General features: G+C 47.4%; 2 protein-coding genes across 2 annotated transcripts; both read right to left on the bottom strand.

The window, feature by feature from the left end:
- Positions 1 to 16754: 16754 nt before the first annotated feature.
- LOC142257164 (uncharacterized) lies at positions 16755 to 43098 on the bottom strand. The gene is made up of 7 exons (XM_075329286.1): positions 43026 to 43098; positions 21844 to 21949; positions 21212 to 21388; positions 21006 to 21129; positions 20855 to 20925; positions 20554 to 20653; positions 16755 to 19943 (listed from the first exon to the last, which is right to left on the bottom strand). The coding sequence occupies exons 1-7, from the start codon at positions 43076 to 43078 to the stop codon at positions 18982 to 18984; spliced, it is 1593 nt and encodes a 530-aa protein (XP_075185401.1). The 5' UTR covers positions 43079 to 43098; the 3' UTR covers positions 16755 to 18981.
- A 7953-nt stretch (positions 43099 to 51051) lies between these two features.
- Positions 51052 to 58467, bottom strand: LOC142257116 (uncharacterized). Its single transcript, XM_075329205.1, has 6 exons — positions 58369 to 58467; positions 57527 to 57703; positions 57321 to 57444; positions 57187 to 57239; positions 56883 to 56985; positions 51052 to 52889 (listed from the first exon to the last, which is right to left on the bottom strand). The coding sequence occupies exons 1-6, from the start codon at positions 58444 to 58446 to the stop codon at positions 51616 to 51618; spliced, it is 1809 nt and encodes a 602-aa protein (XP_075185320.1). The 5' UTR covers positions 58447 to 58467; the 3' UTR covers positions 51052 to 51615.
- Between the last annotated feature and the right edge of the window lie 12961 nt (positions 58468 to 71428).

Here is a 71428-nt window from a genome sequence, read left to right as displayed (position 1 = left end):
GTTCGCTTTGGACTTAGAGACAAAGTTAAGGACATGTTGGTTCATGCCCATTTTTCTGTCTTGGTTGTGTCATGTCCCTTGCAATCCATCTGGATAGGCGTTGGCGCAAACGTAGACAGAAACGCATTGAGGATGCTGCACCTTTTCCCTAGACGTGTACATACTGAGGAGCCCATGCAGATTGGGGGAACTCACTCCCATCAACTTCAAGGGATCAAGCTACACAAGCTGGTTTCTGGTAACTATTGTGGAGAATCTGGATCTCAGAGGTCTTCATGCAAAAGGCAATTGCCACCAGAGAAACATCAGCACTTCGGTGGGTACAAGCATGCCCACCTGGGCGCCCAGATATTTCTGTGATTCTGCAAATTATTGCCGTTTGTTTTTTTTTTTAACCTAAAAAAAATCTGTGCGGCTTCAGGCCTTTATTGATTGTGATTCTGCAGTAAAGTTTGTTGACGCCAAGGATCTTGGTTTATTCTTGTTCGAATTATGTTTTCCAGTACGGATCAGTGCTAGTGATGATACTCATCTCACCCAGGGTGTGGTGCAGTATGTCACTAAGGAGTAGAGATGAGCGAACCTTTCTAAGTTTGCCGAGCCTTACAAACGAATCATTCGTCGAAGCTTTCCAAACATTGTTGGATTCAATGGGAAGTCAAACCTAAGGCAGAGAAAACACCTTTACGGGGGGTCAAAAAGCTTCCAAAACAGCAAAAATATGTTTTCCAGTGCAACCCCACTGTTTTGTCATAGCCATTCGCTTCCTAGGCTATTGACATAAGAAATATAGAGGTGAATGAGAGACAGGTGTAGGGCTGGTGCTCCCATACCCCTGACAATACAAACAAGACACAACTTGGAGATCAACCTTGGAGTCTTGAGATTTAAACACCTTTCAGGCAGGCAGCAGGACAGTGACATCAATTTTCCCCATAGTGTTTGCACACCAGGGAGGTATGGTCTGTGGAATACACAGGATGTGGCCTGGCATTTTTTATTTTAAAAATCAAGAGATGCATAAGTGACAGGTGTAGGCCTCCTGCTCCCAGACCCTGGCATTAGAGACAAGACATGACTTGGAGACCCATCTTGGAGTCTTGAAATTTTAAAAGCATTTCAGGCAGACTAAAAAGAAGAAAACTTACAGCTTACCAGGATGGATGCCTCAGAAATAACAAGCGGTGCATAGAGCCTCCAGGTCAGCTAACTCTGGTGAACAGGAATGGTAATGGAAAGGGATGGGGGAGGGGGGAAATAGGATCCAGAACCCACAAAAATTCTTCTATAAAATGAAAAATGTATTGGTACATTAAAACCGCAGCGGAAAGCTACATGGGACACAAAAGGGGGGGGATATCAAATGACATCCTTATGTGTTTCGGACAGGAAAATAAAAACATGTCCTTAGTCATAGGTAACAAAAAGTCTAATGCGGCAGAGTTTTAGTAGCTGATCATCAAGGCTTAGCCTTCCGGAGCGAGGCAGTTCTGGGTGGAGTAGAGAAATCAGGAGACAGCTGTGGATCAAAAAAGGTTAGTAATATATAGTAACAACTCAATATAAAGAAAAAATGATATGTGTATATATGTGTATGTATAGATGCAATATATGCACAATTCTATGTGAAATAACATGACATATCTCTTGTATGTGTATATGAAGAGAAAAAATATTTTTATTTTAAGAACATGGAATTTAACTATATATCCATGCGCTATATGAATATGTAACTTAAAGTATTTGTCTTGAAAAAGTATGTAACTTTATTTGACTAATTTATTGAAAACATTTTTTTTTTTCTTTTTCCTTTCAGGCAGACAGCAGTTCTACGGCATCAATTGCCCCCCCCCCTCCCCCCCACCCACCCCCACCACACACACACATTTCTCCATAGTGTGTTTGCTCATCAGGGAGGTATGATCCATGCAATACATAGGATGTGGCCGGGCATTTCAATTTTTAAAAATAAAAGGTGGCATGAGTGACAGGATTAGGCTTTTTTTCTCCCACACCTCTGTCAGTAGCTGAGAGCAGAGCAGACTGTAGCAGGTAAACAAGTGGAGGTTCTTTGGTCGAAGTCTTGTGTGAGAATAGTTTTGACTGTGACGCAGTAGGAGGAAGAAGCAGCAGACGTAGTTGATTTGGTCGCCAGTGGTTGGGTAGGCTCGGTAGTCTGCATTTTGGCACAGTAAGATAACCACGGTAATGCACGTTGGTTGCGCATGTGGTGGTCCATGCATGTAATAGTCAAATTATTTGAATTTTAGCCTCCTGCTGAGTCTTTGTTTACAATGTTGGCAGATATCGAAAGTTGGGTCATCCTTTGCCGTCTCAAAAATGGCCCTGGCTAGACAACCCTTCCTGCGAATTGCAGACCCGTAACCGCTGCTGACCACAGCCAGAGTTGTGGCTGAGAATGCAGTGCTTTTCATGGTTGCATCACTAGGTGTTTGTGCGGGAATGGCCAGCGTAACCTCCTCAGCTTCCTCCTCATCTGCTGAGCTACACAGCTGTGTGCCTCTGGGTTGTATGTTGTCCCACTTCCCGTCTTCCTGATCTGACATTACAGTACGCAGGCGCCTCAGATACCTGAGTCTCATTATCGTCACAACCACCCCCGGGGGTTAACGTCTGTTGACAAGGGTCAGAATTCTGCTCGGATCCTACTTTGTCTGGGCCAGGATCCAACTAACAAATATTTTGGGCATCGGTGCAGATGCTTTCCTCTTCTTGAGTCTGTGAATCTTTGGAGCAGACCTCTGATGCCCATGGGATAGAATGTGTGTACAGCTCTGCAGACTCGCCCATGTGTGGTTCCCCACAATCAGTTTGCCAGTTGGAGATTTTTGCATGGGCAGAAACAAGTGTAATTGGGGTTGCACCTCTGAGGAATAAACTGTGTGATATTGAGGTGAAGAAAGAGGAGCGTTCACTTGATGCAGCGCTTGCCATCCACTCTAGCACATTATGTTTATCAGTCTTATTTTGAAGTTGAAACGATGTGCGACTGCCAAAGAAATCTAGTGGAGTAGGCTGTCCAGTAACAGAAATTGTTCTCATTTCTCTTTGGATTGGATGATTTGCTCCCTACAGCTTTGGCTAAGAAAACTTCCTTCACGTACCCCTCCAACACCCCGCCTATTCAGCCTTCCACTACAACCTTGTCATGATTTACCACTCATGAATGATGTACTCTTCTCTTTTCAAACAGATATTTCACAATCCTACACCCACACTTTTCAAACACCTGACACAAACAATCAATTATTTATTAACTGCCTGAGTTGGCAATATTGTGAAGGCATTAAACAGTACCAATAACTAGAAATGTGGTTCACTGCCTAATTTGGAGCAGACCTTTTTAGCTAGTTCACTAGCAAATTTACAGCAGGCACTACTAACTAACAATACCTAATAATGTGGTTGACTGCATAATTTTGAGTATTCAATGGGAACTACCATACCTTTTATACCTAGTTCACTAGGAAATTTACAGTAGGTACTACTAACAACAATTTTTTAAGAAAAGAAGTTTAGACAGCTCCAACTAATTGCTCAGTATAATGCAGCTGCGGTACTCTGAGCTACAGGCTGGTTCCTGGATCCATGGATAAGGCAAAAAGGATTTGTATCCACCACCCACAAATAAAAATCACATCTTTATTGAATCTGTTTAAATATTCAAACTGTGATTATCATTCCTTGGATATTATTTTTTTTTTTTTTTATATCCCTTACCTGTTTTATATAGTTGAACTATCTTTTCCCGTTGATCCATTGACTATTATTTTGCTTTCCCCATGACTCACAATCCAGGAACGTCAGTGGCTGGATGACAGATGCAAGAGTCTGTCTGGATCCCAGAAACTCACTCAGCTTTTATGCACATACACTAATTACAAGCAAACAGGTCACAGGTGAGGATGTTACCGTTATTAGCCATTCAAATCCATTTGTGTCAACTTCTGTGCATGTTATCACGCCAAAATCACCAGGGTATGTAAAACTTTATCAGGTCAGGGTCATTTGGATGTTTTTGGTTGTCATTATGATTTAAAAAGAGAAAACACAGTAGTTTGACAATAAATGGCTTCACCGAACCACTGAACTTGACAGTTCATTTAATTTCTCGATTTTGTTAGCCCCTTTTCCCTGGTTTCTTCCAGACCCATTTGCACCCATTTACGCCTAGTCTGTTGATTTTTTTCACATCACTTCAAGTCACTCGTTTCCAATCTTTTACTGTCCAGTTTTCATACTTTTTTGCAAACTCGGGCTGACACTTCTTGTGTCGATATTGAGGTTGAGACTTCACCTTTTTTCTGGCCACCATCCCAGACTTATGTAACATGCGTCGCCTGGTGCTTTCATGGACTTCTGTGATCTCACTATTATGAAGCATACGAACCGCCTCCACTGCCGGGTTTGTCGCACAAGAATTGATAGATCTTGTGATAAGCCAACTTGTTGACTTGGATATTTTGCTTGGACCTCTACCTCTTCGCTTTTGAATGAATGGACGGACTTCATATACTTTCAACTATCATGGCCTCACATGATGCAGTTTGTCAATTTTCTTACGAGATACCGCTATCAATGAGCTGGATGATGAGTTTTCTATTTTCTTGAGAAATCATCTTCATGCCTGTGACTTAATTTGAACCAGTGACCTTTCGCTTGGGAATCAAACTAATAACACACTGGGATATTAGGGAATGTGAGAACAAGTTGTAATTTGTATTATACAGGAAGAAAAAAATGTTTCCACCACGAGGAGCAAAACAGTAACAATGCAGTGACCTAAGAATCTGCATAACTAATCAGATTTGCAACTAATTAGCCTATGTATGAAATAGCCAAGGCGATTGTCTATAATATGAAGATAGTCTCACTCTCAAAGCTGTAGTGGATGGTGAGATTTGGAGCCTGAATAAAGATCAAAACATTGTTACCCTTTTGTTCATCAATGTAGCATGTGGTTCCTGGCTAGCTCTGTTTTTTTTCTTAGTATTGGTGTTTTCCTGTTTGACCTCCGCTTGTTAATTGACACTTCTGCCTGCTGATTTTGTAATTTTCTGCCCTCTTGGGTTGACCAGGCTCCCTAACTATTTTTACCTGTTTCTGCTTTGCACATCTGGATGCCCTTCTGTAGGTTGCAATCCACTAGACCCTGTTGTAAATCCAGATCCCTGCTTGGGGTTAAAGGGTGTCGGGGTTTCTCTGAATTCTGCCAAAAGGAGTAATGCCAAGTCTGTCCAAGGTAGCTGTTCTGAGCCTGTTGCCTCAGACAGACGTTATCCTGTTGTCCCTCAGGAACCATTCCCCTGCATGTGTGAAGTATACAGTGTGTCCACCCATATCCTGTCCACCGCCATTAACTTGAGAATGGCAGCAGCTATAGGCATAGAAGTGGTGTCTAGGTATAGTAAAGTAGCTGTGTGCTACGCAATGAAACCACCAATAGCGCCGCCTGGTGGAAAAAAACGGCGTTAGCATGTTTATCTCAAACGAAACGAGATGGAGAAAAAAAGTGAATTACAAAGTTGTAGGGTATAATCAATTCAATACAAATCAACACCTTGCATACAGAAATGCTATGATTGGAACGTATAAAACTCACAGGGCTGCGGACGTGAAGCGATACCTCATGGAGACCTTCCTACAAGTCATTGTGTAAGGTGTTAAATACTGTTTGTATAGAGTCTAGTGCAAGGGTAGAAGGGAAACACAGAGACAAGGTTTGCTAAACAGTTCTTGTATTACTTCATACAAGTAAGTGCACAAAACATGAAGGGTGAAACAGTTGCAGGGTGCAGAGGCTGGGAACAAATTAAGCAGGAATGGATCCTCAAAGTTCCGCAGAAGTGTCAAAGTATAATTCAGTCTCTCTTACTGTACTTGTACATGTCCATGGCAGAGCAGAAGGGTCCTGTGTGGATACGAGTTCCAGGGATCCAAAACAGAGGATGGCAGAAAAGTAGTTCTTCCAAAGACTTCAGGAGACCAGGTTACAGGCAGACTGCAAACAGGATTCAGAAGCACTGGTCCATCAGCTGAGATGGCTTAAGCAGGTAATTGACAGGGAACAGGGCGAGAACATAGAAGCTGAGGAATCCATATTGACTGAGGGCAAAGGTGAGGGCAACAGAACAGGAAGCAAGATGGCTAATGAAGGAAAAACAGATTAAAGCAAAATGACAAAATAAGGCAAAAAGTCAGAAAGCCTCACATTACTCCCCCCTTAGGGACGACCCCAGACCAGGCTTGTCTGGGTACCTCTGATGGAACTGGCGGAGTAAGCGGGGAGTATTGATGTTGTTGACTGGTTCCCAAGAGTTGTCTTCCGATGAGTAGCCCTACCACTTAATCAGGTATTGTAGCTGATTTCTGTGCAACCTTGAGTCCAGGATCTTCTGCACTACAAATGCTTCCTGACCATCAATTAACACTGGATCAGGAGGGGAAGGAGAACGTCCAGGAGGTTCTCCTTTAGGAGAGAAACGTGAAACACAGGATGGATTCTCATAATTCTGGACAGTTGAAGACGACAAGCCACAGCACTTACAATCTTAGGCCTAAAACACACTTCCGCAAAAAAAACGTACGTGTCTCACGGTCCGTTTTTCGGGGTCCGTGTTCCGTTTTTTAGGGGCGTTTCTCCGCTACGTATGGCATCCGTGTGATGGCGTATGCAAGCCGTGTGTGCGTGTGGAATGTCCGTATTGACATAAAATACGTACGTGTGCTGTCCGTGTGCCGTTCGGTTTTAAAGGCCCGCATTCTTACCCAATTAACGTTGTTAATCATTCATCATGAGATCCTGGTGTTGTTGTTTGCCATCAATTGACCTGATAGATTGGTAACAAGTGTTTCAGATTTTGTGATTAAAAACGGACACGGATGATACGTGCTGAACATGGACATACTCCGTGTGCAGTCTGTGCAGGCACGGACCCATAGACTAAAGCGGGTCCGTGCCTGCGTGCTGCCGGCCAAAAACGGACATGTCGTCCGTGTAGAAAAGCGCACACATGTACTTACCACATGGACACACGTTCCGTGTGATTTTACATGTGTGTGCCATCTACCATTGAATAACATGGGTCTCCGTGTCTCCGGTATGTGCAAATGCGTACCGCACGTACAAAAAAAAACGGATGTGTGTTGCGGGTCTTAGTGATCTTGAAGGGTCCAACATACTTTTGTCCCAATTTAGATGATGGAATTCTCAACTTAAGGTTTCTGGTTGATAGCCAGACCAAATCTCCTACCTTGAAGGCTGGTGCAGGCTTACGAAACTTATCAGCTGCTTTCTTATACCTCTCTTGAGCCGATCCCAGGTTCTCCTTTAGAAGATCAAGATTCTACTGTAGCAAAGAGATTCTCTCAGCCACAGCTGGTAAGGGCGAATCTATGGGAAGGCAAGGAAGAATATTAGGATGACAGCCCAGATTAGCATAAAAAGGAGACTATTTAGTGGAGGCGCTCTGAGAGTTATTATATGAAAACTCAGCCAGTGGGAGTAGATCTACCCAGTCATCTTGTAGATGGCAGATGAAACAGCGGAGATACTGTTCCAAGGTCTCGTTGGTCCGCTCAGTTTGTCCATTTGTCGGGGGGTGAAAGGCAGAAGAAAGATTAACTTTGATGTCTAAACAAAACTGCCAGAATTTTGAAGTGAATTGCACCCCTCGATCAGAAATAACCTCATCTGGTACACCATGCAGACGGAACACATTTTGAATGATTAGGTCAGATGTCTATTTTGCAGTGGGTAAGCCGACACAGGGGATAAAATGAGCTGCTTTCGTTAAACGGTCCACCACCACCAAAATAGTGTTCTTCCTTTGAGAGGTTGGCAATTCTACAATAAAGTCCATTGCAATGGAACCCCATGGACGGGATGGAATAGATAGGGGCTGTAATAAACCTGTAGTTGAAGAACGTGGAGTCTTGACTCTCGCACAGACTTCACATGAAGTAACGTAATTTTGAACGTCTCTTCTGTAAGTGGGCCACCAAAAGAAACGAGAAAGGAACTCTTGAGTCTTTAGAATTCCTCTGTGTCCAGCCATTTTTGAATCATGAACGAGTTGCAGTACTCTCAATCTGACTGTCTCAGGTATGTACAGTCATATGAAAAGGTTTGGGCAACCCCTATTAATGTTAACCTTTTTTTCTTTCTAACAACTTGGGTTTTTGCAACAGCTATTTCAGTTTCATATATCTAATAACTGATGGACTCAGTAATATTTCTGGATTGAAATGAAGTTTATTGTACTAACAGAAAATGTGCAATCCGCATTTAAACAACATTTGACCGGTGCAAAAGTATAGGCAACTCAACATAAAAGTGACATTAATATTTTGTAGATCCTCCTTTTGCAAAAATAACCGCCTCTAGTCGCTTCGTGTAGCTTTTAATGAGTTCCTGGATGAAGGTATATTTGACCATTCCTGTGTACAAAACAATTCCAGTTCAGTTAAGTTTGATGGTCGCCGAGCATGGACAGCATGCTTCAAATCATCCCACAGATTTTCAATGATATTCAGGTCTGGGGACTGGAATGGCCATTCCAGAACATTGTAATTGTTCCTCTGCATGAATGCCTGAGTAGATTTGGAGCGGTGTTTTGGATCATTGTCTTGCTGAAATATCCATCCCATGCGTAACTTCAACTTCGTCACTGATTCTTGCACATTATTGTCAAGAATCTGCTGATACTGAGTTGAATCCATGCGACCCTCAACTTTAACAAGATTCCCGGTGCCGGCATTGGCCACACAGCCCCAAAGCATGATGGAACCTCCACCAAATTTTACTGTGGGTAGCAAGTGCTTTTCTTGCAATGCCGTGTTTCTTTGCCTCCATGCATAACGCCTTTTTGTATGACCAAACAACTCAATCTTTGTTTCATCAGTCCACAGGACCTTCTTCCAAAATGTAACTGGCTTGTCCAAATCTGCTTTTGCATACCTCAGGCAACTGTTTGTGGCGTGCTTGCAGAAACGGCTTCTTTCGCATCACTCTCCCATACAGCTTCTCCTTGTGCAAAGTGCGCTGTATTGTTGACCGATGCACATTGACACTATCTGCAGCAAGATGATGCTGCAGGTCTTTGGAGGTGGTCTGTGGAATGTCCTTGACTGTTCTCACCATTCTTCTTCTCTGCCTTTCTGATATTTTTCTTGGCCTGCCACTTCTGGGCTTAACAAGAACTGTACCTGTGTTCTTCGATTTCCATAATATGTTCCTCACAGTGGAAACTGACAGTTTAAATCTCTGAGACAACTTTTTGTATCCTTCCCCTGAACAACTATGGTGAATAATCTTTGTTTTCAGATCATTTGAGAGTTGTTTTGAGGCGCCCATGATGCCACTCTTCATAGGAGATTCAAATAGGAGAACAAGAAAGAATAAGTTATGCTCAACCACTTTTGTAGTCCTGGTGCTCGGGAGAAAAAATATAACCAATGTATAGGAGGACCCCAGCACGCAGTACAAGAAAATTGAACAGTCCTGGTGTGGTATGCTTGAATGATTTTTATTTTTACAATTAAACGGTGCTGTCCAACGTGTCGGCTCGTACAAGAGCCTTCGTCAGGGACAGAAAGTACTGGGACCAGTGGTGTACTGTCATATAGTGTAGATGGGGCTCACAAGGTAGATGAAGAGATGGATGAATGCTGCAAAAGGTGGCAACCTGAATGTATATAGTATGATGAACACTCATACATGGTATGTTAGGAAAATCACACATTGGGTGAGGACTTGTTACACTAATGGTAAGAGGTGAGCGCACCAGAGAAATGCCTATCGCAGCATAGTGGAGGTGAATATGTGGAGGGAGCTCCTTCCACATATTCACCTCCACTATGCTGCGATAGGCATTTCTCTGGTGCTCTCACCATTTTCCCAATTACCATTAGTGTAACAAGTCCTCACCCAATGTGTGATTTTCCTACCTAGAGTACTCTTCTCTCCCTGACGAAGGCTCTTGTACGAGCCGACACGTTGGACAGCACCCTTTAATTGTAAAAATAAAAATCATTCAAGCATACCACACCAGGACTGTTCAATTTTCTTGTACTGTGTGCCGGGGTCATCCTATACATCAAATAGGAGAACAACTTGCAAGTGGCCACCTTAAATACCTTTTCTCATGATTGGATACACCTGCCTAAGAAGTTCAAAGCTCAATGAGGTTACAAAACCAATTTAGTGCTTTAATAAGTCAGTAAAAAGTAGTTAGGAGTGTTCAAATCAAGAAATTGATAAGGGTGCCCATACTTTTGCAGCGGTCAAATTTTGTTTAAATGCGGATTGCACATTTTCTGTTAGTACAATAAACCTCATTTCAATCCAGAAATATTAGCCAGTCCATCAGTTATTAGATATGTGAAACTGAAATAGCTGTTGCAAAAACCCAAATTGTTATAAAGAAAAAAGGTTAACATTAATAGGGGTGCCCAAACTTTTTCATATGACTGTACATACGTTGGCCTTGAAACCACACACCATTTTTGAAGACCAGACTTCATCAGATGGACGTGCTAGCAAAGAATCTGAGTGATATGCCTCCTTGATGTCATTGAGTAAGTCTTCATTATGAATCACTCCCAGGAATCGGGAAGAATTGTCTTAGGAGGCGTGAATGGAATGGTGTCAGTCGAGAAGATCCTAGACAGTGCATCAGCCTTCCCATTGCGTGACCCAGGCCTATAGGAGACTACAAAACTAAATTGATTTAAGAAAAGGCTCCAACGAGCCTGGTGAGGAGTCAAGCATTTGGCCAACCTGATAAATTCCAGATGGTGGTGATCAGTCAGGACTATTATCTCCTGTGCCACTCCCTGAAGAAGGTGTCTCCATTCCTTGAAGGCAGCAATATTGGCCAGCAATTCTCTATTTCCCACATCATAGTTCCTTTCCACTGAAGACAACCGCTGGGAAAAGTAAGCACAGGGAAGTAAAACATTCTTCTCACCTGTCCTCTGAGAGTATGGCAATGATGGCGCAGTCCGAGGCATCCACCTCTACTATGAAGGCAAGTTCAGGGTTAGGATGCACTAAGATAGGCGCTGAGGTGAATTTACGCTTCAAAAGGGAAAACGCTTCTTGGGCTTGAGGTGAAAGTAGACTTCTTACGGGTAAGTTGTGTGATAGGTGACACTACCTCAGAAAAGTTCCTGATGAAGCGCCGATAGAAATTGGCAAACCCGATGAAGCGCTGAACCTCCTTTACATTCTTGGGAGCTGGCCAGTCTTTGATGGCTTGAATTTTGCTTTCATCCATGCTTATTCCATGTGAAGACATTACTTACCCCAAATATTGAATCTCGGTCTGATGGAATTCACACTTTTCCAGTTTGAAATAAAGATGGTTCTGTCGAAGGCGCTCGAATACCATCCTCGCATGTCTATGATGTTCATCTGTGGAGTTAGAAAGAAATCAAAATATTGTCTAGATACATCACCACAAATGTATCCTAGAGATCCCTGAAAATATTAACTAGATGTTAGACGGCAGCTGGGGCGTTACACAGGCCGAACGGCATAACTAGATATTCAAAATGTCCATAGCGTGACCTGAATGCAGTCTTCCATTCATCCCCAGGTCTAATGCGGACCAAATTATAGGCTCCATGAAGATCCAATTTAGAAAATATCTTTGCATGCCGAACTCTTTCTAATAATTCAGGGATCAAAGGCAGTGGGTAGTGGTTTCTGATTGTGACCTTATTGAGCTCTATAGTCTATGCAGGGCCTGAGAAATCCTACTTTCTTTTTCACAAAAAAGATGGGTGCGCCTGCAGGAGATGAAGAGTGGCGAATGAAGCCCTTGGTTAAATTTTGATCTATATAGTCCTTCAATGCTTTTAACTCTGGTCCAGCCAGGAGGTAAATTTTGACGAAGGGTATCTCAGCACCAGGTAAAAGTTCAATTGGACAATCATAGGGACGGTGTGGGGGAAGCTGTTCAGCGTTCCGCTTATCACACACATCTGCATACTCACGGTATAGTACTGGTAGCTCGGAGACTGGTGTGGGTATCTTAGGGGCTGAACAGACTGAAACCCCAGGACTTATCTGCTTCTGGTTCTCTGGAAAATGCAGCTCCTTGGTTTCTCAGCTTATTGTAGGGTTCTGAGCCTGCAGCCATGGCAATCCTAGGATGATGGGAAAATCGGGAGAAGAGATGAGCATAAAAGACAGTCTCTCTTGATGATTGTTACCCAGGAGAACCTTCAGGTCCAGAGGTTAACAGTGAACCATCCACAGTCTCCATCTGTACAGGAGCAGCCTTCTTCACAGAACATATCCCATGTTTCTGGGCAAAGGAAATGTCCATAAAATTGCTGCTTGCTCCTGAATCAATCATAGCAGAGCTAGACACCCTGACTGTGTTAACCCAGAGCTTGATGGAGAGAAATATATGAGAATTGTTCTTCTTACAACTTGGCTGAGACACTGCTGAGGAAACCTGAAAAACTGCAACGTTAATGTGGGAATCGGAGTCAGAAATAACGGAGTTCAAGTCCAAATAATCAATGTCTATAGCTGCTGATCTGTTTGGAGCCCGTGATTCAGATATTACAGATCTCTTTTCACAGCATTCATAGTGTACGACTGCTGCGCTAGTCTTACGGTATCGTCTGGGGCAGTTTGTAAGGAAATGCCCTGACTTACCGCAATAGAAACATTAAATTTTCCTTCAGTCGATGTTCCTTGCGTGCATCACTGACCCGTCTCTGTAGAGAGTCCACCTGCATGGGTTCAGGTTCAGGGTCTCGAGTTCTCCTACCAAGAGACTCCTTAACTGGAGAAGAAGGAAAGAAATTAATAAGGTAATTTTCAGATACTCTCTCCTGTCTGCGCTCAGTAAGACGGACATCGATCCGAATGCAGAAATTAATGAAATCTGCCAAGGCAGAGGGAGGATCTGCACGAGCAAGTTCGTCCTTAATCACAGAAGACAATCCTTTCCGGAAGACAGACTTCTTGGCGGAGCTATCCCAAGTGGTGTCGAGGGCCCATCTTCTGAACTTCAAGGCATACTCTGCTACAGAACGTTTACCTTGACGCAAAGTCAACATGGCTGCTTCTGCTGTAGCACCTCGGTTCGGGTCATCAAACACCTGACCCATGGCTGAAATGAAATCATTCAGATTATTCAAACATTCATCATCAGTCTCAATCAGAGGATTAGCCCATGCAAGAGCCTTGTTGGTGAGCAGCATGATTATTGTTAGCACTCTCGATTGCTCACTGAGGAACTGTGATGCATGAGCAGCAAAAAACAGTTTGCATTGGTTAATAAATCCCCTGAATTTTCCCGTTCACCGCCAAAGTGAAATGGTGGCAACTTGGGGATTCCAGAAACCGGGGGTGAAGATGGTGCTTGGAGTCGCCCCTCTAGGACCTCAATCCGGGACCGTAAATCTCGAATGGTTCGTCCGAAAACCTGCAGATGGTGATCATTACGATCCTGCACACTTGCAATGCTGGTCTTTAAAGCCTGTGTCTCAGCAAGAATTGTGTCTGTCACTTCACACAGATTGCTAATACGGGCTTCCATATTCCTAGACCCTGCAGACTCTATTCTTGGCTTCTGAATCTTGTAAGGTGTTAAATACTGTTTGTATAGAGTCTAGTGCAAGGGTAGAAGGGAAACACAGAGACACAGGTTTGCTAAACAGTTCTTGTATTACTTCATACAAGTAAGTGCACAAAACATGAAGGGTGAAACAGTTGCAGGGTGCAGAGGCTGGGAACAAATTAAGCAGGAATGGATCCTCAAAGTTCCGCAGAAGTGTCAAAGTATAATTCAGTCTCTCTTACTGTACTTGTAAATGTCCATGGCAGAGCAGAAGGGTCCTGTGTGGATACGAGTTCCAGGGATCCAAAACAGAGGATGGCAGAAAAGTAGTTCTTCCAAAGACTTCAGGAGACCAGGTAAGGCTGCTTTCACACCTCCGGTTTTTCCTGTGCGGCACAATCCGGCGTTTTGCAGAAAAACAGCAACCGTTTTTTTTTTGCCGCTGGTTGCGTTTTTTTGCATAGACTTTCATTAGTGCTGGATTGTGCCGCATGAGCTTGCGTTCAGTCCGTTTTTTGCCGCATGCGGCAGATTTAGCCGATGCGATGGCCTGGATGGAACGCTGCCTGGCACATTTTTTTGTCCGGCAATAAAAACCGCATTGCGCCGCATCCGGCCGATGCGGTGCGATTTGCAATGAAAGCCTATGGATGCCGCATGCGGCGTCCTGTGGCAAACGCCGCATCCAGCCGCCGCATGCGGTTTTTTCCACTGCGCATGCTCAGTAGCGTGCCGCAAGCGGCAAAATCCGGACGGGCCGCATGTCAAAAACTTATGCAAAGGATGCGGTATTGTTGCCGCATCCGTTGCATAGGTTTTATAGCCGCATTGGCCGGCTCTGCTAAAACCAGATGTGTGAAAGCAGCCTAAGGCTGTCACTGAGGTTACCCGCGGCCACCGCTGGATCCAGCGGTGGACGTGAGTTACCTGACTGACAGCAGCTGATCGCGCTACTCACCTCATTTGCTGCGTGGAGCTGACAGGAGCAGCGGTGTATTCTGCAGCTCCTGTCACCTCCATGTAGCAGAGCTGGAAGCGACGCTGGAACTCCGTGGATTACGCCGGACATGGAGGGCTTTATCGGGCTGAATAAAGTGGTGAATGAGGGTATGTGTTAGTGTTTTTTATATATTTATTTATTAATAAAGGATTTCTTCAGGTGTGTGTGTGTGTGTATTTATTTACTGTAACTTACAGATTTATCATGGAAGGTATCTCGGGGAGACGCCTGACATGATTAATCTAGGATTTAGTGGCAGCTATGGGCTGCCATTAACTCCTTATTACCCCGATTTGCCAACGCACCAGGGCAAATCAGGAAGAGCCAGGTAGAGTCCCAGAATTGTCGCATCTAATGTATGCGGCAATTCTGGGCGTCTGCTGGCTGATATTGTTAGGCTGGGGGGCTCCCCATCCTGAGAATACCAGCCTGCAGCCGTATGGCTTTATCTGGCTGGTATTAAAATTGGGGGGACCGCACGCCGTTTTTTTTTTAATTTATTTATTTCTCTGCTCCATAGTGACACGCCCACTGGCGGCTGTGATTGGTTGCAATTACACAGCTGTCACTCAGTGTGTGGGCGTGTCTCACTGCAACCAATCATATTTGCCGGTGGGCGTGGAAAGCAGGGAATACGAGATTGATTAATGAGCGGCCGGCTTTTTCAAAAGAGGAAAAGCCGCCAGAGCTTTTATAACAGCAATGCCGCGCCGGGGATCGGGGAACGGTAAGTATGAGAGAGGGGGGGAACTGACCGACAGACAGCGAGAGGGACAGATAAGACCGAGAGACCGACCGACAGACATAGAGACCGACTGACCGATGGACTGAGGGAGAGAACGAAACAGAAAAAGAAAAAAGACCGACATCACTTGAAATAAGCACAAAACGTAAAGGGAGCAAACAGAGATGTGTCCGTGTCACTCGGACATGCGACCAGACCGATTGACTTTCATTGGGTCCGTGCTGCGTGTTGCGTGCTGAAAACGGACATGCTTCCGTGCAAAACGGAGACACAAACGTAGCACGCACACGGACCCTAATGAAAAACGCACGTGTCCTCAAACATTAAATAACATTGGTGCACGTTTGGCCGTGTCTCCGGTATATACGGAAACGGACCAAACACGCACGTGTATCACGGACGTGTGAAGGGGGCCTAACAGGTAGCCTGCAAACAGGATTCAGAAGCACTGGTCCATCAGCTGAGATGGCTTAAGCAGGTAATTGGCAGGGAACAGGGCAGGAACATAGAAGCTGAGAGCAAAGGTGAGGGCAACAGAACAGGAAGCAAGATGACTAATGAAGAAAAAACAGATTAAAGCAAAATGACAAAACAAGGCAAAAAGTCAGAAAACCTCACACATTGGGTATGATGGCTGCGTAGAGTGGCCTCCACACTCACCTGACCTGACCCCATTGGACTTCTTTCTGTGAGGTTACATCAAACAGCAGGTGTATGCGACCCCTCCACCAACATTGCAGGACCTACGACGACATATCACAGATGCTTGTGCAAACGTGTCACCTACCATATTGCTCAACATGCAGCAAGATACAGTATGCTGGACAGAGTCCAGATGTGCATTGCAGCTGACGGTGGTCACTTTGAGCATCAAAGTTAAATGAGCGCCATATGCGTGACCACCATGTTTTGGGGGGGTCATGGGTTTCATATAGCATTTCTGTATGCAAGGTATTGTTTCGTATTGAATTGATGATGCCCTACAACTTTGTAATTCACTTTTTTTGTCTATCTCATTCCGTTTTTGAGATAAAAATGCTAACTGTTGTTTTCCAGCAGGTGGCGCTATAGGTGGTTTCATTGCGTAGCACATGGCTACTTTACTATAGCTAGACACCACGTCTATACCTATAGCTGCCGCCATTCTCAAGTTAATGGCGGTGGACAGGATATGGGTGGACACACTGTATAGTGGTGGTGGAATGGAAAAATATATAATAGTGGTGAGAGAGAATGCACACACCTGGTGAGCACGGAGGTAGCACCAGTGGGAGAATGCTGGTGAGCTTGTCAGACTTGTGGTTGTGAGAATCCACCTCACTATGATACCAGTATATATTTTTTGTTCTTATGCCTGCACACGGATCATACATTGACCATTATTGGCTTACAGGGGATATAAAAAGTAACCCCTGTTAAAATGCCTGTTTTTTGTCAAGTATAGAAATCCTATCAAGAGTAATTTCAGAACTTTTTTGACCTTTAATGTCACCCATAATCTGTACACAACCATCGTGAAAACAAACAATTTTGAGTGGGAAATGATGATGATGATAATAGAAAGTGTTTGCATAAGTACGAGCACCCTCTTATAATTGGGCATGTGGTTGTGTTCAGAATCAGTCTTATCACGTTTACTCCCTTGTTACATAGTAGTGAGTGCATCAACTGCATAAAAAGTTTCACTGTTTTCATTAGATTTTCCTGACCTTTGCTTAGCTGCATTTTACAGCAAAATCAATGGTCTGTAAATAGCTGACAACACAGCAAAGGTATTAGTCAGGAGAAAGGTAAAAACATTTTTCCAAATCATTAGATCTGCCATGGACACTTTGAAAATGTCATCAAGAAGTGACATAAGTTTAGTACAACAGTTAACATTACTTATGCCGGCGTCACATGGGACGATCTATCGTGCGATCCCACCCGTCCCCGTCATTTGTGCGTCACGGGCAATTAGTTGCCCGTGGCGCACAAAGTCGTTAATCCCCTGTCACACGTACTTACCTCCCGGACGATGTCGCTGTGGGCGGCGAACATCCTCTTCCTGAAGGGGAAGGGACGTTCGGCGTCACAGCGACATCACACGGCAGCCGGACAATAGAAGCGGGGGGGCGGAGATGAGCGGGACGCAACATCCTGCCCACCTCCTTCCTTCCGCATTGCCGGCGGGACACAGGTAAGCTGTGTTCGTCGTTCCCAAGGTGTCACACGGAGCGACGTGTGCTGCCTCGGGAACGATAACCAACCAGAGCACAGAAGGAGGACCGACATTTTGAAAATGAATGACGTGTCAACGAGCAATGATAAGGTGAGTATTTTTGCTCACTCACAGTCGTTCGGAGGTGTCACACGGTACGATATCTCTGACTATGCCGGATGTGCGTCACTAACGACGTGACCCCGACAACATATCGCCCAATATATCGTACCGTGTGACTCCGGCATTAGAACTGGATGTTGCTCAAAAATTACTGAAAAGACCAGAAGAAAATTGGACCGGAAAGCAGCCTAGAGGCTTAAAGCAGCATTAAAGAGGCTGCAGGATTTTCTGGACAGTTCTGGTTGTGTCCTGCATATGACAACAATCTTCCATATTCTTCATATATTGGGCCAGTGAGGACAATGGGAAAGATGAAAGCCAATTCTTACAAAGAAAGACATGCAAGCCTGGCTATGTTTTGCTAACACATACATTGTCTGCGAAAAGCAAGTGTGGAAACATGTTATATCTGATGAGACCAAGGAGGAACTTATTGGTCATAATTCCTAAAGGTATGTTTGCCACAGAACCAACACTGTGCATCACCAGAAGATCCCCATAGTGAGGCCTTGTGGGGGCTGCATTGTGCTTTACAACTGTCTTTCATCAGATGGAACAAGGATTTTTAAGACACGGTGGAGGGCATTGTGAACAGTTCTAAATATCAGTCAATTTTCAAATCTTTTTGACCAATTGTCCAGAGAAGAAAAGGTGTGTACTGCTCTGAATCCTGTGTTTGCCAATAGTAACGCTTCCTGAGACCCTTTATGTGTGGTGGCTTCTCATCCATGGAGGGTGACACACACTATTTAACCTAAGAACACGGTCAAGAATAAAGAATGGGATGATAACCTCCTCCAAGAGCAACTTCTCCCATCAACCAGAAGAATGTGGTGATAATGCTTTTTCCAACATGATGGAGACTATGTCACAAGGCAAAAGTGAAACTAGGTGAGGCGGTGAACAAACTTGCAGTTTTTGGGTCCATGGCCTGAAAACTCCTGAGGTCTCACCCCATTGAGAACCTGTGGACAATCATCAAAAAGTGATAAACGAAACCCAGAAATTGTTATAATCTCCGAGCACTTATGAGACAAGAATGGGTCATCAGTTAGGATCTTGCTCAGAAGACGATATCGAGCTGCCGGAGTGAAGGCCTGAAGTCTGGAGAAATCAGGGTCCAAGGTGGATCAGTCTTTACCGGAACTTGCTCCTCTGGGTGAGTTCTTTGCTGGTTAAAAACAGTTAAATTGTGGATAAAACATTATCCACATTCTGGAGAAGTTTTTCCAGTGCAAGTTCCTTTATATGCAATTAGAATTGACTTTTGGTTAAAACATCTTCTGCGTGTGTTCCATGAAAATGGTTTCTACCTGGTGTGAATTCTCAGATGTCTAATAAGAGCTGATTTTTGGGCAAAGCTTTTCCCACATTCTGAACAAGAAAATGGCTTCTCCCTTGTGTGATTTTTTTGATGTTTATAAAGATTTGATATGTGGCTAAAACATTTTCCACATTGTGGACATGGAAATTTTTTTTCTGTGTGAGTTCTTTGATGTGTTATTAGAACTGACTTTTGATTAAAACACTTTCCACAAAGTGTACATAAGAAGGGCCTCTCCCCCGTGTGAATTATTTGATGTCTAACAAGAACTGACTTTTGTGTAAAACATTTCCCACATTCTGAACATGAAAACGGCTTCTCCCCCGTGTGAGTTTTTTGATGCTTAAAAAGATTTGATTGAAGCATAAAACATTTTCCACAGTCTGGACATGAAAATGTTTTTCTTCTGTGAGTTTTTTGATGTTCAATTAGAAGAGACTTTTCATTAAAACTATCCTCACACCGGGTACATGAAAACGTCCTCTCCCCTGGGTGAAGTCTTTGATGTCGGACAAGATCTGATTTGTGAGTAAAACATTTCTCACATTCTGGACATGAAAACGGTTTCTCTCCTGTGTGAGTTCGTGAATGTACAATAAGCCGGGATTTCCATGTAAAACATTTTCCACATTCTGAACATGAAAATGGCTTCTCACCTGTGTGAATTCTCTCATGTCTAACAAGATATGGTTTCATAGTAAAACATTTTCCACATTCTAAACATGAATATTGCTTCTTCCCTGTGTGAATTATTTCATGTTGAACACCCCTCTGGTGACTTTTACTTTGCTGCAGTTTAAAGGGATTACATGATAGATCTTGGATGTGAAAGGTTGAAGGTATATTCGGGATAATGGCACGCTCTTCATTTGTATGATATATGGTATAATGATCATCTGGTTTAATATCTGAAGATAGATGTCCCTCTGAGTTTCTAGAACCGTAATCTGCCAAAAAATTTAAAATGTAAGGGTTTATTTTCAAAGTTGTTGCAGAACAATAAAAACAACAAATGTTTAACAGAGCACGTTGTTCATAGCTGTCATGTGCTAAAGAATATTATTATTGATTGTAGGCCGCTGTACTGATATCATGTTTGGAGGCCTGTAGGCTGGACAGATTGAATCTAGGTGACTGACCAAGCCAATAAAAGGAACTTACCATACTTTTTAGAAGGTGGAATAACATTTTTGGAGTCTACTAGTTGGATAGGAAGAAACACACAAAAGAATTTTGGGAAATATATAATCTCGAAGATGTGAATGTGTTCGAGTCAGATGTACTACTGCCCCGGTGATGATGGAGCGGTAGTGCCTGCGTGTGTGCAGTTATGATGGGGGCGGTATTGCCTGGGTGTGTGTGGTGATGATGGGGGTGGTAGTGCCGCTGTGTGCGGTGATGATGGGGTCTCTCTCTCTCCCTTTGGCATGAAAAAAAAAACGGATCCGTGTTTTGCTGGATCCGTCGCATCAGTTTTTACACACTCTGCGACGGATCCGTTGCATCAGGCACAAACCAGATGTGTGAAAGTAGCCGTATTCGGTGGTCTGTACTCACCGGGGCGGTGATCTGTAGGAATCTCTTTACTCCACTGATCGCCCCTCACATTTCTCTCTGGAGAATTAATATTGTTCAGATCTTTATCCAGATCCAAAATCTGCAAAACAAAATATTGTAAAAGTCCCCGGGAATAATGAAGATAAGATACGGACATGTGAGGTCTGTGGTCAGCTGTGATCCTGCCATCTCCACTGCTCTCCTTACACAAGTATAAAACATCTAATACTGGAGGAGAAAACAAGACTGAACACAAGGAGGTCACAGCCGTCTACACCTCATAGGGGAGATCTCCATCTACCTGAGGATCCTGTGGAGGAGGAGGAGGAGGAGCGGGACATCTCTCTGGGGTCGTCCTCGCACTGGAGAGACCTGCAGGAGACACAGACAGGACGGACATCATTATTACATACAGAAATTATAGGCCGGGTGTATTCAGTCCTGTCTATTACCTGCTGATGTGCGGGGCTGGTGCTCCTCCATCATCACCTCCTTGTACCGGTCCTTGTGTCCTTCTAGATACTCCCACTCCTCCATGGAGAAATAGACGGTGACGTCCTGACACCTTATAGGAACCTGACAACACAATAATACCGTCATCGCCCAGAATCCTCTGGTGCCGTCCTGTATAATATCCCAGCATTTCCAGCAGTGTCACCTCTCTAGTCAGCAGCTCAATCATCTTGTTTGTGAGTTCTAGGATCTTCTGGTCATTGATGTTCTCATGTTTCCGGGGGTGAGGTGAAGGCCCCGGGATTGGGCTCAGGGTTCCTCCCCGTCCTTCAGACACAGGGGCCTGACAGCGATCACTAGAGGTCTTCACTACTGTGTAATCCTGAGTGTGGAGACATTAATAATATCACTACAGACATTTAAAGAGTCCATCACCTCCCCAGTCATATCCTCTGCTGTTCCCATAGATAATGATGTAATGTGATGACATCAGAACCTCTCACCTCTCAGGTCATATTCTCTTATTCCCATAGATAATGAATGTGATGACATCAGAGCCTCTCACCTCCCCGGTCATATCCTCTGTTATCCCCATAGATAATGATGTAATGTGAGGACATCAGAGCCTCTCACCTCACCGGTCATATCCTCTGTTATCCCCATAGATAATGATGTAATGTGAGGACATCAGAACCTCTCACCTCCCCAGTCATATCCTATTTTATTCCCATAGATAATAATGTAATGTGAGGACATCAGAATCTCTCACCTCCCAGGGCATATCCTCTGTTATTCCCAAAGATAGAGATGTAATGTGATGACACCAGAGCCTCTCACCTCTCCAGTAAGATGGAAGATTATCTCCAGGGTGAGGTGTAATATCCTCTCTGCCATCTTTTCTCTGACCTTATTCATCATTGTTGGGTGAATCAGGAAAAATCTCCTAAAAAAAGTGAAAAGATAAAAATTAATTGGAGATAATAATGGGAAACATTTGCTGGGATGTTGTAAAGTTCTTTTTTTTTTTTAAATATAACAGTAAGACAATGTGCAAAAATACAATAAAATCAAAGGTGAAATGTCGGGACTAACTGTATGTATGACAATGACAAAGAGGAGCTGGAGGGGGAAGCAGAACACCAAGTGCCACAGCTACACATCACATACCACAAGCTCATACAATATACAGTTGCATGCAAACGTTTGGGCACCCCTGGTCAAAATTACTAAGTAAGTTGAAGATGAAATGATCTCTAAAAAGCATAAAACTAAAAGATGACACATTAACTTTGTATTTTAGGCAAAAAAATAAATAACCATCTTTTACATTTTAAAATTAACAGAAAAGGAGAATGGGCCAATGGAAAAGTTTGGGCACCCTGCACGGTTAGTACCAGGTAGTGCCACCTTTGCCAAGTATCACAGCTTGCAAACACTTTATGTAGAAGCCAATAGTTTTTCAATTCTTGTTTGAGGGATTTTCACCCATTCTTCCTTGGAGACGTCTTCCAGTTCTGTGAGATTCCTGGCTCGTCTTGCATGCACTGCTCTTTTGGGGTCTAGCTTCAGATTTCCAATGATGATCAGATCAGGGGACTGTGAGACCACTGTAAAACCTTCAGCTTGTACCTTTTGAGATTGTCTATTGCGGATTTTATTGTGTATTTAGGATCATTATCCATTTGTAGAAAATATCCTCTTCTTTTCTCCTCTTTTCTCCTTTTTTCATCTTCAGCATTTTTACAGATGCTGTTATGTTTGCATTAAGAATTTTTTGAAATTTTATTTAATACATTCTTCCCTCTACCCGTAAAATGTTCCCCGTGCTATTGGCTGCAATTCAACTCCAAAGCACGATTGATCCTCTCCTGTTTAATGGTTGGCGAGATGTTCTTTTCCTGAATTTATGTGCCTTTTTTCCTTCACACATACATACCTTTGATCATTGTGGACAGAGCTCTATTTTAACCTCAGCTGTCCAGAAGGACTTGTTTCCAAAATAAATCAGGCCTGTTTAGATGTTCTTTTGCAGACTTCTGTGTCTGAATTTTATGGTGAGGACATAGGAGTGGTTTTCTTCTGAAGACTCTTCTATGAAGGCCATATTTGTTCAGGTATCTCTGAACAATAGAAAAATCTACCACAGCTCCAGAGTCTGCTAAATCTTCCTGAAGGTCTTTTGCAGTCAGGTAGGGGTTTTGATTTATCTTTCTAGCAGTCCTACGAGCAGCTCTCACAGAATTTTGCTTGGTCTTCCAGACCTTCTCTTGACCTCCAGTGTTCCTGGTAACTGTCATTTTTTAATTACATTTTAAACTAAGGAAAGGGAAATGTGAAAATACTTTGCTATCTTCTTGTAGGCCTCCACCATTTTAATTTTCAGAGTGCTAGGCAGCTGCTTAGAAGAATTCATGGATGCAGAATTTTGGGACAAGGTTAGAGAAGGCTAGGTTTTTATAAAGCTGTGAATTTTGCATCTCATGGCCTTTCCTGACGATAATAGTGAACAAGACACAACCGTAACAGAATAATCAAGGTCTGAAACCTTGGTCCAAGTTATCTGAACACACAAATCTCCAAGCTTCATCTTCAACTTGCTTAACTGTTCAAAATAACAGTCATTTTGACCAGGGGTTCCCAAACTTTTACATGCCTCTGTATGTATATCTTAGAATAGAAACCTAAGGGGACCTATGCCAGGGAAATCCAAGAAGACACCACCACAAAATTAAAGAAAGATACTGAGCTGACAAAGTAAGTGGCATAGGGTTCTATAAACAATCAATGTCCCAAAGAACAATGCAAAACCATTAATCCGTAGGCGAACATTGCATCTACAGCCCAGAGCACGTTTCACATGGGCTTCCTCAGAGGCGATCAAGTACTTCCCCATGTTATTAACATGTACTATTACTATTTAATTACATACTGCAGCGTATTTGCACATTTTGATTTTATCTGACGTTTTGTCTGTTAAATGGCCACAGAGTGAAGGTGCTCCTACACATTACATGTATATGTTACGTCCCCACCGGAGTCCGCTCCAGCGACTTCTACTTCTATCACCAGGCGACGCTGTGTTTCTGCCGTGGATAGTGCTGGTGGTGGGAGAGGAGTCGATGCCAGCGTCTGGTGGGTGCAGGCTCTCCTCATCTACTGGGCTAGGTTTCCTTGGGATCTGCAGTACCACTGGCTGACTGTAGGTGACGTGTCTTCCAGCTGAAGTTACCGTCATTCAGCTACAACCAATGGGAAGACACCACACCCTTTTTATTTCCCCTCCTGTCCACTGTCAGAGATAGTTCTGTATTCCTGGTTCCTGTCCCGCCCTGTTCTGTTTAGTGATTCTGGTGTTCTGACTTCTGCTTGTTCCTGACTACCCTTCTGCCTGCTTTTTATGTACCTCGCTGCCCAATCCGGATTTGACCTCTGCTTTCTTTTCTGATTACGTCCTTGCCTGCAGATTCTGTCCCTGTTTTGCATTTCCCAGTTCAACACTGCCTGACTACTACTCTCATCGGACTGCAGCCTTCCACAGGTAGTGATCACCTTGGGCCCTGTGTAATTCCAAATCCTTGTATAGGAGTTAAAGGGTTTCGGGGTTCTAGGGGTCCTGCTTGGTGAGTGGCTTCCCTCTAGCCTGTCCATTACAGCCCATCTGAGTCTGTGCATCCAGGCAGGCATTACAGTATACCAGCTTATGCGCCGGCTCATTTCTTTGGCTTTGCTGTAGTTTCTTGTACTATGTACAAACAGTGGTGTAGCTCCCCCTCTTTCAGGCATTTCATTTATATAGCTTCCCATGAACAGGTGTCTGAACTATTCAGACCCCGGTCCTGCTCAGCCCACATCTAAATTAAGGTTGAGACAAGGAGAAGTTTTATAACTAGAGGTTAGGACCCTCCCGATAGGGGCACACCTTGTCTTGGTGGGAAAGCTTTTACACTTTGTTGAATTGTCATTATCTGAACCCTCTATGTGTAGTGCAGGGTCTCTCTCTCTCTCTCCTCCATTCGTAGTGCGGGGTCTGTCGCTCTCTCCTCTGTGTACTGCGGGGTCTGTCGCTCTCTCTCCCCCATGTGTAGTGCGGGGTCTGACGCTCTCTCTCCCCATGTGTAGTGCGGGGTCTGTCGCTCTCTCTCACCCATGTGTAGTGCAGGGTCTGTCGCTCTCTCTCCCCCATGTGTAGTGCGGGGTCTGTCGCTCTCTCTCCCCCATGTGTAGTGCGGGGTCTGTCGCTCTCTCCTCTGTGTACTGTGGGGTCTGTCGCTCTCTCTCCCCCATGTGTAGTGCAGTGTCTGTCTCTCTCTCCCTCATGTGTAATGCGGGGTCAGTCGCTCTCTCCCCATGTGTAGTGTGGGGTCTGTCGCTCTCCCTCATGTGTAGTGCAGGGTCTGTCACTCTCTCCCTCATGTGTAGTGTGGGGTCTGTCGCGCTCTCTCTCTCCCCCATGTGTAGTGCGGGGTCTGTCGCTCTCTCTCTCCTCCATGTGTAGTGCGGGGTCTGTCGCTCTCTCCCTCATGTGTAGTGCAGGGTCTGTTGCTCTCTCCCCATGTGTAATGCGGGGTCTGTCGCTCTCTCCCCATGTGTAGTGTGGGGTCTGTCGCTCTCTCTCTCCCCCATGTGTAGTGCAGGGTCTGTTGCTCTCTCTCTCTCTCTCATGTGTAGTGCGGGTCTGTTGCTCTCTCTCTCTCATGTGTAGTGCGGGTCTGTTGCTCTCTCTCTCCTCCATATGTAGTGCGGGGTCTGTCGCTCTCTCTCCCCCATGTGTAGTGCGGGGTCTGTCGCTCTTTCTCCCCCATGTGTAGTGCGGGGTCTGTCGCTCTCTCTCCCCCATGTGTAGTGCGGGGTCTGTCGCTCTCTCTCTCCTCATGTGTAGTGCGGGGTCTGTCGCTGTCTCTCCCCCATGTGTAGTGCGGGGTCTGTCGCTCTCTCCATCATGTGTAGTGTGGGGTCTGTCGCTCTCTCTCTCCTCATGTGTAGTGCGGGGTCTGTCGCTCTCTCTCCCTCATGTGTAGTGCGGGGTCTGTCGCTGTCTCCCCCCCATGTGTAGTGCGGGGTCTGTCGCTCTCTCCCTCATGTTTAGTGCGGGGTCTGTCGCTCTCTCTCCCTCATGTGTAGTGCGGGGTCTGTCGCTCTCTCTCCCTCATGTGTAGTGCGGGGTCTGTCGCTCTCTCTCCCCCATGTGTAGTGCGGGGTCTGTCGCTCTCTCTCCCCCATGTGTAGTGCGGGGTCTGTCGCTCTCTCTCCCTCATGTGTAGTGCGGGGTCTGTCGCTCTCTCTCCCCCATGTGTAGTGCGGGGTCTGTCGCTCTCTCTCCCTCATGTGTAGTGCGGGGTCTGTCGCTCTCTCTCCCTCATGTGTAGTGCGGGGTCTGTCGCTCTCTCTCCCTCATGTGTAGTGCGGGGTCTGTCGCTCTCTCTCCCCCATGTGTAGTGCGGTGTCTGTCGCTCTCTCTCCCTCATGTGTAGTGCGGGGTCTGTCTCTCTCTCCCTCATGTGTAGTGCGGGGTCTGTCGCTCTCTCTCTCCCTCATGTGTAGTGCGGGGTCTGTCGCTCTCTCCCTCATGTGTAGTGCGGGGTCTGTCGCTCTCTCCCTCATGTGTAGTACGGGGTCTGTCGCTCTCTCTCCCTCATGTGTAGTGCGGGGTCTGTCGCTCTCTCCTGTAGTTCGGGGTGAGGAGACGTCTGGAGCTCGGAGAACATGCACTGACCTCCACCTCAGAGCCGACACCGCCTGTGCTCACAGGACCTGTGTGATGTCACTGTCATGTGATCAGTCACATGATCAAGGGCTGCTGCAGGGGGCTCTGCTCAGTTTTTGCAGGGCTCAGCTGTGTGGGAGGATGGAGAAGAGCTGTGTGTGTGTGTGTGTGTACTTTGGTTTGCTGACTGCTCCTGGTGTTGCTCTTCTGTCTATATTGTGGGGAATGGGATCGTTCTTGTAAAAACTGTTCCTAACTGAAGACCAAACAGAAACATCCGACCCTAGATTTGGAGGTGAAGTCGTAGCGATCTCCTTGGGATTATCTCCATCCTCTGCTGATCTCCTCATGCTGGGGCCGGTGTCTGTTTTCTTTGGCTCCTCTGTATTCACACTACAAGCTTTCATTCATTCCGGAGCTGCAGGGATTTTTTTCTTGCTTTTCAGTCACATGATCGGGGTCTCTGCTCAGTGTCTACAGGACTCTTGTGCGGGAGGATGGAGCTGAGGGGAGCCTTCAATCTGGTTAGAATCAGAGAAGGGGGGCTAATTGGAAAATGGCTTTCAATACACCTGAGGGACATTTTGAATGTCTGCTTATGCCATTTGGTCTCACTAATGTCCCCGTTGTTTTCCAGCATTTTGTGAATATTTTTCACCATTTGGTGGGCAGGTTTTGTGGTGGTTTATTTGGATGATATCTTGATCTACTCACCTCATATGGAGACACATCAGGTACATGTAAAACCGGTATTACAGATTCTAACAGATAATAAACTGTATGCCAAACTGGAGAAGTGTGTTTTCGCTGTCCAAGAGGAGCAATTTTTGGGGTACCTGCTGTCATATTCAGGGTTTCTGCTGAATCCAGAAAAAGTCCTTGACTGGAATCATCCAGAAAACCTGAAAGCGTTACAGCACTTTCTAGCATTTACCAACTTTTACCAGAGATTTATTCTGAATTTTTCAGTAATTGTAAAGCCTCTCACTGACCTGACAAAGGGGTCAGATTTCTCTAAATGGTCGGACTCCGGCCAGCAGGCTTTTTTCTCTTCAAAGAGATGTTTTCCACAGCAGCTATACTCAGTCAGCCTGATGTTTTACAGCCATTTATTGCAGAGGTTGATGCATCTGAGCGGGGGCGGGGGCTGTGTTGTCACAAGGTCTGTCTCTAGGTCAAGGGCGTCCTTGCGCTTACTTTTCCAAGAAATTGTCTTCAGCCGAGAGCAACTATGATATTGGCAATAGAGGACTCTTGGTGATTAATAAGTTGGTTTTCGAGGACTTTCGGCATTGAATGGAGGGTGCAGTTCATCCCATTAAGGTAATCACAGATCATAAAACCTGTCATATCTCAAGTCTGTCAAACATCTCAATCCCAGGGAGGCTAGATGGTCTTTATTTTCTACTAGGTTTAATGTTACTATCACTTACCGTCCAGGGCTTAAAAAGTCAAGGTAGATGTTTATCCTGGAGCTTCCCTGCTGGTAGTGATCATGTGAACCCTGTACCCATTTTGCAAAAGGAGGGTTCTAGGAAGATTTGCCCCCAGCATTTTGCCCCCAAGTATATTTCGCCCCTGCACATTTCGCCCCCAGGATGATTCTCCCCCCAGTATTTCGCCCAACAGGAATGTTCGCCCCTGGATGTTTCATTTTCAACATTTTGTCTTCCACATTTCACCTCCGGATTTTTCGCTCTCAGTTGTTTTTTTTTTGCCCCTGACTTTTCGCCCCCACATTTTGCCCCCATATTTCACCCCCCAATGTTTCTCCCCCAACTTTTGTCATCCATTGCACATCAAATCCTATATAAAGTGACAAGTATATTAAAGTGGCTTTTGACTCTAAAGGCTGCTTTACACGTTGCAATTTCCTATGCAATCTCGTATGCGATCGCACACGCCCCCATCGTATGTGCGGCACGGGAAATTTGTTGCTCGTGTCGCACAAAAGATTAACCCCCGTCACACGAACTTACCTGCCGGACGACCTCGCTGTGGGCGGCGAACATCCACTTCCTGAACTGGGAGGGACGTTCGGCGTCACAGCGACGTCACACAGCGGCCGGCCAATAGAAGTGGCGGAGGCTGGGGGGAGAGAGGGGGAGGCTGGGGGGAGAGAGAGGCTGGGGGGAGAGAGAGGCTGGGGGGAGAGAGAGGCTGGGGGGAGGGGGAGGCTGGGTGGAGAGAGGGGGAGGCTGGGGGGGAGAGAGAGGCTGAGGCTGGGGGGACGGGGAGGCTGGGGGGAGAGAGAGGCTGAGGCTGGGGGGAGAGGGGGAGGCTGGGGGGAGAGAGAGGCTGAAGCGAGGCTGGGAGGAGAGAGTGGCTAAGACTGGGGGGAGGCTGAAGGGAGGCAGTGGCTAAGACTGGGGGGAGGCTGAAGGGAGGCAGAGGCTGAGACTGGGGGGAGGCTAGAGAGAGGGGGAGGCTGGGGGGGAGAGAGAGGCTGGGGGAGAGAGAGGCTGGGTGGAGAGAGGGGGAGGCTGGGGGGGAGAGAGAGGCTGGGGGGGAGAGAGAGGCTGGGTGGAGAGAGGGGGAGGCTGGGGGGAGAGAGGGAGAGGCTGGGGGGGAGAGAGAGGCTGGGGGGAGAGAGGCTGGGGGGAGAGAGGGAGAGGCTGGGGGGGAGAGAGAGGCTGGGGGGGGAGAGAGGCTGGGGGGAGAGAGGGGGGCTGGGGGGGAGAGAGAGGCTGGGGGGGAGAGAGAGAGGCTGGGGGAGAGAGAGTCTGGAGAGAGAGAGATTAAGGAATAACGTTTGGAACTCCATTCTATGTCTGAACTGGGTGCAAAAAACCTAAAAAAACATCACTATGGGGAGATAAGGTATGCACACCAGTGACTATGGAAGGGGAATACATGCAATAGCAGAAACTGCTGTGTGAATACTGACATGAAAAATTCAATAGCTATGTGTAAGAATGAAATGTGAAAAATGGAACCTGCATTACTGCCATGAATATATGAATAAAGAGAAATTTAGCTACTGAATTGATCAATGCAATAGAGCCCCAACACTACGCCAAAGTATTTCTCTACGTTGGGGTCCCTAGCTTGTGTGTGTCCTCTCATGCAGTTAAAAAACTTACCGTGTATGGGAAGCTGAGACCCAGGCTATATATGCGTATGATATGGATTGGCATAGGTGTGGTTGGGGAGGGTTCACAAACGAAAAACTACTAACAAATAAGGAATAACGTTTGGAACACCATTCTAAGTCTGAACTGGGTGCAAAAACCTAAAAAACATCACTATGGGGAGATAAGGTATGCACACCAGTGACTATGTGAGGGGAATACATGAAATAGCTTATCTCCCCATAGTGATGTTTTTTAGGTTTTTTGCACCCAGTTCAGACATAGAATGGAGTTCCAAACGTTATTCCTTAATGTTAGTAGTTTTTTGTTTGTGAACCCTCCCCATACACACCTATTGCCAATCCACATCGTATATATAGCCTGGGTCTCAGCTTCCCATACACGGTAAGTTTTTTAACTGCATGAGAGGACACACACAAGCTAGGGACCCCAACGTAGAGAAATACTTTGGCGTAGTGTTGGGGCTCTATTGCATTGATCAATTCAGTAGCTAAATTTCTCTTTATTCATATGTTCATGGCAGTAATGCAGATTCCATTTTTCACATTTTCACTCTTACATATAGCTATTGAATTTTTCATGTCAGTATTCACACGGCAGTTTCTGCTATTGCATGTATTCCCCTTCCATAGTCACTGGTGTGCATACCTTATCTCCCCATGGAGAGAGAGAGAGGCTGGGGGAGAGAGAGTCTGGGGGGCGAGAGAGGGGGAGGCTGGGGCGAGAGAGGGGGAGGCTGGGGCGAGAGAGGGGGAGGCTGGGGGGAGAGAGAGGCAGAGGCTGGGGGGAGAGAGGGGGAGGCTGGGGGGGAGAGAGAGGCAGAGGCTGGGGGGACAGAGAGGCTGGGGGGACAGAGAGGCTGGGGGAGAGAGAGGCTGGGGGGAGAGAGAGGCTGGGGGGAGAGAGAGGCTGGGGGGAGAGAGAGGCTGAGGGGAGAGAGAGGCTGGGGGGAGAGAGAGGCTGAGGGGAGAGAGAGGCTGAGGGGAGAGAGAGGCTGAGGGGAGAGAGAGGCTGAGGGGAGAGAGAGGCTGAGGGGAGAGAGGCTGGGGGGAGGGGGAGGCTGGGGGAGAGAGGTTGTGGGGAGAGGGAGGCTGGGGGGAGAGAGAGGCTGGGGGGAGAGAGACGCTGGGGGAGGGAGAGGCTGGGGGAGGGGGAGGCTGGGGGGAGAGAGAGGCTGGGGGAGGCAGAGGCTGGGGGGAGGGGGGGGGCTGGGGGGAGAGAGAGGCTGGGGGGAGGCTGGGGGGAGAGAGGGGGAGGCTGGGGGGAGAGAGAGGCAGAGGCTGGGGGGAGAGAGAGGCAGAGGCTGGGGGGAGAGAGAGGCTGGGGGGAGAGAGAGGCTGGGGGAGAGAGAGGCTGAGGGGAGAGAGAGGCTGAGGGGAGAGAGAGGCTGAGGGGAGAGAGGCTGGGGGGAGGGGGAGGCTGGGGGAGAGAGGCTGTGGGGAGAGGGAGGCTGGGGGGAGAGAGAGGCTGGGGGGAGAGAGACGCTGGGGGAGGGAGAGGCTGGGGGAGGGAGAGGCTGGGGGAGGGGGAGGCTGGGGGGAGAGAGAGGCTGGGGGGAGGGGGAGGCTGGGGGGAGAGAGAGGCTGGGGGGAGGGGGAAGGCTGGGGGGAGAGAGGGGGAGGCTGGGGGGAGAGAGAGGCAGAGGCTGGGGGGAGAGAGAGGCTGGGGGGAGAGAGAGGCTGGGGGAGAGAGAGGCTGGGGGAGAGAGAGGCTGAGGGGAGAGAGAGGCTGAGGGGAGAGAGAGGCTGAGGGGAGAGAGGCTGGGGGGAGGGGGAGGCTGGGGGAGAGAGGCTGCGGGGAGAGGGAGGCTGGGGGGAGAGAGAGGCTGGGGGGAGAGAGACGCTGGGGGAGGGAGAGGCTGGGGGAGGGAGAGGCTGGGGGAGGGGGAGGGGGAGGCTGGGGGGAGAGAGAGGCTGGGGGAGGGAGAGGCTGGGGGAGGGGGAGGGGGAGGCTGGGGGGAGAGAGAGGCTGGGGAGGGGGAGGCTGGGGAGGGGGAGGCTGGGGGGAGGGGGAGGCTGGGGGGAGAGAGAGGCTGGGGGAAGGGGGTGGCTGGAGGGAGAGAGGGGGAGGCTGGGGGGGAGAGAGGGGGAGGCTGGGGGGAGAGAGGAGGAGGCTGGGGGGAGAGAGGGGGAGGCTGGGGGGGAGAGAGGGGGAGGCTGGGGGGGGAGAGAGAGGCTGAGGCTGGGGGGAGGGGGAGGCTGGGGGGAGAGAGAGGCTGAGGCTGGCGGGAGGGGGAGGCTGGGGGGAGAGAGGGGGAGGCTGGGGGGAGAGAGAGGCTGAAGCGAGGTTGGGAGGAGAGAGTGGCTAAGACTGGGGGGAGGCTGAAGGGAGGCAGTGGCTAAGACTGGGGGGAGGCTGAAGGGAGGCAGAGGCTGAGACTGGGGGGAGGCTAGAGGGAGGCAGAGGCTGAGACTGGGGGGAGGCAGAGGCTGAGACTGGGGGGAGGCTGAGACTTGGGGGAGGCTGGAGGGAGGCAGAGGCTGAGACTGGGGGGAGGCAGAGGCTGAGGCTGGAGGGAGGCAGAGACTGGGGGGAGGCTGGAGGGAGGCTGAGACTGAGGGGAGGCTGAGACTTGGGGGAGGCTGAGACTGGGGGGAGGCTGGAGGAAGGCTGAGACTGGGGGGAGACTGGAGGGAGGCTGAGACAGGGGAGGCTGGAGGGAGGCTGAGACTGGGGGGAGGCTAAGGCTGAGACTGGGGGGAGGCTGGAGGGAGGCTGAGGCTGAGACTGGGGGGAGGCTGGACGGAGGCTGAAGCTGAGACTGGGGTGAGGCTGGAGGAAGGCTGAGGCGGAGACTGGGGCAGGCTGAGGCTGGCGGGAGGCAGAGGCTGAGACTGGGGGAGAGAGGCTGATGCTGAGGGAAGATAGAGGCTGATGCTTGGGGAGGCTGGGAGAGATGCTGATGCTGAGGGAAGATAGAGGCTGATGCTGAGGGAAGATAGAGGCTAATGCTGGGGGAGAGAGGGGCTCATGCTAGAGACAGAGGACAAGGGTTGAGGGATAGTGCAATGACAAAATCGATTGGGTGGGGGGAGTGTAAGGACTCAGAATAAGAGGGGGGCAGCATTGGGAGCTCATTATGGAGAAGGGGCAGCATGTGTGGGATCAGTATGAAGTGAAGCAATGTAGGGGAGTCAATATCAAGAGTGGAGTAGTGTGTGTGTGTGTGTGTGTGTAGGGGGGAGTATATCTACATGGAGTCGGCAAGTCACCGACTAGACAATGGCTACTAAGGTAATTACATTATCAATACACAACTACAATACAATGATTACTGGAAAAGTCTGGAGAGCAATAGCTAAGCAAACATGACTTAGCACACATAAGAACAATAGTCTGGCTGAATGTTAAGAAACTTTAACCCATGAGAGTCCATGTCGTCACATTCCTCCCCCTTCTTAATATTAGCCAGACTATTGTTCTTATGTGTGCTAAGTCATGTTTGCTTAGCTATTGCTCTCCAGACTTTTCCAGTAATCATTGTATTGTAGTTGTGTATTGATAATGTAATTACCTTAGTAGCCATTGTCTAGTCGGTGACTTGCTGACTCCATGTAGATATACTGAGTCTTTCTATGCACATCATTTAAATGAACATTATCCATGCAGCTTGAAATTCATCCAATGGGAGAAGCAATCTTGTCCAACCAATTGATGAGGACGCAGTGTATCCTAAGGGAAAGTTATGGCTATAAAAGGGATTTCTTTAAGCCACCAGGTTGTTGTTGATGGATGCTGATAAATCCAGTCTAAGCTCTTTGGAGCTGACTAGAGGATCAGGATATCTTATGGCTTCAATCTAGGGACTCCGGTTCCGGTTGGAGACCATATCCACAGCCTAGGGATTTCGACTCCGGCTGCCAGGATTGTAACATCATACAGGACTACCTAAGGAGGACACTCAGGTTGGGACAGTTCAGTCACCTGGAACAGACTTTGCAGACCTCAGCCAGCTTCCTAAATCTGGCGCTATTCTTTTCTCGGTGGGTGCCCGCCAAAAGCGGGGTGCTGCTGGATTGGAGTAAGCGGCCCTGGAACCTCTGAGGCAAGGACATTCTAAATCCCTGGTGAGCCAGCGGAAGGGTGAGACTCTGTTGCCTGTTACATTTGTGTGTTTTGCTGGTTATGTGTTATGTGCCGTTAATTGTTTGGGGATCCAATAAAGTCTAATTATTGTGGTTCCCTCACCCTGTGTTGTCTGAGTAATGTTACGCCCACGGTTAAGGAGGCCGGCGTTCAGTTGGGATGAGCCCTGAGCCACGCTGTCTTTCTAAAGGCGGTGCGTTTTAGTGGACGAGAGCACCCACTGAGCCCCGTGTCTCCACAATGATGACTACTGGCTTACCTCACTATTAGATCCCCGGTACAAGTCCAAATTTTGTGACATAATTCCAGCCATAGAAAGGGACGCACGTATGCAGGAGTATCAGCAAAAGCTGTTACTCGATCTTAACTCGGCTTTTCCACCAAACAACCGTGGTGCACGGAGTGAATCTCCCTTTTGTAACTTGACAAACATGGGACGGTCTCGTCATCTTCAACAGTCTACCCATACCAGCAGCACTGTATCTGGTGTTGGTAACAGCAATTTTATTGAATCTTTTCATAATTTTTTTAGACCATCCTTTGCAAGGCCACCAGAGACAACAAGTCTGACACATAGTCAACGGCTGGAGAGGATGATACAGGAGTATCTCCAAATGAACATCGATGCCATGACTTTGCAAATGGAGCCTTGCTCATTTTGGGCTTCAAATCTTGAAAAATGGCCAGAGCTCTCCACTTACGCCTTGGAGATCTTGTCGTGTCCAGCTGCCATAATCATTGTAGCAGGAGCCTAGCAGCCCATACATGGAGGTTTGTAGTCCAAATAGTGGCATTTTGCCCAGATAAGGATGTTTTTAACCTAAATAGTGGCATTTAAGTTAGGTTCCCGGATTACAGAGATATACCTTGCCGTTGGTCTCCGGGCTTACATGCATTGGCCAATACATAAACTAAATATCTCTCTTTTGCAGTAATGCAGTGCCATATCTTCCCTGGTGAATTTTTGGCTTTTTTCAGTGTGCAACTGTTTGCATTCATAGTTACTTTACTATGTTTTTTCAGTTAGCACCTGTTCACATTTGTTGGATGTGCGGGTCGGTTTTTTGATATTTCTAGTGAGTCTTTTTCTGACTGAGCACTCCGCCCTAAGACCTGGCTATGTTCATAATCATCCTAGCAGGAGCCTAGCAGCCCATACATGGAGGCTTGTAGTCCAAATAGTGGCATTTTGCCCAGATAAGGATGTTTTTAACCTAGATAGTGGCATTTAAGTTAGGTTCCCGGATTACAGAGATATACCTTGCCGTTGGTGTCCGGGCTTACATGCATTGGCCAATACATAAACTAAATATCTCTCTTTTGCAGTAATGCAGTGCCATATCTTCCCTGGTAAATTTTTGGCTTTTTTTCAGTGTGCAACTGTTTGCATTTATAGTTACTATATTTTTTCAGTTAGTACCTGTTCACATTTGTTGGATGTGCGGGTCAGTTTTTTGATATTTCTAGTGAGTCTTTTTCTGACTGAGCACTCCGCCCTAAGACCTGGCTGTGTTCATAATCATTGTAGCAGGAGTCTAGCAGCCCATACATGGAGGTTTGTAGTCCAAATAGTGGCATTTTGCCCAGATAAGGATGTTTTTAACCTAGATAGTGGCATTTAAGTTAGGTTCCCAGATTACAGAGATATACCTTGCCGTTGGTCTCCGGGCTTACATGCATTGGCCAATACATAAACTAAATATCTCTCTTTTGCAGTAATGCAGTGCCATATCTTCCCTGGTAAATTTTTGGCTTTTTTCAGTGTGCAACTGTTTGCATTTATAGTTACTATGTTTTTTCAGTTAGCACCTGTTCACATTTGTTGGATGTGCGGGTCAGTTTTTTGATATTTCTAGTGAGTCTTTTTCTGACTGAGCACTCCGCCCTAAGACCTGGCTGTGTTCATAATCATTGTAGCAGGAGCCTAGCAGCCCATACATGGAGGTTTGTAGTCCAAATAGTGGCATTTTGCCCAGATAAGGATGTTTTTAACCTAGATAGTGGCATTTAAGTTAGGTTCTCGGATTACAGAGATATACCTTGCCGTTGGTCTCCGGGCTTACATGCATTGGCCAATACATAAACTAAATATCTCTCTTTTGCAGTAATGCAGTGCCATATATTCCCTGGTAAATTTTTGGCTTTTTTCAGTGTGCAACTGTTTGCATTTATATTGACACATAGTCAACGGCTGGAGAGGATGATACAGGAGTATCTCCAAATGAACATCGATGCCTTGACTTTGCAAATGGAGCCTTGCTCATTTTGGGCTTCAAATCTTGAAAAATGGCCAGAGCTCTCCACTTACGCCTTGGAGATCTTGTCGTGTCCAGCTGCCATAATCATTGTAGCAGGAGCCTAGCAGCCCATACATGGAGGTTTGTAGTCCAAATAGTGGCATTTTGCCCAGATAAGGATGTTTTTAACCTAGATAGTGGCATTTAAGTTAGGTTCCCAGATTACAGAGATATACCTTGCCGTTGGTCTCCGGGCTTACATGCATTGGCCAATACATAAACTAAATATCTCTCTTTTGCAGTAACGCAGTGCCATATCTTCCCTGGTAAATTTTTGGCTTTTTTCAGTGTGCAACTGTGTGTGCTGACAGATAAGCGCACGCGTCTGTCCAGTGACAATGTGGACAGACTAACGTTCGTCAAAATAAACAAGTCATGGATCCACAAGGAATTTACTACCCCTGTGTTATCCTGGGGAGAGTAAATGCTTGTGGATTTGGAATGTGCTTGATGCAAATCAAAACATCCTGTTTGCAACTGGGGCACAAGTGCTGCCACTAATAGGGTGTCTGTGTGGCCCAATTTTTGTAAAAAAGGGAGACTCCGCTTGGAGTAACCCTTGCTTACAGTGTTTCTAAAAATGATCCAAGATGAACAGATCTGGGATCAGGAATGACTTTGCTACCTACCCCGGTGTCATCCTGGGGACGGTTAAGGATGGTGTATTTTTGAATGTGCAGCAACTGAGGTGAGTAGCGCGATCAGCTGAGCTGTCACTGAAATTACTCGCGGCCACCGCTGTGACCTCAGTGACCGCTCAGCTGATTGCGCGGCTGTCTTCAGTTGCTGCGTGGAGGTGACAGGAGCGGCGGTGTCTTCTGCTGCTCCGGTCACCTTCATGCAGCAGAGCTGGAAGCGACGCGGGACCATCCTGGATTACGCCGGACATGGAGGACTTTTTCGGGCTTATTAAATTGGTGAATGAGGGAATTTGTTAGTGTTTTTTATTTCAAATAAAGGATTTTTCGTGTGTGTGTGTTTATTTACTGTAACTTACAGATTAATCATGGAAGGTATCTCGGGGAGATGCCTGCAATGATTAATCTAGGATTTATTGGCAGCTATGGGCTGCCATTAACTCATTACCTCGATTGCCAATGCAGCAGGGCAAATCGGGAAGAGCCGGGTACAGTCCCAGAACTGTCGCATCTAATGTATGCGGCAATTCCGGGCGGCTGCTGGCTGATATTGTTAGGCTGGGGGGCTCCCCATAACGTGGGGCTCCCCATCCTGAGAATACCAGCCTTCAGCTGTATGGCTTTATCTGGCTGGTATTAAATTGGGGGGGAAAGCACGCCGTTTTTTTTAATTATTTATTTCACTGCACAGTATAGACACGCCCACCGGCTGCTGTGATTGGGTGCAGGGAGACAGCTGTCACTCATCGTGGGGGCGTGTGACTGCAACCAATCATAGGCGCCGGTGGGCGGGGAAAGCAGGGAATACGAGATTGAATAATGAGCGGCCGGCTTTTTCAAAATACTAAAAGCCGCCGGAGCAGTGTGAACGCCGTGCCGCACAGTGCCGGGGATTGGTGAGTATGAGAGAGGGGGGGGGAGAGGGATAGACCGACATGGACAGAGAGAGAGGGACAGAGATAGTGACCGACCGACAAAAGGCAGCATGCTGTGATTTTTTTATCTCAGTCCCATTTGGACTGAGAAAAAAAAAAAAACGCAAATGCGAGCCGAATCATTCACTAACATGTGTCTGATTCCAATGCGAGACTTTCTCGCATTGCTCTACTGCGAGAAACTCGTAAGTGAGAAGCCGGCCTTAAAGTTGTATTTGCAAAATCGTATGAGGGATGTCACACGTTTCAATTAACTAGGTTCGTGCAATAAAACGTCCAATGTTAGAGAAAGAAACGATGTGTATGTGATCAACGTATTTGCGTTCAATCTTGATCGCACGTAGGTGTCACACGCAAATAAGTCATGAACGATGCCGGATGTGCGTCACTTACAACTTGACCCCGACAACGGATTGTAAGATCTATTGAAGCGTGTAAAGCAGGCTCTAGAGCCGTGGAACTCATTGATCAATTCGGGGGGTTCTCGGGTCTGGTAATTAATTGGTCCAAGTCATATCTCTTATTCTCATCCCAAAACAGGGAGGAATCGGTGGGCACATACATATGTAAAATACCGGTAGTCAACCAATTCAAGTATCTGGGGATCATCCTAACTAAGAGTCCAGCGGAGATGATTGCCAGAAATGTTGCCCCCCTCCTGACACATGTCGGAGAAAAAATTAACAGATGGAGTCAGCTTCCCCTCTCAGTGGCGGGAAGGATTAATCTTCTTAAAATGATAGTGCAACCGAAATGTCTATATATTACCCAACATATTTTTGTACAAATCCCTCGTTCTTTTTTTCGCTCCATGGACTCCTTGATGATTACCTTTGTCTGGGGCTCCACTAGATCCAAAATTCAATTGGCCAAATTACAAAGGCCTAAAGATCTGGGAGGTATGGCCCTCCCTGATCTATATTTGTACTTTTTAGCTGGACAGTTGAAATATTTGGATCATTGGACACTGCCAGATGCGAGCAATTCCCCGGAGGGATTTCTGGCAGGTCACACGGGTATGGATCTCCTGTGGCCCCTTCTATCAGATTATAAGCAAGCCCCTGAGGGCCGAATCCTTCCAATTCATAAACTGGGGGCCAGGATCTGGAAGGAAGCTAAGTCCACCTTTGGATTCCAGGATGTGCCCATCGAGATCCCCTTATGGGGTAACCTGGACCTCCCACACTTCTGTGGATTGCCGGACTTTGGGGAGTGGAGGAGTCGTGGAATAGTCTCCCTGGGATCTACTGTCCGTGATAACGCACTTCGCTCCTTTGCGCAACTGCAGTCTGAGTATAATTTGCCGGATTCTCATGGGTTCAGGTACCTCCAGGTCAGACATGCTTTCCGGGCTCAGTTCTCTGGTCGTGAGGTCAGATTTTCTTCATTCCCGATCATTGGAATCATTAGGTCACAGGGCCCTGAAGTCCTAATCTCCAAATTATATTCACCTCTCATTCGGGCGAAGGCCATGAATAATCCTCTCTCCGTGTTGGGGAAGTGGAGAGCCAAAATTCTTGAGCTAGATGATATAGCTTGGGATGACATAGTTGAATCCCACACATTGGTTTCTCCTGCAATTAACAATAGACTCATTCAACTATACATTATCCATCAGAGCTATAGCACTCCCGTAAGACTAAATAAAATGAATAATACTGTCATGGACATGTGTCCGAGCTGTGGGAGAGGTGGTGCAGATTTTTGCCATATGTTATGGGAATATCACTTTGTCTACTCCTACTGGGGAGAGGTTACGCTTGCGCTCTCTTCGGTGCTGGAGAAAGCGGTCCCTATGAGTCCAATCCTTTGCCTGTTTGGAGTGTTAAATGCTAATTCCTGGTCCTATTCCGAGAACTTGCTACTGAAGGTCCTGTTCTTGGCCCGTAAGGGCATAATACTAAATTGGATGAACCCCCGACCCCCTTCTAGAGCGTCTTGGATCGCCCTTGTGAATGCTATAATTCCTCTAGAACAGTTTATGTTCAAGAACAGGGGCTGTCTAAGCAAATTTGATAAAATCTGGGGTGGGTGGTTGAGGTCCCCCCTGACTGGTGGTTCACCCAGTTCCCTGGTCTCAAATCTACACTCTCGTGTGTCTTAAAACAACTTTATCTTATAGCATACACTCGCGCTCTGGAGCCCTCTAGAGAGTCCCATTTTATTTTCTCGGGATGTGACCCGGTCCTCAGTATTCTGTATAATAACCGTTGTCTATTTTGCATTTCTATGGATACAACCTGAGAATGTATACCTTTATGCTGACATTTATTTTTATATACCATGTACAAAATGTTTTGATTATGGCTGGTTTTATGTCATACTTAACCTTCGATAAAACGTTTAAAAAAAAATTAAAATCCACAAGAGCAAATCCCCCAACAAACCTCTGTATCTCATAATATTGCTAGAGGACACCCATATCCAGAGTATCCATCCTCATATGCTCCACAAACAAGTAAAAAATGTTATATGCAACCCAAAAGAAATCAATTTGAACAACAAAGTAATGTAAATTATCAACCAAATGTTAATATTTCAGGGCGCACAAATGAGCCTATTACGAGGTACTACACCCAAGAGCTTTATTCGCAGCCATGATGTGAATACTATTTGTGTTACCCAAAAATAGTGTAAAGTAATAATGGTGATACGGTTATAATTTAATAAATTTAGAATTAATGTTTGCACGTTTCATTGCATATCCAGACAGACAAATTTGGATGTTTGTAAGAAAATCTTTATTTGTGATAATTATTTGCAAAAATATGATTATAAAACAAAAATTAAGTCAGATTAGAAATGTTCATTGGTTTGTCGGCAAGAGATTCATTGTTACATTTTGATGTTTATAATCATGTAATATACAGGAAATGCTGGAATTTAACTCTGTTTTTGGTGTAAATAAATTATATTTCCTTAACCATGAAACGTGTTACATTATTTTTATTATGTCAATTATTTTACGGATTTTTAATTTTTCGTTGAAAGAGAAATATTATGTTAGTTACAATTTTTTACACATTTAAATTGTATGATATCAATTGGGAACTCTGTGTGTGTTTATTTCTGAGACTTGTTTTATAAATATGACATAATTTCTGCTGTACTTCATATTTGTCTTCAGAAATCATGTGTTTCCGGCTAGGAGGAAATGACATCAGTAGAATTCTATTTTTTTTTTTTTTTCATGTTGTAGCTTTATTTACCCCTTACATTCTATGAGAAACGCAACCAAAAATAAGCATCTAAAACGCTTGTTGAAGCCATTGATTCCGCTAATAAGAAGCAATGAAAACGCATAAAAAAAGCGCTAAAAACGGATTCGTTTTTAAGACATTTATAACAAAAAGACCAAAGTAGACAGATACCATTTCTGCCAAAGGGTGCATTTAGAACTGCAACTACCTCGACGCAACGTGGGCACATAGCCTTAACCAGGATGCAAGCAGAAGGAAGGTTCTTTGGAATCCCTGAGGCATCCAAGAAAGAACAACATTTTTTGCTGCACACTCCTTAGTTTTTGCTCTTTTAAAGATATTTTTTATTTTTGAGATTCATTGCAGGTGCACAAATAAATCCGTGGATAGGGTGCAAATTACTTACAGAAGATAATGCAATAAATTAAATATGCAACCAATTTGACGTTAATATCAGGTCTTATCGCTTCTACAGCAGACACAAGAGAAGGCGTGGGTTCGCTTCATCTCCATTCAAAGCATTAACCCTTGGGTGGACTATGTGCCACCTCCTCAGGGATTTCACAATCCACTGAATCTCCATGCGACACAGCAACTCTATAAATAAAACCTGATATTGTGGTCGAAAGGTCAAATTGGTCGCATATTTAATTTGTCGCATTATCTTCTGTAAATAATTTGCACCCTATCCACGGATATATTCGTGCACCTGCATTGAATCTGGAAGAAAAAAAAATCTTTAAAAAGAGCAAAAACCAAGGCGTGTGCAGCAAAATTTTCTGTTCTTGGATTTGTGGCACATACACACACCTTTACCTACACTACATGCCCCTATTTTACAATATCCCTCTCAACTACCCAGCATTAAACGCCTAGCTAAGCTAACTGTCTAGCAGCACTGGCGGCAGCACCGTCCCTAACGTTTCACATACACAAAATTGCGCCGACGCATGACGTCCGCAATTTATATGCACATGAACATGTGACTTAGGCAGCCAATCACAGTAGTGTTTCTGTCTAACCTTGTTTGCTGTGCCATGATTGGCTGCAGCAACATACAAATAAAGTTAAGGAAAAAAAATGACGCCGCACGCCAAAGGCTTCACCTGGTCCTGAATGCCAACCTCCACTGATTTTACACATCCCCACATCAGACAGCACCACAATCCTATACAAAAGTAGAAAATGGTATTACAAAAGCATTTTTGGAAACACTTCGGGGGATGGACTCTGCCTCTCTCTGCTTTTCTATTACAAGCTTCTTTTTATCCTGATGATGGTGGTAACATCATCCTTAGACCACAACCTCAAAGTCCTATTCCTAGTACACGAACCTAATGATAATATTCAAAAATTAGAAACTATGCTAACAAATTTTCACAAACTCCTATATTTATACACAATATGCCTACCAGATCAATCTCAACTCCACAGGTTCTGATGAAATATCAGACCATCAAAAGGACAGCATGTAAATAAACCCATAGTGTCATGGTCTGGAGCTGTTTTGGTTCATTGGGACCTGAGGATTTGCTTTGGAAAACGGAACCATAAATTTTGCTGTCTACCAAAAAAATCCTGAAGGAGAATGTGCGGCCATCTGTTTGTGACCTCAAGTTGAAGCACACTTGGGTTATACAGCAGGACATGGATCTAAAACACACCAGCAAGTCCACCTCAGACTAGTTCATGAAAAACAAAATTAAGACTTTGGAGTGGCCTGGTCAAAGTCCTAACCTTAACTTAAAAAGGCAGTTCATGTTCGAAAACCTACATTGTGGCAGAATTGCAACAAAATTACAACAAGACTGCAGCGATGAATGGGCCAAAAGTCCTCAATAGCGTTGTAAAATCCCAGATTTCACTATAAATAATTTAAATTAAGAATATGCAATGCGGGGGCGGGACCGGAAGTCAATGGAGTAGGACGCCTGGCAGAGGACCTCCCGCAGTCACAGCACAACAAACGGCCATAGCTACAATTAAACCCACTGGTGGCACTCCAGCGATGGTCAGGAGACCCCAGTAGAAGCTGCCCAACGGAACGGTGCCCTCCTCACTACCTACCTCAACACAGGGATCTCTGGACGCGTTCCTCCACTCCACAGCTGAGAAGACATGTGCAAGCAGCATGGCGGCGGCTCGGCAGGAATCCCAGAGAGGAGACACAATACAGCTGCAGCAGGACAGCGATAAGGTACATCAAAGCCCCATCTTACCGCATGACAAACAGAGCATGCAGGGCAGAGAGGGGGAGGAGGAGAACACGAGACAGCACAGCTCCCAACATAACGCAGTGGAGCAGAGGGAGGGGGCCAGACACATGGAGGGGGAAGGATTGCAAATTCCAGTAGTGACACAGGCATCACAACAGCCAGAACAGAAAGCAAAGTCTCTAACACACCAAAACGTTAAGACCAAAGGAAAACACTGTGACCCCTCACAGACGCAGGAACCTGCAGAGGATGTTCACCTATCTGCCACCCCCTCTATGTCTAGATATGCACAACCAGCCACTTTTCTGCCCAACACCCCAGATACCCTTGTCCTGCCAGATGAGGACTCACAAAATATATCTATGAGGGACTGGAGGCTATATATGGCACAATTGTCCACAAAAGACCTGCAATCCATGATACAAGAAATTAAAGAAGTGTGCAGAACGGAGATCTCGGCTGTCAGGCAGGATATCCAGCATGTGGTTCACAGGGTGGAAGTTTTAGAGGCCGACCATAATGACACAAGGAATTATGTAGCCAATCTGCAATCTACAATAACAACGCAGCATGACACCCTTTGTAAATACCAACGTCACCTAGAGGACTTAGACAACAGAGGACGACGTCATATCATAAGAGTTAGGGGCCTTCCTGAACATAGTGGAGAAGAAAACCTATTCATAGTCCTGCAAGCCATATTTAACAAACTTCTGAAAGCCTCGCCATCCCATAAAATAAGTCTAGACAGAGCCCACAGAGCCCTCCGACCAAAAAATGCATCTCAAACACCTAGAGTTATCATCTGCTGTGTCACTGACTATAAGCTAAAGGAAGAGATCATGCAGCAAGCACGGAAATTGTGCAACATAGAACACGAAGGTCACTCTCTTCCACTTCTGCCAGACCTCTCCTGGATTACCTTGCAAAAGAGGAGGATGCTCAAGCTGCTCTTGGATGTCCTAAGGGAAAATCAGATTCTTTATAGATGGGGATTCCCATTTAGCCTCTCGGCCAGGAAAAACGGTCGCACAGCCATAATCAAAGAAGCATCTGACCTCCCTCGCTTCTGCGAAATTTTAGAGATTCCTGTGCCAAAGTTATTCAATTGGGAGCTAACTCCCCCATCTCCACCTTCTCCAGCAGTCTGGCACCAGGTCACTTCTAAAAGGCAACGCTCACCTACGTCCTCGAATTCTAACAAAGCAAAGGGAGATGGACCAGCCTACAAGAAATGAGAAGTAAGACACAGCCACAGTGGAAATATGGAGCAATCTTTTTTGGCCGCACTGATCATCACCTGCTCAAGACGACTGCAGAGAGCAGACCAGTATAAAGCCAGTTGTATTTTTCTATATTATACAGTTAGGTCCAGAAATATTTGGACAGTGACACAATTTTCGCGAGTTGGGCTCTGCATGCCACCACATTGGATTTGAAATTAAACCTCTACAACAGAATTCAAGAGCAGATTGTAACGTTTAATTTGAAGGTTTGAACAAAAATATCTGATAGAAATTGTAGGAATTGTACACATTTCTTTACAAACACTCCACATTTTAGGAGGTCAAAAGTAATTGGACAAATAAACCAAACCCAAACAAAATATTTTTATTTTCAATATTTTGTTGCGAATCCTTTGGAGGCAATCACTGCCTTAAGTCTGGAACCCATGGACATCACCAAACGCTGGGTTTCCTCCTTCTTAATGCTTTGCCAGGCCTTTACAGCCGCAGCCTTCAGGTCTTGCTTGTTTGTGGGTCTTTCCGTCTTAAGTCTGGATTTGAGCAAGTGAAATGCATGCTCAATTGGGTTAAGATATGGTGATTGACTTGGCCATTGCAGAATGTTCCACTTTTTTGCACTCATGAACTCCTGGGTAGCTTTGGCTGTATGCTTGGGGTCATTGTCCATCTGTACTATGAAGCGCCGTCCGATCAACTTTGCGGCATTTGGCTGAATCTGGGCTGAAAGTATATCCCGGTACACTTCAGAATTCATCCGGCTACTCTTGTCTGCTGTTATGTCATCAATAAACACAAGTGACCCAGTGCCATTGAAAGCCATGCATGCCCATGCCATCACGTTGCCTCCACCATGTTTTACAGAGGATGTGGTGTGCCTTGGATCATGTGCTGTTCCCTTTCTTCTCCAAACTTTTTTCTTCCCATCATTCTGGTACAGGTTGATCTTTGTCTCATCTGTCCATAGAATACTTTTCCAGAACTGAGCTGGCTTCATGAGGTGTTTTTCAGCAAATTTAACTCTGGCCTGTCTATTTTTGGAATTGATGAATGGTTTGCATCTAGGTGTGAACCCTTTGTATTTACTTTCATGGAGTCTTCTCTTTACTGTTGACTTAGAGACAGATACACCTACTTCACTGAGAGTGTTCTGGACTTCAGTTGATGTTGTGAACGGGTTCTTCTTCACCAAAGAAAGTATGCGGCAATCATCCACCACTGTTGTCATCCGTGGACGCCCAGGCCTTTTTGAGTTCCCAAGCTCACCAGTCAATTCCTTTTTTCTCAGAATGTACCCGACTGTTGATTTTGCTACTCCAAGCATGTCTGCTATCTCTCTGATGGATTTTTTCTTTTTTTTTTCTGCCTCAGGATGTTCTGCTTCACCTCAATTGAGAGTTCCTTAGACCGCATGTTGTCTGGTCACATCAACAGCTTCCAAATGCAAAACCACACACCTGTAATCAACCCCAGACCTTTTAACTACTTCATTGATTACAGGTTAATGAGGGAGACGCCTTCAGAGTTAATTGCAGCCCTTAGAGTCCCTTGTCCAATTACTTTTGGTCCCTTGAAAAAGAGGAGGCTATGCATTACAGAGCTATGATTCCTAAACCCTTTCTCCGATTTGGATGTGAAAACTCTCATATTGCAGCTGGGAGTGTGCACTTTCAGCCCATATTATATATATATAATTGTATTTCTGAACATGTTTTTGTAAACAGCTAAAATAACAAAACTTGTGTCACTGTCCAAATATTTCTGGACCTAACTGTATATATATATATATATATATATATATATATATATATATATATATATATATATATATATATATATATATATATATATCTTTATTAAGAGTCATTAGTTTTGAAGCAGAAGCTCTGTTTCACTTCTGAGTCCACAGACCCCTTAGAGTGAATCCGACTCCTAGAGCAAGCACGGCTCTAGTGGGAGCTAACTCTGTTGTTACTTCTACGTTAATTATAGACACTCGACCACAGCTCTTCTTAAATCTTTGAAGACTGGAAAGACCAATTCCAAACTGTTATGGTCATTGTTGACATATCTATATGTGATGATTCTACATGTCTGAAACCACCCCCTTTCCTAATGTGTTTTCCTAACGTGTATTATCTTTGCTTGATTTACATGACGCATACTGATGTATCTGCGCCAACCAGGAACAGTCTGGCGGAGATCTACTGTGCGGGGATAGGGAAAGTACATCTGCTGAAGCGGGGTAAGATTAAGCACCATTCTCAACTAACCCCTTACATATACAACCATGATTCGTATAATAACCATAAATGTCAAGGGGCTTAACTCCAATGTCAAGCGGCGTTTAGCCCTACAGGAGTTAAAGACCTCAAAGGCAGATGTGGCGTTTATACAAGAAACCCATCACGATGACACAGGCGCATTCCACTTCGCACGGGGTAAATTTCCCACAGCATACACAGCCCCATGCGATAAAATAGAGCAGGAGTAGCCATTCTCATAGCCAATGGATGCCCGATTCAAATCATCAAGACTATTAAAGACCTCAAGGGTCGATACATCATCCTGAGCGGACGGTTGAGAGGAGCCCCAATTGACCTATGCAATGTATAGGCTCCAAATGTGGGCCAAATACCCTTCCTTGAACGGGTCCTAAACAAGATTACATTGAGAGCTCCCTTCCACATTGTTTATTGGAGGCGATTTTAACATGCCGTTCTCAGAAGTCAGGGATAGACACTCGCTGAGCGGCCAGCAGCCAGGAGTGTACATAACCAGACAATCAAAAGCTTTCCATGCCCTGATTCACAAATATGCACTTTTTGAACTTGTGGCGAGTGACCAACCCCACCTCCCGACAATACACATTTTATTCGCATCCGCATTCTACATACATGCGCATTGACACCTTCCTGAGCAATCTTCCGGCATTACGTCTCACTGGAAACTCTGAGATTGGTCAGATTACCTGGTCTAACCACGCTCCCGTACTGTTAGACGTCTGTGATTGTACCTAAGCCAGGAGGGTATGTCATTGGAGGCTCAATGATCATCTCCTAAAAGGTCCCCATACACCAATCTAAGCTACGAAGTCATTTGGGGGACTACTTTCAATTAAATAAAGGTTCTGTGTCCTCCCAATCTATGCTGTGGGAGGCATATAAATCTGTTATGAGGGGTAACTGCATCTCATTGGCATCCCATCTGAAAAGAGACACGGACGGACAACATAGAGAGCTCACTGGTCAGCTTGCAAAACTAGAGTGGGATATGCTTGTTACACCCTCTATTGCTAAACTAAAATCTATTGTAACTGTGAGGGGTAAGCTGAAGAATTTGGCAATCAGGAAGGTGGAAAAAATGCTGGCATTTACCAAGCAACGGTACTATGAGAAAGGTAACAAAGCCCACTCCTTGCTCGCAGCACAACTCAGGGACCGAAAAGCACAATCCACACCCTTGACCATCAGGAATGCACAAGGACATCTGACATATGACCCCCAAGGGCATGCAAATGCCTTCCGGGACTATTATGCTAAATTATACTCACTTCCCTCAACTCTTCTGTCAGATGTACAAACAAGAAATCAATTACTTAACGAATATCTTGCCGCTAGGTCACTTCCATCACTAGATGCAGATGCCCTTAACACACTTAATACCCCAATTACCACCGAGGAATTAACTTCCACAATCAAAGAACTCCCAAACAGAAGAGTTCCGGGACCAGACAGTTTCTCCTACCTATACTATAAAGTATTCCAAGACACACTTATTCCTCACATGCAGACTCTATTCAATTCATTCCTCAATGGTAACCCAATCCCTACCTCAATGCTGAAATCCCACATAATAGTGATTCCAAAACCTGGAAAAGACCCTTCGAACTGTGCAAGCTACCGCCTTGATATCATTGCTAAATACTGACTTAAAAATATTTGCAAAAATTCTGGCCACTAGACTGTCAGTGTTCCTCCCACGGCTGATTCATGGGGATCAAGTGGGGTTTGTCCTGAATAGACAAGCAGGAGATAACACCAGACTAACGACCAATCTCGTAGATGCATTAAACCATCAGAAGGGGGAAGGCCTGCTTCTCAGTCTCGATGCGGAAAAGGCCTTCGATAGGCTAGGCTGGCCTTTCCTTTTTGCCACACTCAAAAGATTCGGCATTGAGGGGCCTTTTCTACAAGCCATCCAGGGCTTATATACGAACCCCGAGGCCTCGGTGAAGTTTCCTCATGCGTCATCATCCACTTTCCCCATTTATAACGGCTCCAGACAGGGGTGCCCCCTATCTCACTTATTATTCGTACTATGCATAAAACCCCTAGCTGCACAGATAAGGGAGAGTCCAGACATTCAAGGAATCCAGGTAGGAGGACGCGAGTACAAATTGTCGCTCTTTGCAGACGACGTCCTTCTAACAATATGAAACCCCCTGATCTCCCTGCCCAATCTACACTCAATTCTAACTGAATATGGTAATTTGTCGGGATACAAAATTAAATGACACAAAAACAGAGGCTCTGCCACTAAACCTGAAACCACCGACCGTTGCGGCATTACAATCAGCATTTACATACACCTGGAAAAAAGAACGTTTAAAATACCTAGGGATTTACTTAACAAGCACATACAAAACGCTCTACTCACATAACTTTCCACCTTTTTTAGAAGATCTTAAAAAAACACTAACCAAGTGGGATAAGCTCTGCCTATCATTTTTCGGGAGAATGGCCTCTGTTAAAATGACGATACTACCAAAATTACTATATTTACTAGAGACGCTTCCCATACCAATCCCGAGATTGGCGATTCGACGAATCCAGAAATGGCTAAATAATTACGTTTGAACCTACAAACGCCACCAAATCGCTCAGAAGGTGTTGTTGACTCCCAGAAAAATGGGTGGCCTAGCTTTACCCGAGATATGGAAATATTACATAGCCACACACCTGAGACATATCCCCGCTTGGACTAATTTGACCTCAGTGGATAGATGGAGAGAGGTAGAGCAAGACTGGCTGACCCCGATTCATCCGGCTACCTTACTGCACGGAGACTTTTCAGATGCCACAGATGCGAGTCTTTTGGGGCCTATGGCGCTAACAAGACGAGTTTGGCGAATGGCTAGAAGGGTCTTCTCACTAGCTCCAATTGAATCTCCACTGATGCCATTTTTATACACACCAGCTTTGCAGAATAGTACAAACAGCCGGGTGACGACCCCATGGGTTCAGGCGCGGCTTTTTCGCTTTGTGGATATAATTGATCCCCGCACTAACACAATCTTCCCCTTTGCAACCTTACGAGAAAAAATTTAAACTTCCTAAAGAAACTTTTTACACCTATGCTCAGATACGTCATTTAGCCATATCAATGATTAAATCTACTACGTTTCCTAAACTCACGCCATTTGAGGGCCTTTGCAGGCAGGGCCCATCAGCTAGGGGGTCGAAGATCACGACTATATGACATGCTCTCTTCACATGTAGAAGTACAGCACTTGTACATGACAAAATGGGAGACGTATTTGGGAAAACCGATACAGAGACAAATGTGGCAGACCATTTGGGAACGGGCGGCAAAAACCTCCATATGCACTGCACAAAAAGAGAACCAGTACAAAATATTGATAGCAAGGAATGTGAAAAAGGAATGGGCTCAGCACCAGTCCGATAAAATATAAAAAATGTATTTTATTGATATTATATTAAAATTATCATTCCTGAAAACACATCACCCTAAGATATATGTGCACACAGGCAAAACTTTACGCGTTTCGGACCTATGTCATAAAAGCAGAAAGTCCTTAGTCATAAGTGAAGATGAAGATTTCATAGGATTTGGAGGGCAGGTGAGCTGAAAAAACTTTTCTTCCGTATATACAAAATATTGATGCATTGGTATCATACCCCAGAAGTCCTGAATAGACTCTTCCCCAATGCGCCAGACCAATGTTGGAGGTGTGCGAGGGATAAGGGGTCTCTTACCCACATTTTTTGGGATTGCGAAATCCTTGCTCCGTTTTGGAGAGAGGTGGGGAAGTTGATTCATAGAGTTCTGGGGTATGAGGTCGCTCTAGACCCATTTCACTATCTGCTCAACGTTCCACCCACGGGTGTCTCAAAAGACTCGGCCAGACTGCTCCTTCACATTTGGACTTCAGCGAAATGTCTAATATCCTCGTTCTGGAAAAAGACTTTTCCCCCTACTATTCAGGATCTGGAGCTGAAAATCCAAGAGACAAAGCGACTGGAATACCTCACCGCATGTATCAATAACCAGCTGGAAAAATACCAACGGATATGGTTGCCCTGAGACTTTTTTTTTTAATAATCACACTTAGCCACCAGAGAACACAGTTTATAAACTTTAATGTGCTGAACAGATATACTATATGCAAAATATGACAAACGTCCCCTCATGCCCTTTCCTTCCCTACCTTTCCCTGAGTCTCCCCTGTCTAAAAGTCTTGTCAAACTTGTTGAAAATTTTTGAATTGTAACTTTACACTTTTATGTTTTAAAATGAAAACTCTTGCAAATAAATAGTTTATATATATATATATATATATATATATATATATATATATATATATATATATATATATATATATATATATATATATATATAAAAAGAATATGCAATGCATTTGGCAGTGAAACAGGATTCTTAAGGCATATAACTCAGTCTATTTTACTCACTTATATTAGCGCCAATAATTTTTCAGCTTTACAGACAGTATCTGAACCATTGGGGCTCACCATAAGCATTACTTATCAGTATTTGGAGTGTGTGAGGAATCACGAGCAGAACATACAGTCTCCTTGTAGATGTCGTCCTTCGGGGGGGAGGATTTGACTAAAATACATTAAAGAAATGTCTGCTTCCTTGTGTGCGAGTACTATTGTGTCTAAAAAGATTTAAGCTATGGACATGTTTTTTATGTGAGTTTTTGATGGGCAATCATCTGTGACTTTTCCTGATAACACTTTCCACATACAGAACATAAAAATGGCTTCTCCTCTACTGTATGAATTCTTTGATGTCTGACAAGATTTCAATTCTGAGTAAAACATTTCCCACATTCTGGACATGAATACGGCTTCTTCCCGTGTGAGTTCGATGTTCAGTAAGAGTTTATCCACTACTATTACATTTCCCACAATCTATACATAAAAATGTCTTCTATCTTGTGTGAATGCTCATGTGTCTAACAAAAGCAGATTTGTAAGCAAAGCTTTTCCCACATTCTGAACAAGAAAATGGCTTCTCCCCTGTGTGAGTTTTTAAATGCACCTTAAGGTGTGACTTCCGAATAAAACGTTTCCCACATTCTGAACACGAAAATGGCTTCTCCCCTGTGTGAGTTTTTAAATGCACCTTAAGTTGTGATTTCCAAATAAAACATTTCTCACAATCTGAACATGAAAATGGCTTCTCCCCTGTGTGAATTCTTACATGTGCAAGAAGATATGCTTTCTGATTATAACATTGCCCACAATATGAACATGAATATGGCTTCTTCCCCATGTGTTTATTAATATGCCCATCTAGCTGTGATTTCTGAAAAAAAGATTTCCCACAATCTGGACATGAAAATGGCTTCTCCCCCGTGTGAGTTCTTAGATGCACATCTAGTTGTGATTTCATAATAAAACATTTCGCACATTCTGAACATGAGAATGGCTTCTCCCCTGTGTGAGTTTTTATATGCAGATCAAGGTGTGATTTCCGAATAAAGCATTTCCCACAAGCTGAACATGAAAATGGCTTCTCCCCCGTATGAGTTTGTATGTGCTCATCAAGCTGTGATCTCCTAATAAAACATTTCTCACAATCTGAACATGAAAATGGTTTCTCCCCTGTGTGAGTTTTTATATGCACATCAAGGTATGATTTCCGAATATAACATTTCCCACATTCTGAACAAGATAGTTTCTCACCTGTGTGACTTCTTATATGTTCAACAAGCTTCGATTTCTCAATAAAACATTTCCCACATTCTGAACACGAAAATGGCTTCTCCCCCGTGTGAGTTTTTATATGCCGATCAAGGTGTGATTTCCGAATAAAACATTTCCCACATTCTGAACACGAAAATGGCTTCTCCCCTGTGTGACTTCTTATATGTTCAACAAGCTTTGATTTCTGAATAAAACATTTCCCACATTCTGAACACGAAAATGGCTTCTCCCCCGTGTGAGTTTTTATATGCTCATCAAGCTGTGATTTACAAATAAAACATTTCTCACATTCTGAACATGAATGCGGCTTCTCCCAAGTGTGACTTCTTTGTTGTTGAACAGCCCACATGTCACTTTTATTTTGATGAACATTCTGCGGTGAATCAGGAGATTGCTTAGAAGCATCAGATGATGGATCTTGGATGTGAAGGCCTGAGGGTATATATGTGATAATGACTTGCTCTTCATATGTATTCTGTATAATGCCTACATCTTCTGTCAAATGAATAAAACAGATTTTGTAAATTTTAAACACAATAACATTAAAACATGGTTTCCACAGGTAAGGTCAGGCCCCTGACTGCAGTAGCGTTATGCAGCCCAGATAGTGATGGTCTTATTACCAAGACGACTCTACTACAAATCTAAACATAAATCACATAGAAAATAAGTTATTAATATTGATTATATCTTGAATGTCATACCTGATACCATAAGCATAGTGTCCATGGCTGCCTTATATAAGGCGACATAAGAGGAATTATACTTTATAATGGCATAAAAGTGTGTGTTAAATACTCTATACAAAGAGAAGGACAGAGGACAGCGTTCCATGTGTGAGAGTCGGCCGAGCACAGCAACCAAAATATTGTCTACAGTGCTCACCGCAGCAAGTTGTGCTAGCCGGTACAACACTGGAAACAGCTCCGGAAAATCCTCCAGAAGCCACTCCTCTGACCGACCAAGGCAGGGAGCTGATCATGGAAGGAAAAAGGGGCTGCAGAGCGAAATGATCCGGGCGCTGCAAAAAGAGGAGGCGAGCCAGTGCAGGAGCAATCAATTCTTACAGAATACCGCTCTGCAGCCCCTTTCCCTCCATAAATCCTCTATAAGATGGAAGAGTCAGCAACAGAAATGAGCAACCAAGGAGAGATTTGTTACATTTCAGCATCTTGTGATTAAAAAGAAAATAAATCTGAACATTTTCTCTCCTAGAAGAAAATCAGATCAGACTCTAGAAATACTTTATCCTTTCTCCTATTATTAAACTCGTCTCCTGCACATTCACTGATGAAATGACGTCAGTAGAAGAATCGCTCAAGAATCCCCCCCCCCCCCCCCAATATCAGGATTAAATTGCTGGACCCCGAACATCATATCAGGACACAATGGGTTATATACAGTTGGTACGGAAAGTATTCAGACCCCTTTAAATTTTTCCCTCTTTGTTTCATTGCAACCATTTGGTAAATTCAAAAAAGTTCATTGTTTTTTCATTAATGTACACTCTGCACCCCATCCCCATCTTGACAGAAAAAAACCCAGAAATGTAGAAATTTTTGCAAATTTTTTAAACAAGAAAAACTGAAATATCACATGGTCATAAGTATTCACACTTTTTGCTCAGACACTCATATGTAAAGGGCACTTTACACGCTGCGACATCGCTAGCGTTTGCTAGCGATGTCGAGCGCGATAGCACCCGCCCCCGTCGCTCGTGCGACATTTGGTGATCGCTGCCGTAGCGAACATTATCGCTACGACAGCGTCACACGCACATACCTGTGCAGCGACGTCGCGGTGACGGCCGAAAAATCCCTCCCTCAAGGGGGAGGTGCGTTCGGCGTCATAGCGATGTCACTAAGCGGCCGGCCAATAGAAGCGGAGGGGCGGAGATGAGCGGGACGTAACATCCCACCCACCTCCTTCCTTCCACATTGCCGGTGGAGGCAGGTAAGGAGATATTCCTCTCTTCTGCAGTGTCACACATAGCAATGTGTGATGCCCCAGGAACGAGGAACAACATCGCTACGTACGAGACAACGATTTTGGGTTTTAGGACGACCTCTCCAAAACCAACGTTTTTTGTCTCTTTTGCGATCGTTTACGGTTGCTCGTACGTGTTACACACTGCGATGTCGCTAACGGCGCCGCAAGTGCGTCACAAACACCGTGACTCCGACGATAAATTGTTAGCGAGGTCGCAGCGTGTAAAGTACCCTTAAGTCACATGCTGTCCATTTCCTTGTGATCCTCCTTGAGATGGTTCTACTCCTTCATTGGAGTCCAGCTGTGTTTAATTTGGAAAGGCGCACACCTGTCTATATAAGGCCCCTTTCACACTGAATTTTGCCTTACGTTTAGTGATCCCATCGGGGCATCCGTCCGAACCGCCCCTCCCTCACCACGCAAAGCGTGTTTCGGACGCATGCGCTGACAGGGCCACTGACTGTAATGGAGCAGACTCCGTTAGCGTGTGCTCTGTTTTGCACCATTTTCGGGCATATACTGTACATTTTCTGCAGACGGACACCAAAACGTAGTCGACTATGTTCGGGTGTCCGCCTGCAGAAAACGTTTGTGCCCGAAAATGGTACAAATCAGAGCACACGCTAACGGAGTCTTCTCCATTACAGTCAGTGGCCCTGTCAGCGCATGCGTCCAAAACACGCTTTGTGGGGTGGGGGAGGGGCGGTTCGGATGGATGCCCCGACAGGACCACTAAACGTAAGGCAAAATGCAGTGTGAAAGTAGCCTAAGACCTCACTACTCTCAGTGCATGTCAGACCAAATGAGAATCATGAGGTCAAAGGAGCTACCCAAGGAGATCAGAGACAGAATTGTGGCAAGGCACAGATCTGGCCAAGGTTACAAAAGAATTTCTGCAGTACTCAAAACTCTTAAGAGCACAGTGGCCTCCATAATCCTTAAATGGACGAAGTTTGGAACTTCCAGAACTCATCCTAGACCTGACCATCCAGCCAAACTGAGCAATCGAGGGAAAAGAGCATTGGTGAGAGAGGTAAAGAAGAACCACAAGATCACTGTGGCTGAGTTCCAGAGATGCAGTAGGGAGATGGCAGAAATTTACACAAAGTCAACTATCACTGCAGCCTCCACCAGTCGGGCCTTTATGGCAGAGTGGTCAGACGGAAGCCTCTCCTCAGTGCAAAGCATATGAAAGCCCACATAAAGTTTGCAAAAAAAAACACATGAAGGACTCCCAGACTATGAGAAATAAGATTCTCTGGTCTGATGAGATGAAGATAGAACTTTTTGGTGATAATTCTAAGCGGTAAGTGTGGAGGAAACTAGGCACTGCTCATCACCTGGCCAATAAAATCCCAACAGTGAACCATGGTCGTGGTAGCATCACGCTATGTGGGCAGAGACAGGACGACCGGTTGCAATAGAAGGAAGGATGAATGCGGCCAACTACAGAGATATCCTGGAAGAAAACCTCTTGCAGAGTGCTCTGGACCTCAGACTTGGCCAAAGGTTCACCTTCCCACAAGACAATGACCCTAAGCACACAGCTAAAATAACAAAGGAGTGGCTTCAGAAAAACTGTGACCATTCTTGATCGGCCCAGCCAGAGCCCTGACCTAAATCCAATTGAGCATCTCTGGAGAGACCGGAAAATGGCGTCCACCAATGTTCACCATCCAACTTGACGGAACTGGAGAGGATCTGCAAGGAAGAATGGCAGAGGATCCCCAAATCCAGGGGTGAAAAACTTGTTGCATCATTCCCAAGAAGACTCATGGCTGTACTAGCTCAAAAGGGGCTTCTACACCATACTGAGCAAAGGGGCTGAATACTTATGACCATGTGATATTTCTGTTTTTCTTGTTTAAAAAATTTGCAGAAATATCTACATTTCTGTCAAGATGGGGTGTAGGGTGTACATTAATGAGGAAAAAAATGAACTTTTTTGACTTCACCAAATGGCTGCAATGAAACAGAGTGAAAAATTTAAAGGGGTCTGAATACTTTCCATACCCACTGTATAAGAGGTGACACTCGTCTTTCATGTAATCATGATATTTGTTATGTGATAACGCTCTGCCATCTCTGTCTCTTCCTCCTCCATGGTGAGCAGCATTATCGACCCTCAGAGCAGTAATCTCCATCCGATCCTGTTATTTGCGGTTCCCTATCTGTCACACACTGACATGAGTGTAATAGGAGATAATGGATTCTTAGTCCATAAACTGGAGAAACCCCTCATCAGCCCTGACAGCGGATAATAGGAAAGAGCTGGAGCTCGTCCCCGCTCACATCGGCAGAATTCATGTCCAGCTGTATTTCTCCTCTATAACATAACTGCACATCCCGTGTTATCACCTGCACCGGGATCACAGATTCAGTCCGATTTCATGTGTATTGTACATGAAGGGTTAATATACCGCTGGAGAAACTGACACAGCAAAGAGCGGAAAATAGGAATGTGTGACTTGTGTGCGTTATTGGGTGGTCTGTACTCACCGGGGCGGTGATCTGTAGGAATCTCCTCTTTAATCCGCTGATCGCCCCTCACATTTCTCTCTGGAGAATTAATATTGTTCAGATCTTTATCCGGATCCAAAAGCTGCAAAACAAAATATTGTAAAAGTCCCCGGGAATAATGGAGATAAGATCCGGACATGTGAGGTCTGTGGTCAGCTGTGATCCTGCCGTCTCCACCGCTCTCATTACACAAGTATAAAACATCTAATACTGGAGGAGAAAACAAGACTGAACACAAGGAGGTCACAGCCGTCTACACCTCATAGGGGAGATCTCCATCTACCTGAGGGTCCTGTGGAGGACATCTCTCTGGGGTCGTCCTCGTACTGGAGAGACCTGCAGGAGACACAGACAGGACGGACATCATTATTACATACAGATAATTATAGGCCGGGTGTATTCAGTCCTGTCTATTACCTGGTGATGTGCGGGGCTGGGGCTCCTCCATCATCACCTCCTTGTACCGCTCCTTGTGTCCTTCTAGATACTCCCACTCCTCCATGGAGAAATAGACTGTGACGTCCTGACACCTTATAGGAACCTGACAACACAATGATACCGTCATCACCCAGAATCCTCCAGTGCCGTCCTGTATAATGTCCCAGCATTCCTAGCAGTGTCACCTCTCCAGTCAGCAGCTCCATCATCTTGTTGGTCAGTTCTAGAATCTTCTGGTCATTGATGTCCTCATGTATCCGGAAGTGAGGTGGAGGCCCCGGGATTGGGCTAAGGGTTCCTCCCCGTCCTTCAGACACAGGGGCCTGACAGCGACCACTAGAGGTCTTCACTGCTGTGTAATCCTGAGTGTGGAGACATTAATAATATCACTACAGACATTTCCAGAGTCCATCACCTCCCCGGTCATATCCTCTGTGATTCCCATAGATAATGATGTAATGTGATGACATCAGAACCTCTCACCTCCCCGGTCATATCCTCTGTTCTTCCCATAGATAATGATGTAATGTGATGACATCAGAACCTCTCACCTCCCTGGTCATATCCTCTGTTATTCCCATAGATAATGATGTAATGTGATGAAATCAGAACCTCTCACCTCCCCGGTCATATCCTCTGTTATCCCCATAGATAATGATGTAATGTGATGACATCAGAACCTCTCACCTCCCCGGTCATATCCTCTGTTATTCCCATAGATAATGATGTAATGTGATGACATCAGAGCCTCTCACCTCCCCGGTCATGTCCTCTGTTATCCCCATAGATAATGATGTAATGTGATGACATCAGAGCCTCTCACCTCCCCGGTCATATCCTCTGTTATTCCCATAGATAATGATGTAATGTGATGACATCAGAACCTCTCACCTCCCCGGTCATGTCCTCTGTTATCCCCATAGATAATGATATAATGTGATGACATCAGAACCTCTCACCCCCCTGGTCATATCCTCTGTTATTCCCATAGATAATGATATAATGTGAGGACATCAGAACCTCTCACCTCTCCAGTAAGATGGAAGATTATCTCCAGACTCAGGTTTAATATCTTCTCCATAATTTGGTCTTTGTCCTTATTCATCTTTCTTGGGTCAATCAGGAAAAATCTATTTAGAAAAAAAACAATAGAAGATTCTTTATTGTAAAGAGGATGAGATGAGGTTAAAGAAAATCAACAAAAAGGGAAAAACTCAAAAATGAACTGAAGTGAATAAGGGGAACTAATTTGTGAAAATATAAAAGTGTAGATGTCGTCTTCCCTCTTCTATTGAACAGATAAATAACTAATTGAGGCAGCTCCTCAGATCCGACCATGAGCGCTGCAGGCGATCACTCCTCGGCAGATGTTCTTCCAGTCAATATAAACTGGGACTGACAAATATCACAGGAGCATCAGAGCGGGAGTGACGGGGGATTTATTGCACACATTCTGCAACCAAATCTGCATCTCCTGGCAGGAAAACTGCAGCTGCAAAAAGGCACGTTTCTTCTGCAATTTGGTGCGTTTTTCATTTTTTTCATGTGTTTTTGGATGGGTTTTTTTCACTACTTAAATGGAGAAAATGCAGAAAGAATTGACACGCTGCAGGTTTTTTCTGTAACCAGATCTGCAAGGAAAACACCCTGCACATGTGCACGACACCTCAGGCTTCTCATTGACTTTGCTGGCATAAGGATATCCTTTCAGATTTGTGAAAATCTGTAAGAAAAAAATGCATCAAAAAACGTGGAAAACTGCAATGTGCACACAGCCTTACACTGGTGAGCACTAGGGAAGGAGTTCACACCTGGCCTGAACCTTCTCTGCTAGTCCGGGTTTTTGTTGCAATGTAGAAGGGACGGCGGGGTGCAGGGGCAGCCGTGGCAGGGACTACCTTCTTGCTGCAGCGCAGCATTAGATCAGCACTATGCACCGCCGCCTCCGTTCCACTACAGGGGAAGGGGTGCTGGGACTTGTAGTGCGGGTCACACTCGTCCTGTGCTTACAGTCTTAAAAAGTTGTTCCTTCTGGGCCCTCTCACAGCTGTTGACTGCAGCAGGTCTCAGTGTTCCCAAACAGCGCACAACCATAAACTTCTCTTTACTGAACAGTGTCACATACAATTTCTGATCACGCCAGCGGCGGGCACATCCGTTAGCAGTTACAGGGGACAGCATCTTCATTACGCATAACCTTCCCAAGGTCCATTCTAGAACTTTACTGTGGCCGTTGCCGTTAGCAACCAGAGTTCCATTAAATTTGCCAGCTACATCCCTGCTACTTGGGCTTCCGAGCCCCTCATCTCCTGTGTCATCTTCATTCTGTCGGGCAGATTCATATAGTCCTTCAGGGGTCCATCTCCCACCACAGGGATTAGCTATCAGCCGTGATGGGGACGGCTCTCTTCTATCCCGGTCTGTCAGGCTTTACTCCTACTCCTGAGGAGCCCACTGACCTTCAGCCTGGAGAGGGGGTTCGTTGGGGTAGCAACCATCCAGACTTCACCCTTTTGGGACGTGGTTTGGTCAGTCCACCTCTCACCAGGGCCTCATGTGTCCGGTGTCTAGATATGACCCTGCGGGTCCTTCAAAGGGACTTTGCCTCACACCTCCCACAGAAGCGGCACTTCACTGCTTCTCTGGGGGACTCTTCCTGTCATTTCCTGTCTTCATAAGCTTTTTCCTAACTAAGCTCCTCCCTGCCATTAGCTCTCCTTAGCCTGAGAGCACCGAGGGAAGTAGCTTACCCCATGTGGTCATCTAGTGGCCGCACACAGAATATATCATAAACCATATCTACAGCACACACAGTATATCAACATTAAACAGTATGTAGCGCCCTGGAGAACAGGTAGCACCCTTAGGCCCCCGCATAACACCTATCCCACAAAGGGTTACAGCAGTCGACCTGAAACCCTAGCCACCCCCCTCAGGGGAAGACAGAAACACCAGGGGGCGGAACCAGGTGGTTGGAAGACGCCCACCGAGGAGTCTAGTCCACCCGAGGCGGGAAAAATGAGAGTCGAGTTTTGTAGCTCTAAGAGAGCAGTCAGGCTGACAGGCGTCAGGGTAGTAGCTCTGATGTCCCGGCTAGGTGGCAGACGGTGGCCACAGCCCGGCAGGAGACGGGAAGACTGTTCGGCAGATCCAAGGTGCCCGAGACAGGGTAGGAGCCCCCCGGTACCGACGCCGGAGACCCGACCGGAAACCGTGTGCACAGAGAGGGTACTCGGACCCTGAAGCCAGGACCGGCACCGACAGCCTAGCTAATTAACTGATTGAGGGCATGATTATAGGTCCGGCCCCAACCTAAGTCCCGAAAAGTAGACAACCACCCACAGAGATATAGAGAGATAGGGCCAACACCAGGGCCAAGAAATCCCACGGGTCAGCGTCATATGGGCACGGCTCCCAACAGTAGGCCCGGGAGCGGACTCCCGCATTCCTGACCGGGAAGTCCTACAAAATACACAGCAAGTGCAGAGGAGAGGGGCTGCGACTACCAACCCGGGTATGGGACCAGTATACACCCATCTGCGGCAGCCGGCCACCACCACCTTGGTTTACCACAGGACTTGCGTGCATCATTGACTGTGAGTAACATCGCCGGCCCCAGTAACCATCCTCCTCAACATACCACCACTGGGCCCCGGGACATCCATCCCTACCAACGGAGGGGTTAACATCCAGCTGCCAGACCATCGCCCCGGGCGTTCCCATAACAGCAGTGGTGGTGCTACACATCACCACACACCGTGAGTTGCGTCACAGACAGTTCATTATACACCCCATACAAATACGTCCCTTTTAGATGAAGTGTCCGCGCCCCCCCCCCTGGGTCCGGTAGAATCCCTCAAGCCACACACTGAGACCGGATCCGAGCAGCCTCGAATGCTGGCGTGGGGGCGGCACACCTTCAATTTCTGGCGTCACGAACAGGATTCGAGCCTGTGCGGGGTCCGTTGCAAAATTTTCGATAGCCGCCATCTTGTCTCGTAAGTTCTTTGCGCCGGAACGCTGGTCACGCCCCGTCGTCTGAAGAAAAGAGCGCGAAGCAGAAGCCCCGTCCCCTGGGAACACGGCCAGAAGGAGGACCCTGAGGCCAGAAACGAAACTCACGAGTCATGCGAGAGTGCTCGCGAAAGACCAAGGGGGAGGAGTGGGAAGAGGTCTGCACCCAACGTTGATGGCGGTGCAGCGCTTGCCGATGGAGCGGCAGCGCCTGCCGACGTGGCAGATGACGGAGATGTGGCAGCTCCGGTCGCAGGAGCAGTGGACCCCTGGGCTCCAGTAGGGACTCCCCGTGTGGCAGCCGGCTGTAACCCGCCTGCCACATTAGGGATGTCGGCTCCGGCAGTCCGCCCGGCCGCAAACTCTGAGGCGGAGGAAACAGAAGAGAGCCACCCCGGTGTCGACGCCTCAGTGGCTATGTATATCCCACGGTGTGGAGGGAATGGATACCGGATGGCCCTATCGACCCGTACACATCAAGCTCTGGAGATGTACGAGGCTGAAGTGGCGTCCACCTCCGAGGATGAGGCCCCGTCTGCTGTCAGGAGAGTGATAGTGCCAATCTGCCGGCACTGCGAGCTGCCTGGACACTGTGCTAGTGCGTGCCCCGGAGGCGCCCAGCCATAGTGGTAGCGGAACCCGAAAGTCTACCTACAAAGTTGAAAGTTAACTGTTAAAGAGCCTGTCACCCCTGTTGAACGTCCTCGTGTTCCCCAGAGGAGGCCATCTGCACAGCAGGTGGGGGGTGGCAGGGAAGTTAAAGTGTTGAATGATGTAGCGCTCCGTTCTTGTTGAACGTCTTCACCCCTGCAAGTTTAAAGTGAAGAGGCCATCAGGGGTGGGAGCCCCCGGTGGAGGACGGAGCCCGGTCCAGAGAAGCAGCCGTACCCACACCGCAGGCAGTGGAAGATGGGGTCTTTTCGGACGGTGCCACCCGTGAGTGGAGGTGGCATTTGGGACCCATACTGTCTGTGGTGGTCTTGTGGGAAATCTGCAGGAGGAGGCTGTTCCGGCAGTGGTGTTAAAGGTTGAAAATAAAAATGACTGACCACCCTTCTTGCGGTGGAGCAGGCTGAGGCCCGGTCACTACAAAAACCGGTGACTAACCTCCAGGTCAGGGGTCCCCTGGACGTGGGACGCTTGAAAAAGGACTGCCGAGTAAGGAACTTTTTACCCGGCCCGTGTGGGCACCACCCGGACCCGTTCCTGGACTGGGGAAAAGGGGTGCCAACCTGTGTTTAGAGGCGGCATCAGGGCCAGGTTAGTTTGGGTGGGAACAACAAGAAGAGGGCCCGGTCCGTCACGTCCCATTTCAATGTGTAACGTTTAAGAAATGTGCCTCCCGTAAGGGAAGAAAGAAACAAATGTACCACTGTTAGTATACTAGTAAATATGCATGCTTCTTCAAGGCGCACTTCACCAGGTAGGTGAACGGATAAGTATCCTGTTCGTGACGCCAGAAGAGTCGATGTGTACCGCCCCTCGCTCGGCTGCAGCCGAGCCGCTCGACTCCGGGCTCGTCGGTGGGTGGCTCGGGTGCCTCCAAACCTGGGGTCGCTTCGCTCTGAAAGGGGACTGGCGCTTTGAAGGGGTAGGTTCACGGCTGGAGCCGTGGGTTTTGGGTTAAGTTCCTGACGCCACACATGGGTTGTGGTGAAGATGGGCACCACCGCTGCTATTTGCTGGGCACCCAGGGGGAGATGTTGCGCAGCGAGGTGTTAACCCCTCTGTGGGTAGGGGTGATGGCCCCGGGACCCGTTTGGGGAGAAGGACGTGCTGGCGTGGGGCGGTGCGCGGCCCGAGGGCACAGTTGTACTCACGAGGATTGACACACACGAGTCTCTGGTAAACCAAGATGATGGTGGTCGGTGCCCGCAGCCGGCTGTGTCTGGTCCCCCACCCAGTTTGGTAGTCTCTGCCTTTCTCCTGCACCATGTTGTGTAGCGTAGACTGCCTGCGCTTCAGCGACGGGAGACTGCTTCCCGGCGTTGTGTATGTCGGGAGAGCCCTTTTGCCCGCAGACGCTGTCCCCTGGGATCTCTGCCTGTGCGGTGGATTTCTATCCCCCTCGGTGGGCTGTTGTCTTCTTTTGAAACTTGGGTTTGAAAGGACCTAAAGTCCAGACCTCAATCAGTTTATTAACTCGGTCCTGTAGATTCGGGACCTCGTTTCAGGGTCTGAGTACTCCCCTTTGTGCTCCAGTTTCCAGTCGGTTCCCCGGTTCGGTACCGGCAGGCCACTACCCTGTCCCGGTCCCTTACGGTTCCACCAAGCCGTCTTCCCAGCTCCTGCAGGCTGAGGCTACCGTCTGCCTCCTAGCCAAAGGTGCCCAGGCTCCAACCCAGGACACCTGTCAGACAGCTCTCCTTCACTCTACTCCTCACTCCTTCACATCCAAAACTCAACTCCTTTTGTTTCTCCTGACTCAGGATCTGTGAACTCCTCGGTAGGCATGGCCAACCACCTGGCTCCGCCCCCTGGTGTGAACATCAAACCCTGAGGGAGGTGACTAGGATTTTAAGGTTGGCTGATATTACCTTTTTCGGGGACAGGTGTCGTGCAAGGGCCTATCTGTGACTACCTGGCTAGTCCAGGGCGTCACAATATGCAGCATGGAGAATAATATTAATAATGTAGAAGCTCCAGACAAAGAATAAAACCAGCAGATGTCACTTCCTCCACTCAGTACAAGGAGCATCAAGCTGCACCAATCCCCCATGTGTAGTGCGGGGTCTGTCGCTCTCTCTCTCCCCCCCACGTGTAGTGCGGGGTCTGTCGCTCTCTCTCTCCCTCATGTGTACTGCGGGGTCTGTCGCTCTCTCTCTCTCCTATGTGTAGTGCGGGGTCCGTCTCTCTCTCTCCCCCATGTGTAGTGCGGGGCCTGTCGCTCTCTCTCCCTCATGTGTAGTGCGGGGCCTGTCGCTCTCTCTCCCCCATGTGTAGTGCGGGGCCTGTCGCTCTCTCCCCCCCATGTCTAGTGCGGGGCCTGTCGCTCTCTCCCCCCCATGTCTAGTGCGGGGCCTGTCGCTCTCTCTCCCCCATGTGTAGTGCGGGGTCTGTCGCTCTCTCTCTCCCCCACGTGTAGTGCGGGGTCTGTCGCTCTCTCTCTCCCCCACGTGTAGTGCGGGGCCTGTCGCTCTCTCTCCCCATGTGTAGTGCGGGGCCTGTCGCTCTCTCTCCCCCATGTGTAGTGCGGGGCCTGTGACTCTCTCTCCCCCATGTCTAGTGCGGGGCCTGTCACTCTCTCTCCCCCATGTCTAGTGCGGGGCCTGTCGCTCTCTCCCCCATGTCTAGTGCGGGGCCTGTCGCTCTCTCTCTCCCATGTGTAGTGCGGGGCCTGTCGCTCTCTCTCTCCCATGTGTAGTGCGGGGCCTGTCGCGCTCTCTCACCCCCATGTGTAGTGCGGGGCCTGTCGCTCTCTCTCCCCCATGTGTAGTGCGGGGCCTGTCGCTCTCTCCCCTCCATGTGTAGTGCGGGGTCTGTCGCTCTCTCCCCCCCATGTGTAGTGCGGGGTCTGTCGCTCTCTCCCCCCCATGTGTAGTGCGGGGTCTGTCGCTCTCTCCCCCCCATGTGTAGTGCGGGGTCTGTCGCTCTTCTCTCCCTCATGTGTAGTGCGGGGTCTGTCGCTCTTCTCTCCCTCATGTGTAGTGCGGGGTCTGTCGCTCTCTCTCCCCAAGTGTAGTGCGGGGTCTGTCGCTCTCTCTCCCCCATGTGTAGTGTGGGGTCTGTCGCTCTCTCTCCCCCATGTGTAGTGCGGGGTCTGTCGCTCTCTCTCCCTCATGTGTAGTGTGGGGTCTGTCGCTCTCTCCCTCATGTGTAGTGCGGGGTCTGTCGCTCTCTCTGCCATGTGTAGTGCGGGGTCTGTCGCTCTCTCTCTCCCATGTGTAGTGCGGGGTCTGTCGCTCTCTCTCCCTCATGTGTAGTGCGGGGTCTGTCACTCTCTCTCCCCCATGTGTAGTGCGGGGTCTGTCGCTCTCTCCCTCATGTGTAGTGCGGGGTCTGTCGCTCTCTCCCCCTCATGTGTAGTGCGGGGTCTGTCGCTCTCTCTCTTCTCCATGTGTAGTGCGGAGTCTGTCGCTCTCTCTCCCCCATGTGTAGTGCGGGGTCTGTCGCTCTCTCTCTCCCTCATGTGTAGTGCGGAGTCTGTCGCTCTCTCTCATGTGTAGTGTGGGGTCTGTCGCTCTCTCTCCCTCATGTGTAGTGCGGGGTCTGTCGCTCTCCCTCATGTGTAGTGCGGGGTCTGTTGCTCTCTCTCCCCCATGTGTAGTGCGGGGTCTGTCGCTCTCTCTCCCTCATGTGTAGTGCGGGGTCTGTCGCTCTCTCTCCCTCATGTGTAGTGCGGGGTCTGTTGCTCTCTCTCCCCCATGTGTAGTGCGGGGTCTGTCGCTCTCTCTCCCTCATGTGTAGTGCGGGGTCTGTCGCTCTCTCCCCCTCATGTGTAGTGCGGGGTCTGTCGCTCTCTCTCCCTCATGTGTAGTGCGGGGTCTGTCGCTCTCTCTCCCTCATGTGTAGTGCGGGGTCTGTCGCTCTCTCTCTCCCTCATGTGTAGTGCGGGGTCTGTCGCTCTCTCCCTCATGTGTAGTGCGGGGTCTGTCGCTCTCTCTCCCTCATGTGTAGTGCGGGGTCTGTCGCTGTCTCTCCCTCATGTGTAGTGCGGGGTCTGTCGCTCTCTCTCCCCCATGTGTAGTGCGGGGTCTGTCTCTGTCTCCCTCATGTCTAGTGCGGGGTCTGTCACTCTCTCTCCCCCATGTGTAGTGCGGGGTCTGTCGCTCTCTCTCCCTCATGTGTAGTGCGGGGTCTGTCGCTCTCTCTCCCTCATGTGTAGTGCGGGGTCTGTCACTCTCTCTCCCCCATGTGTAGTGCGGGGTCTGTCGCTCTCTCTCCCTCATGTGTAGTGCGGGGTCTGTCGCTCTCTCTCCCTCATGTGTAGTGCGGGGTCTGTCACTCTCTCTCCCCCATGTGTAGTGCGGGGTCTGTCGCTCTCTCTCTCCCTCATGTGTAGTGCGGAGTCTGTCGCTCTCTCTCATGTGTAGTGTGGGGTCTGTCGCTCTCTCTCCCTCATGTGTAGTGCGGAGTCTGTCACTCTCTCTCCCCCATGTGTAGTGCGGGGTCTGTCTCTCTCTCTCTCCCCCATGTGTAGTGCGGGGTCTGTCACTCTCTCTCCCCCATGTGTAGTGCGGGGTCTGTCTCTCTCTCTCCCTCATGTGTAGTGCGGGGTCTGTCTCTCTCTCTCCCTCATGTGTAGTGCGGGGTCTGTCGCTCTCTCTCCCTCATGTGTAGTGCGGGGTCTGTCTATTTCTCCCTCATGTGTAGTGCGGGGTCTGTCTCTTTCTCCCTCATGTGTAGTGCGGGGTCTGTCGCTCTCTCTCCCTCATGTGTAGTGCGGGATCTGTCGCTCTCTCTCCCTCATGTGTAGTGCGGGGTCTGTCTCTCTCTCCCTCATGTGTAGTGCGGGGTCTGTCTCTCTCTCCCTCATGTGTAGTGCGGGGTCTGTCGCTCTCTCCCTCATGTGTAGTGCGGGGTCTGTCGCTCTCTCCCCCTCATGTGTAGTGCGGGGTCTGTCGCTCTCTCTCCCTCATGTGTAGTGCGGGGTCTGTCGCTCTCTCTCCCTCATGTGTAGTGCGGGGTCTGTCGCTCTCTCTCTCCCTCATGTGTAGTGCGGGGTCTGTCGCTCTCTCCCTCATGTGTAGTGCGGGGTCTGTCGCTCTCTCTCCCTCATGTGTAGTGCGGGGTCTGTCGCTGTCTCTCCCCCATGTGTAGTGCGGGGTTTGTCGCTCTCTCTCCCCCATGTGTAGTGCGGGGTCTGTCTCTCTCTCCCTCATATGTAGTGCGGGGTCTGTCACTCTCTCTCCCCCATGTGTAGTGCGGGGTCTGTCGCTCTCTCTCCCTCATGTGTAGTGCGGGGTCTGTCGCTCTCTCTCCCTCATGTGTAGTGCGGGGTCTGTCACTCTCTCTCCCCCATGTGTAGTGCGGGGTCTGTCGCTCTCTCTCCCTCATGTGTAGTGCGGGGTCTGTCGCTCTCTCTCCCTCATGTGTAGTGCGGGGTCTGTCGCTCTCTCTCCCCCATGTGTAGTGCGGGGTCTGTCTCTCTCTCTCCCTCATGTGTAGTGCGGGGTCTGTCTCTCTCTCTCCCTCACGTGTAGTGCGGGGTCTGTCGCTCTCTCTCCCTCATGTGTAGTGCGGGGTCTGTCTCTTTCTCCCTCATGTGTAGTGCGGGGTCTGTCTCTTTCTCCCTCATGTGTAGTGCGGGGTCTGTCGCTCTCTCTCCCTCATGTGTAGTGCGGGGTCTGTCGCTCTCTCTCCCTCATGTGTAGTGCGGGGTCTGTCGCTCTCTCTCCCCCATGTGTAGTGCGGGGTCTGTCGCTCTCTCTCCCTCATGTGTAGTGCGGGGTCTGTCGCTCTCTCTCCCCCATGTGTAGTGCGGGGTCTGTCGCTCTCTCCCCCTCATGTGTAGTGCGGGGTCTGTCGCTCTCTCCCTCATGTGTAGTGCGGGGTCTGTCGCTCTCTCTCTCCTCCATGTGTAGTGCGGGGTCTGTCGCTCTCTCTCCCTCATGTGTAGTGCGGGGTCTGTCGCTCTCTCTCCCTCATGTGTAGTGCGGGGTCTGTCTCTCTCTCCCTCATGTGTAGTGCGGGGTCTGTCGCTCTCTCTTACCCATGTCTAGTGCAGGGTCTGTCGCTCTCTCTTACCCATGTCTAGTGCAGGGTCTGTCGCTCTCTCTCCCTCATGTCTAGTGCAGGGTCTGTCGCTCTCTCTCCCTCATGTGTAGTGCGGGGTCTGTCGCTCTCTCTCTCCCTCATGTGTAGTGCGGGGTCTGTCGCTCTCTCTCTCCCTCATGTGTAGTGCGGGGTCTGTCGCTCTCTCTCCTCATGTGTAGTGCGGGGTCTGTCGCTCTCTCCTGTAGTTCGGGGTGAGGAGACGTCTGGCGTTCGGACAACACGCACTGACCTCCACCTCGGAGTTGACACAGCCTGTGCTCACAGGACCTGTGTGATGTCACTGTCATGTGATCAGTCACATGATCAGGGGCTGCTCCAGGAGGCTCTACTCTCAGTGTGTGTGTGTGTGTGTGTGTGTGTGTGTATGTGTATGTGTGTGTGTGTGTGTGTGTGTGTGTGTGTTGTGCAGGGGGGAGTGGGCAGTGCGTGTAATGGTTAATCAGCAGTGCTTATCCTGGTGATTACATAGTGGTGTAGGCCCCTGTAATTTTCTCTGTTGTGGGCTTATTTGTGGCTGTTTTCTCGTTACCGGTTTATAATGAGGTATATATGACTTTCTACAAGGTGACCTGTACGGGCTTGTGCTGGGTCATGATCAGAATGTAGCGGCCAAGTCTGAATATTTTCATTTTCTATTTTTAGAAAAAGAAACAGAGTTTTTAACTTATAAATAGTGATGGTTTTCGGTCGGCTGTGAAGAAAGAGGATTCTGATGGAGTCCTTGGCAGAACAGCTGGTGCTTCGGGCCGGAGAAGAAGGGGGAGAAGAATGGCTGAAATCCTGCTCGGCTACCGGGAATCAAGCTGCTGAAGTCGCTCCTGGTTCAGTTCCGATGAATCTCTCTTTGGCAACTGACGACAATTTACAAGCTGAAAACATCGGAGAGAATCGGACTGCACGTTTTGGGGGGGGGGGGGGGTCGCACTGGGCGGGGGGCTGCACGTTTGGGGGGGCTCGCACTGGGCGGGGAGTGACGCTGCACGTTTGGGGGGCTCACACTGGGCGGGGGGTGACGCTGTACGTTTGGGGGGGCTCGCACTGGGCGGGGGGTGACGCTGCACGTTTGGGAGGCTCGCACTGGGCAGGGTTCGACGCTGCATGTTTGGAGGTCTCGCAGGGTGCGAAGCTTCACGTTTGGGGGCTTCGCAGGGTGCGAAGCTGCACGTTTGGGGGGCTCGCAGGGTGCGACGCTGCACGTTTGGGGGGCTCGCAGGGGGGCGACGCTGCACGTCTGGGGAGGCTCGCAGGGGGCGACGCTGCACGTCTGGTGGGGCTCGCAGGGGGCGGCGCTGCACGTCTGGGGTGGGCTCGCAGGGGGCGGCGCTGCACGTCTGGGGTGGGCTCGCAGGGGGCGGCGCTGCACGTCTGGTGGGGCTCGCAGGGGGGTGACGCTGCACGTCTGGGGAGGCTCGCAGGGGGCGGCGCTGCACGTCTGGGGTGGGCTCGCAGGGGGCGGCGCTGCGCGTCTGGGGGGGCTCGCAGGGGGCGGCGCTGCGCGTCTGGGGGGGCTCGCAGGGGGCGACGCTGCACGTCTGGGGGGGCTCGCAGGGGGCGACACTGCACGTCTGGTGAGGGTTCGCAGGGGGCGACGCTGCACGTCTGGGGGGGCTCGCAGGGGGCGACGCTACATGTCTGGGGGGGCTCGCAAGGGGCAATGCTGCACGTTTGGCGTGTGTGTGGGGGCCCTGTGTGTCTGGGGGGGCCCTGTGTGTGTGTGGGGGCCCTGTGTGTGTGTAATGTGCGGGGGGGGGGGGGAGCGGGCAGCTTGTGTAATGGTTAATCAGCAGCAGTGCTTAGCCTGGTGATTACATAGTGGTGTAGGCCCCTGTAATTTTCTCTGTTGTGGGCTTATTTGTGGCTGTTTTCTTGTTACCGGTTTATAATTGAGTTACATTTGACTTTCTACAAGGTGACCTGTACGGGCTTGTGCTGGGTCATGATCAGGCTGTAGCGGCCAAGTTTGAATATTTTCATTTTCTGTTTTTAGAAAAAGAAACAGAGTTTTTAACCTATAAGTAGTGATGGTTTTCGGTCGGCTGTGAAGAAAGATGATTCTGACGGCGTCCTTGGTAGAACAGCTGCTGCTTCGGGCCGGAGAAGAATGGCTGAAATCCTGCTTGGCTACCGGGAATCAAGCTGCTGAAGTCGCTCCTGGTTCAGTTCCGATGAATCTCTCTTTGGCAACTGACGACAACTTGCAAGCTGAAAACATCGGAGAGAATCGGATGATCGGGCGGAGAAAGAGAAGAAAGAACTTGACTTAAAGGTGCTTTACACGCTGCGACATCGCTAGCGATCTCGTTAGCGATGTGACACGCCAGATCGCAGATGCGATCTGCCGAGATCGCATATGTGACCGGCGCTATAAAAACGAACTATGTGCGATCTCGGAAGATTGCATCTGCGATCTGGCATGTCACATAGCTAACGAGATCGCTAACGATGTTGCAGCGTGTAAAGTACCCTTTACTCACTGCCAGAGTCGTCATCGCGGAGGTCTGGTGGAGGAAAGAGATAGTCGTCATCTTCTCGCGATCTCTGGGTCTCAAGCAGGAATTCAGCCAAGTCATCGCGTGAGGTGGGGTCACTGCGAGAGGCCAGACCATATCATTGCAAGGAATTGAGAGGAGCCGGGAAGACCTTGTTGTGTCATCACCGCGCGACTTCCGTCATCCTTGGCAGGTAACGTTATCGGTTGTCGCTTCCCCCTACTGCATCACCTGCTTCCGCGGCCTTGGTGGTTCAGCTTCCGGGCCGGAGTGTGTTGTGAATGTTAGTTATGTTTTGGCTGCTGGGAGGCTCCCTCTAGTGGCCAGGAATGGTTTGGACTTGGACCAGGTGTGTTGTGCAGTGGGTGTTTCCTTTGCTAACTCTGCTTATTTAAATCCTTGTCTGATTGCAGGCTGTTGCCAGATGTCAGTTGTTCTTTGTATCTCAGCCTGCTTAATCCTGCACTACACCACATTTTCCCCAGATAAGTGCTTGCTCTTTATTTATTGTCTGGTTCTTTTGTTTATCTGGGTTTGTCATTTGCTGTGGTTGGTTTCAGGTTATTTCCTTCCAGGGATTTTCCCCCTCAGTGGCTTGTTGGGGAACTCCCTGCATTTCTGTGTGGAGTATAGCTCCTTTGGGTCCATGTGTTTGTGGCTTGTTGACTTTGTTATGATTCTTGTTTTCTGTTCATTGGTATGACAAGGGCACCTGGTATAGGACGGAGTTCAGATTGTGTGATCTGAGGGCCTTTTTGTACTATCAGGAAGTTGGTATTTTGCAGGGTTTTTCTCTGGCCACCATCAGTCCCTTTCCTGTCCTTTCCTATTTTAGTCAGCGGGTGCCTCACCTTTTGCTAATCCTGT

This window comes from Anomaloglossus baeobatrachus, chromosome 1 (assembly GCF_048569485.1).
Source record: "Anomaloglossus baeobatrachus isolate aAnoBae1 chromosome 1, aAnoBae1.hap1, whole genome shotgun sequence".
Taxonomy (NCBI): Eukaryota; Metazoa; Chordata; class Amphibia; order Anura; family Aromobatidae; genus Anomaloglossus; species Anomaloglossus baeobatrachus.
The sequence above is the reverse complement of the archived record's forward strand: the minus strand, read 5'-3'. Positions and strand labels throughout refer to the sequence as shown.

Excerpts from the sequence above, each read along its gene's own strand:
- LOC142257116 (XM_075329205.1), bottom strand. The coding sequence starts at position 58,446 with ATGAATAAGGACAAAGACCAAATTATGGAGAAGATATTAAACCTGAGT. Across the intron at positions 57,445-57,526 it reads TGGAGCTGCTGACTGGAGAG|GTTCCTATAAGGTGTCAGGA; the intron begins GTGACACTGCTA and ends TTGTGTTGTCAG. Across the intron at positions 56,986-57,186 it reads GTCCTCCACAGGACCCTCAG|CTTTTGGATCCGGATAAAGA; the intron begins GTAGATGGAGAT and ends TTTGTTTTGCAG.
- LOC142257164 (XM_075329286.1), bottom strand. The coding sequence starts at position 43,078 with ATGTCTTCTCAGCTGTGGAGTGGAGGAACGCGTCCAGAGATCCCTGTG. Across the intron at positions 20,926-21,005 it reads CCAGCCCCGCACATCAGCAG|GTCTCTCCAGTGCGAGGACG; the intron begins GTAATAGACAGG and ends TGTCTCCTGCAG. Across the intron at positions 20,654-20,854 it reads CTCCTCCACAGGATCCTCAG|ATTTTGGATCTGGATAAAGA; the intron begins GTAGATGGAGAT and ends TTTGTTTTGCAG.